General features: G+C 33.9%; 4 protein-coding genes across 42 annotated transcripts in view; 1 reads left to right on the forward strand and 3 right to left on the reverse strand.

Moving 5' to 3' along the window:
- Positions 1-3565, reverse strand: part of LOC146954460 (uncharacterized) — a 6624-nt gene extending 3059 nt beyond the window's left edge. For 5 of the 38 annotated variants that reach the window (XR_015013358.1, XR_015013346.1, XM_085716482.1 and 2 more), the window contains exons 1-2: positions 2763-2937; positions 2520-2635 (exon numbers count right to left, since the gene is read on the reverse strand). Coding sequence is in view for 9 of the 38 variants with exons in the window: in XM_085716482.1 (XP_085572608.1) it covers positions 2520-2635; positions 2763-2842 (196 nt within the window). In the remaining 29 variants the exon portion in view is untranslated. The other 33 variants (XR_015013402.1, XM_085716469.1, XM_085716444.1 and 30 more) reach the window with 32 other exon arrangements.
- A 7185-nt stretch (positions 3566-10750) lies between these two features.
- LOC146954461 (uncharacterized) lies at positions 10751-12256 on the forward strand. Of its 2 annotated transcripts, XM_085716539.1 has the most exons (2): positions 10751-11105; positions 11148-12256. In XM_085716539.1, exons 1-2 carry the CDS (start codon positions 10796-10798, stop codon positions 11909-11911), a joined length of 1074 nt encoding a protein of 357 aa, XP_085572665.1. In that variant the 5' UTR covers positions 10751-10795; the 3' UTR covers positions 11912-12256. The 2 variants fall into 2 exon arrangements, with proteins under 2 accessions (XP_085572665.1, XP_085572663.1); XM_085716537.1 differs by having other exon boundaries at positions 10753-12256.
- Positions 12257-22538: 10282 nt separating this feature from the next.
- DAU1 (TRM32-like protein (DUF3741)) lies at positions 22539-27916 on the reverse strand. The gene is made up of 5 exons (XM_085716548.1): positions 27885-27916; positions 26920-27142; positions 26605-26690; positions 24338-26087; positions 22539-23469 (listed from the first exon to the last, which is right to left on the reverse strand). The coding sequence occupies exons 2-5, from the start codon at positions 27092-27094 to the stop codon at positions 22826-22828; spliced, it is 2655 nt and encodes an 884-aa protein (XP_085572674.1). The 5' UTR covers positions 27095-27142; positions 27885-27916; the 3' UTR covers positions 22539-22825.
- Positions 27917-33066: 5150 nt separating this feature from the next.
- LOC146954463 (glutamate--tRNA ligase, cytoplasmic-like) lies at positions 33067-37311 on the reverse strand. The gene is made up of 6 exons (XM_085716555.1): positions 37139-37311; positions 36963-37059; positions 35729-35882; positions 34446-35569; positions 33834-34301; positions 33067-33469 (listed from the first exon to the last, which is right to left on the reverse strand). Exons 1-6 carry the CDS (start codon positions 37276-37278, stop codon positions 33224-33226), a joined length of 2229 nt encoding a protein of 742 aa, XP_085572681.1. The 5' UTR covers positions 37279-37311; the 3' UTR covers positions 33067-33223.
- Between the last annotated feature and the right edge of the window lie 29568 nt (positions 37312-66879).

The raw sequence follows: 66879 nt of genomic DNA on the forward strand, positions 1-66879 counted from the left end.
AAAGCTATGTCTAGCCATGGCCTTGCCCTGCCATTGAAATCGATGACACCAGCATTCTCAACATCATCAACATTTGTATTTTCGTGATATCCCAATCCAAGCATATGCCAGAAAGGATCTATAATGTGGACATGACCATGAAATAGAGAGAATGAAAGGAATGTTGATATTTGCAAAACAACATACCGAAAGCCATATGCTAGCTAACACCCATCTGTGCCATTCGGCGGTTAGCCCATAATTTATGAAACCAATGACATCCACTATCTATCATCTCATGAATATTAAAAACCTTTTAATATGTTCCAGTGTTGTTAAATAACAGCTATAGTGGCGCGGTAGCGTAGCATAATTTTAACAAATCACTATTGTTCTACAATATGCTACTTGGTACAAATTTTTGTCAAATAATGTGACCCTAGCAGCGGTATAACACAGTTGAGTATCAGAACATGAACAAAGCGCCATTTTTTGCAATGTGGAACTGGCAAAACTGATATATTCACTGATCAAATCTCATATTTTACCAAATCTTTTATCCAAATTCTTAAAAACCATTAAGCACCGTAATGCCAACCAATAATAGTCAGCACAATGAGACAACCACATAATCACATCTTTCTAAAAAAACAAAGTCTATGAATGAGTAATCACTTAGTTAGCACTCTCTATCCCTACTCAAGCCTGAGATTATCCAATAATCTATCAAGGTTAAAAAAAGTTTTGCCCAACACTGCAAGACCTGAGCAGCCACATCAAGATTGATCAATATCTTAGTGGCTGCAGTACAGCTAAAACTTCTCTGAATTATAAAGTACCCCAACAAAAATAAGATTGAAATTTGTATTGATGAATTTTTAAACAGAGAAGAGTATTGAAAGCGAGAGACAATACAAACGTTACATTAACCAAACTTTAAGCAATTCTGATGCTTAAAAACTTGACCAACAACTGACCATTATCATTTTATTCAATAGCAACAACATTCAAATAACTGAACAGTCAGCAACAACATTCAAATAACTGAATAGTATCAAGTCAAAATTGGGTTTCTACTACATGTGAGGATTCTATATTCTATATGAAGAAAAGGAGCAGATTTTCACCTTAACTAGCAATTGGTAACCAAATCACGTGGCTGGGATTGAACTAAATGGAGGTGGTTAGTATATACATAGGGATCAAATTTTGATTGAACATAAAACTAAAAATGAAATAAGTCACATTAAGCTAAAACTGAGTCATAGACATAGGGCTAAAATTTTGAGTAGTTTAGTGTTTTCATGTCCATAACAGAACCAATAAACTTAAGATTTGACCCTAACTAATAAGCCATCATGTTGTGCTCTAGTATAGGCTATTTTAGAACTTAATTAATGTTCAAGCCTGGGATTGGAATCCTATCTGAATGTGCTCTTATTGAAGAGAAAACTATTCTATTATATATAATATATACTAGATTTCTTCATTCCACTAACCTTAATTTGTCTTGTGATTGAACCAAACATATTGCACAGATTAAATACATGGAAACAAATGGTGTACTGTTTCTTGGTGCTTAGTTGCCTTTTTCTGTTTCCAATATATATATATATATATATATATATATATATATATATATATATATATATATATATTTTGTCATCCAAAACAAAAAATACATGGAAATAAACATGTTTACCAAATATGTGGCCCTTTGAATAACTGAACTCAATTTAAGTCTCCTAGTTGCAAAATTACCAAATATGTGACCCTTTGAATCACTGAACTCAATTTAAGTCTCCTGGTTGCAAATAGACACCTAATAAGAATCACAATTGACTTACTTGTTCAAATTTCAAACCATAGAGGCTTTTGATCCCAAACCTTTAGTTACAAATTTAGAATACACGAAACATTGCAGCAAAGTTTTAGATCAATTGAACTTGCCTAACTCAATTATAAACAAAATGTTTGTCAAATGTTCGCTCTTCTATTTTATTTTAGTGTAATTCAGACTTAACTATCTTAAACTCTAGTAGAGTTTCCATCATTTCATGACATGACAGCCAAGAGAGGAAGAAACATGAAACTATAACTATATTTCGTTAACACTTTTTTATAAATATCAATCAATAGAAAGGGATTTGGAGAAGATGAGAACCAAAGCAAAATCTATAGTAGCATTTAGCACAGTTAACAACAAAACAAACATCAAGTTTCAAAACTAAACAACCATTAACAGAAAGGGATTTGGATCCCCGGAAGCTAGTTCTCTATTGCTGCCCCTGCTGCACCAAGTTTGTGACCTCCAGAAGTATCTAAAATCAGTAGGAAATTGATTGTGAGTGTTTAACGAAATCAGTTCCAATGTTTTTCTCTAAAAGTTCTTTATGTGACTTTTCTCTTATATCTCAGCCACTTATTTAATCCAACGGCCAATAATGGTTCATCGGGGGCATCATTAGAGAACTTGGCTGCTAGAACTTTGTTGTTGAGGATCCAACTTGAACATTAAGACATAAATAACAAAAACATACCAGAAGCAGTTGGAACTAAAGCATTACTACTAGTGCATAGATACTGAGTTGTGTTTCGATCTTTGTGGATCTTGTTCAGAAAGGTTGTAGCTTCATCATTCAAACAATACAAAAACCTCAACAATACAAAAACCTCATGAGCAAACAATTCAAACAACATTCAACAAAAATCCCCTTTCTATTTCAACTAATTTCCTGATTCTTTCTTTACCAATAACAAAGATTAAAGTGACTAAATTTTACCTTACAAAAGTGAAGTATGAGAGTTGAAGTTTGAACGACGGCGAAACCCGACATTGCACAGAACTGAGAACACAAAACATAAATCAAGAAATTAACAAAAAAAAATCACTCAAATCAACCAAAAAGGCACATAATTTAAAAAAAAAAATGAAATTCTTAAAAAAATAAAATAAAAATTAACCGAGAGGGTGAGACGAAGGGTTAACTCTTAACCCTTCTCAACTGAGATTTCTGCGCGTACCACCAAGAGGCATGAGATCATCACTTGAAAGTTGATGAAAGTTGATTGAGTGAGAATGAGGCATGAGAACAGAGGCGTGAAATCATCATCTTAAAGTTAGATTTCTACAAATTTGGGGATGAAATTGAGTTAGATTTATACACACCATATCTTCTTTCGAATTAGAGAATGGGTAATAGGATTGAGGGATGAAATTGAGAACTAAGATTTTTCTGAGGAATGAAATTGGAAGTTGAGGGATGAATTAGAGAAGTGGAACCGAGATTGAGGGTTTTGTGATTGTAGAGAGACAACCGAGACTGAAGATTGAGGAATGAAAAAAAAAAAGTTGCGGATGAAATTTGGGATTTAGGGTTTTGGAGTGATGTGAATGAAATTTGAGAACCGGGAGAGTGAATTTGAGAAAGAGGGAGAGTGAAAATGAAAATTTGGGCCAAAGCGGGAATGTGAGATTGGTAAAGCGCGTTTCAATTTTCACACATAAAAGTTGCGGCTGTTCAGGAACAACAGTCGCATAACTGTCGCAATTTGAACTTTGAGGCAGTTATTTAGCAAATGGTCGCAAATCAAGTGTCGCAAAATGCAAAAAATTCTTGTAGTGAGTTTTGAAAAAAGTTTTAAAATGAAAAAGCCAAGTGGCAAATGAGTATTTGTTTGTATTTTTTATATTGAAAGAAAATAGACTTAAAGTATGATTAAATTGATTTGATATTTGATTAAGAAAGAAAATAAAAAGAACGATCACTTGATTGAAAATCAATGCTTATTATGAAAATATTTTTGTGATTTTTGATTATTTGAATGTTTTTGTTGTTTTTGAATATTGAATAGAACATAAAATAAACTAACGTAGCAATAAAAATAAAGCGTGAGAATTTTGTAGTGACGTTGGATCACCACAAAATCTCCTAACCTAATCTATTTTTTTGTATTTTTCGATTTATAAAAGCGGTAAAGAAATAAAAGACACACACGCACGCACACTTTTCTCATTTATATTTACATTGGACCTAAATACATTCTAATTGCTGGAAAATAAATGACAATAATTAAAATGCTAAACAGAAATAAAATAAAATGCTAAAAAGAAATAAAATGCAAGAAAATAAAAGAAAGGGACAACCGAATTAGGGACAAAAATTGCCGAAGGGACAAAATTTCGAAGGGACTTATTCCGAAGGGACAGAAAAAAGAGGAAGAAGAAAAAGAATAGCTCATCAACACAAGCTAAATGAGGGAGAAGAGAGAAAAGTTCTTTGACAACTCAAGAGAACTTTTGGTGTGTGAAATTGTGAAGGATGAGAGCTCTATTTATAGGTTTTAAGGTTGATGAAAAATGGAAAATTGGTTTAATGCACTTTGATGGGGATTTGAATGAAATTGATGGTTTTGGAATGTGATTTGAATGATTTTTCAAATGGGAGAGTTGACAAGTAAAAATGGCATGATTGGTGGCACACTTGAGAAAGAAAAAAAAATTGAACCTTGACACTATATTTTTTGACAACTTTTGGACTCATTAAAAAAGTTAATAAAAACCTAAAGAAGTAATTAAACGAAAAAAATAAAAATAAAATGGTAAAATGGAAAATAAAAAAATATAAAAATCAAGACTGAATAAAAATGAAAGATAAAAATAAAAACTAAAAGTTTTAAAAAAAAAAGACTAATAAATAAAAAAAGTGAGAAGAGGTATTGATGATGAAACGCGTTCCTGATTAAAAATGGGAAAGAACTTTCTGACTTTGTGATTGAGGCTGTGATAGTGGCATGGTTGGAATAGAATTTTCTTTGGATCCCAAAGACAATTATTTCGGACTCATTAAAATGGTTAAAAAAAACTAAAAGAAATAATTAGACTAAAAAAATAAAAAAAGGAAAATTGGAAAATAAAGACTAAATAAAAATAAAGTATTAAAAGATGGAAACTAAAAAAAAGACTAATAAATAATAATAAAAATTAAAAAAAGTGAGAGGAGGTCTGAAAAAAAAAAACAAGATGTGTCAGTGGGACCTTAGGTCAAAAATTGGGGTATGACACTGAAGAACTGGGATTTAATATTAAATCATCCTTGAAGGATCTCAAAATTGTGATTTTACTTGCTTATTGTTCATAGATGGTTGTAGAGTTCTTAACCACAATTCAAATAGATAAGATATATTTGATCTTAGTATCAATTCTAAGAAAAGAAAAATTATTTATGCCTTTTGTTCTTAAAGTAGCAAAATCAAGAAAACAATATCAAGGAAATTTTGGCCGATAAATCACATTTGTGATTGAACGTAAGAGTACAATCAATGATGAAATGATCAAGACATAGAAATTAAAGGTAATGTCATATCTTTACATACTTGATACTTATAATTTGTGCTCCATGTATTATTATTATTATTATTTTGGTAGAATGCTCTATATAATTGATTTTCTAATGAAATTTTAATTATTGTGGTTGTGAATGGATGTTATTATTTCTTTTGAAAATATTAAGTTTAAGAATATTATTATTATTATTATTATTATTATTATTATTATTAATTTTTTTTTCAAGAATAATATTATTTTGAATTGGGAACCTTGTTAGTTGACAGGAGAACTATATATAAATTTTGTAGCAGTAATTCCTTCTAAAAAGTATGTCTATGATATTTTGAGGTCTCAAGCAAGTATTGCTTCTAGAACTTGAACTCACTAAGGATCACAATTATTTTATGTATATTTTGTTGGATTTTGTTTGTGAACGAAAGATGTATTTTGTGAAAGACTACAAATGATGCTATAATTACTGAAGGCTCGAGAAGAGCAAATATATTGTTATATGGAATAATAGAATTACGTACCGAGATGCATTATAAGATATCCAGTAGAGCATTATATGAAACTAATTTATAGAAATTTATTACGTTTCAAGGATAGCATATTGAAGAAAGAAAAATAAAAAGTTAAATATCTCTATATTACGAGATTACTATGGAGAAAATAAGTGTAGTGAAAAAAAAAGTTGATTTATACTACACTTATATTAGTGCAATGGAAGACACATATTATTGTAATCCAGAAGTTTACTTATTATATTTTTAGTGCAATATTATTGTAAACTAGAAGTTTACAAATTGTATTGAATTTATCGTTGGCAAGACCGATTGGGTTATCCCGGATCTATTGTGATGCATAAATTAGTTAAAAAAAAATTGATATATGTTGAAGAGCCAGAAGATTCTTCAATCTAGTAACTATTGTGTTACTAGTTCCCATAGAAAGTTGACAATAAGAATGAGTCTCTCACTTATATAAGGTGATAATTAAATGAATACAATGATCACGTAAATCACTTGGATATTATAACTAAATGGTCGCTTGTATATCCACAACCAGAAGTTTGTGAGATTATTATGTCAACAAATTTGACTAAGAGTTTATTTTAAGATCTTTTCAGAAAGCATTTGATAAGTATCATTTGTCTATTGATATTGAATAACTGATAGCATATGCTCATAAAAATGGACTTGAAGATTCATTCTTTAGACGTCTAAAGTTAATTGTATAATTGATACTTATCAGACTATGCCTTATAAACTCTATTTTGGTTATGAGACCATGTCTTATAAACTCAATTTTGGGAATCAACAAGTTGTTGAGATATTGATTCGCATCAAGCCAACACAATACTATATATAAGTTCTCCCCTTAATTTATCATTGGTTTTAGGTTAACAACCTAATATTTCTCATATAAGTGGATGTTTGGATGTGTTATATATATCACAATTGCTCCAATATAATGCACTACGATAAATCTCGAAAGAATATTGGGAAAAAATATTTGATATGAGTCTCCATCTATCATTAACTGTATTGAGCCAACTTATTTACAGCCTAGTAGGCTGATTATCAATTGATGGATTAGTTTTCCCAATATTGGGGGGAGATAATAAGCGGCTGAAAATGTGAACCTGAAGTTCAATAAATTATTTTAAAGGAAATATTATTGTCTCGTCTTGATCCTCAATGTATAACTCATTTGCAAAGGTAAATAAATCAAATATCAGCTGCTAATGCTCCAAATGAAATAGATGTCCTTGTCGGATAATCTAATATGCAAATGAGTCTCAACTGTGCCTGAAGCATGGTAGATCAATCGGTTCCAAATATAAAAATCCTTGAATAAGAAAAGGAGCTTAAAGGAATGATAACCCAAATGAGGATATAGAAACTCAAAGTGTTTTCTGACATAATTGTTTTATTTGTTCCAGAAGAACTAATCAGGTACCTGAAACTTATGAAATATTGATAAATTGTCATGAAAGAAAGATCTCAATGGAATGAGATGGAACTGAAATGAAGTCAACGTCGACGTGTTTTTGAATATAATATAGTGCTATATGTGATAAGTAATAATGAGGATCATGAATTCAAGTTTATTAAAGATTATAGAAATGGAAAATATGTGCAGATGGAAAAGAGACAGTTCCAGTGAAATCAAACTCTTTGGTCCTGTAGTTCGCACACTTGAAGATGTGAAGTTAAATGGATATATATGGTTTTTCCCGCGAAAACATATGTTCACCTGAAGTGAATTGGTCAATGTCTACCATTTATTTTTAAGAGACATATATTCTTTAAAGACATATTCACCTAAAGTGAATTCAAGATTTTTTTTTTTTTATTAAGTTAAGTAGCACATGAAAGGCTCAAATTATATGAAAGATGTGTTACAATATGACTCACTTGATAGTCATGATTATATTAAACTCCCTGAAGGATTTCATTTGCATAATACATGCTATCAAAATTATTGAAAAGAAGACATCATTTGTCCATTTTAAAGATTTAGAAATGACTTTGTCATAATCGATTTTATGATGATGATATAAATATTATTAGAACTCTTGAAGAGATTCTAAAATATGTTGATTATAGAGAAGTTTGAAATGAAATATGTTGGATGCAAAATATTTGCTTGAAATTGCGAAATTATTATTTAAATTAGATTTTGCGCATAATAATGTATTGGACAAATCTAGTTGATTATGTACGAGAATGATTACGATGTCACTTGATGTGAGTAAATATCATGTCCTCGAGAAATGATGAACAATTGAGTTGGTCCTGAAGTACCATATCTTAGCTTAGATGAGGACACTAATGTATTTTGCTAACTATATATATATATATATATATATATATATATATATATATATATATATATATATATATATACCGTGATATTTTTTTATTTATTTTGTGAATATTAGTAAACACAGATATTGGAGCAAAGTCAAACTTACAATTTGTATCTTAGAGAAACAACAATATCATCCGATCATTTAGAAATGTTAACACTACATCAGGAAAGTGGAGGATGCTCTTTTATTAAGGATTATGAGTTTACACATACAAGAAACTTGAAGTTTTCTTATTCTATAAGAAGGCTCTTTAAACAACTCAATATGAAGATAATATCTCAAGCACTGTTAATTTGAAGAAGAGTATGGAGATAAATCAGATCTCTCTTCAAAGTCACCACCAAGTAAAGCTTCTGAGTAACTAGTAGATTTTCTTCGTCTCATATACGATTATCTTTATGAGGGGGAGACATAAAGGTGTTCTGCACTCTTTTTCCCTTAACCAAGGTTTTATCCCACTGGGTTTTCCTGGTAAGGTTTTTAACGAGGCAGATTATCACACAAAAGGATGTTGTACTCTTTTTCCTTCACTAGAATTTTTTTCCCTCTGAGTTTTTCTCTAGTAAGGTTTTAATTAGGCATATCCTTCATGGACATCCAAAGGGGAGTGTTATGAATAATATTAATAAAATGTGGATGTCCATTTTCCTAAGACTTTCTATGTTCCTTAACTCCTTTGTGTGAATGCCTTTGCTCATTGTTATTGACACTTAGTCTTATGGCTTTCCACGTACTTGTAACTTATCACACATGTGTCCCATAAATAGGACTTATATTTCATTGTAAAGAACACATTTGTGAAGAGAATAACACAAAGCTTTCATCATCTTCTTCCTCTTCTTCTTTGATCTTGTGCTTTTAGTTAATTTTATAATAGTTATGTATATTATTTTGCTTTTTGTTATCTAAAATATTGGATTGTAATAAAAGATCCAAATGTTAATTGTAATATTGTAGAGTTTAAAGTATTAAAACTAACTGTTAATTGTTTGCTTTAATATCTTTTGAGTCAAGGATAAGAAAAATACATATAAATTTTCAATATCGGGGGGCATTTTGCACATAAGTGCAAAACTTCAGGGGGTATTTGCAAAACTTCATGTTGACTAACAGAAGAATTTGAGAGAGAGGGTAAATTGATTAACGTTGTACAATTTCAGGGGGATAATTGAAGTTTTGTTAATTTTAGGGGGGTAATTGACAAAGCTTACAATTTCAGAGGTAATTGCCTATTTACTCATAATAAATGCTTTACGTGGGTAAGGGGAATATTCTTTGGTGTCGTTATATTTCGTTTGGGTTATATTTGTACTTCCTATTATTGTTATATATTTGTGCTGCTTTTATGTCAAAAAAAAAATATTTGTGCTGCTTCAAAACAAAAACAATATCACATTGACATTTTTCCCAAAAAAATAAAATAAAATATCACATTGACATTTGAATATTTAAAACTAAACACTTCTTCAAAAATAATTGTTATATATTTGTGCTGTTTCAAAACAAAAACAATATCACATTTGACATTTGAATATTTAAAACTAAACAGTTCATCAAAAACAAAAGAGAATAACGTTTGAACTTGCTAATTAGTTAATGTTTATTTTAAAGTTGTGTTATTTGAACATTATAACAACTTTTGAAATAATCAAAATTTTATAAAGAAAATACTCTAAGTTATTGACACAAAAACCAAAGCAATAGAGAAAAAGTAAAAATATAATGTGAGTATGAGAGATAAAATTATCAAAAAATGGTTGTTCAAATATCATTTCTATTTTATCAATAAAAATTAGACAAAATTACACAATTCGTCCCTTAACTTAATTTCAGGTAACATTTTTGTCTTTTATCTTTTTTTTTCCTTCCCAATTTAATCCTTTTTGTTATAAAATATCAATATCTTATCATTTTTTATGAGATTTTTTCAATGAATTTAGCTTTGTATGATGAAGATTTGTTTGAGTTTGATGAGTTTTTGATGATTTTTTTGGAGATTTTTATTTTTATTTTTGATAAAATAAGATAATTATGTTGACATATTTTAACATAAAAGACTAAATCAAAACAAAGAAAATGATAAACGACGAAAGTGTTATCTGAAACGATGCAATTTTGCCTAAAAATTATTTAAATGAAATATTCTCAATATTTTGAAAGAAAACAAGAAGTCAGATTACTAAATCATGCGTGACAAAAAATCAATGGAACCGAATATAAATGTCAACAATATAAAAAGGGACGTTTAAGAAACATCTAGTCTAGTGTTAGAAAATGTATTACTACTACTTTTTCTATAAAAATTTTGATCATCAACTACAAGACAATTGTGGCACAGGCTGGATCAAGAGAAGCATGGTCCAATATACTTACTGGAAATGCAAACCCTATGTGATTTTGAAATTACTATATGGCGACATCCCACATGACCTTCTTAAATTTTCTCTTCTTCCAATTCTACCTAACTTTCTGATACACCTTCAACTTATTAAAGACTTCCCATGCATTCTCGACACTTGACAACTCTTTACTACTTTCACTTGCTATCTTTTATTGCTCTCAACTGTCCACTATACCTTTTCCACTATTATATAACACACCGTTTGTGCATGCAATCTACAACATCACATCAAGTTTTTCCTACTGAAAAACCGAAACAAAGTGTTCAAAAGGTAAGTAAGATGGAAAAGGTGAGTACAATTCTTTTGTTTGTTGTACTAGTAGTAGTGCATGCAAGTGCAGCACGTATGGTTCCAAATGGAGAAGGTGGCCATGAAGAAAAGATGGGTGAGGTGCATGCAAATCTTCCAGCACATGCAGTAAGTTCAACTGGTAAGGGTGTTGATGACAAGAAGAATTTCTTGGTTGGTGGTGTTGGTGGATTTGCAGGTGGCTTTGCTGGGATTGGTGGGGTTGGTGGTGGTATTGGGAAGGTTGGTGGAATTGGTGGTGGCATTGGAGGTGGAATTGGGAAGGTTGGTGGAATTGGTGGTGGCATTGGAGGTGGAATTGGAAAACTTGGTGGGATTGGTGGTGGGATAGGTGGTGGAATAGGGAAGTTTGGTGGGATTGGGGGTGGAGCTGGAATTGGTGGTTACCATGGTATTGGTGGTGGTATTGGGAAGTTTGGTGGTATAGGTGGTGGAATAGGAAAGTTTGGTGGCCTTGGTGGTGGTGCTGGAATTGGTGGCTTCCATGGGATTGGTGGTGGAGCTGGAATTATCGGTGCTCACCATGGCATTGTTGGTGGAGCTGGTATCGGTGGCGTCCATGGGATTGGTGGTGCAGCTGGAGTTGGTGGGCTTGGTGGTGCAGCTGGAATTGGTGGCTTCCATGGGATTGGTGGTGGGGTTGGAGTTCTTGGTGGTCACCATGGACTTGGAGGGTTAGGCGGTGTTGGGGGTTTAGGTGGGGTTGGTGGTGGTGTTGGAGGTTTGGGTGGGGCTGGAGGAGTGGGAGGTTTGGGTGGAGCCGGAGGAGTAGGAGGCTTAGATGGCGCCGGTGGTGGTGTTGGCGGCTTGGGTGGTGGCGGTGGAGGTTTAGGTGGTGGTAGTGGGGTTGGAGGCTTGGGTGGTGCCGGAGGAGTTGGAGGCTTGGGTGGTACCGGAGGAGTTGGAGGCGTGGGTGGTGCTGGTGGTGCAGGAGGCCTAGGTGGTGGTAGTGGTGGTTTGGGTGGTGGTACTAGTGGTTTGGATTGCGGTGGTGGCCTTCACCCTTGTCCTTGATTATATTTAATTTTATGCTTTGCATGCATGTTGTTGTATTGATTTATTGTGCTGCCAATTCAATATTGCTTTAGTTTAGATATATAGTCTTAGGTTTTGAGTCAAAAAAAAGGCAGTCTTAGGTTTAATTTTAATTAGCACCTTCCTTTACTAGAAATTTATTAATGTTTCAGTTTGTAGCTTCATACGTTGTTGTCTTGTCTAATCAATTTAGGGTTTTGAAGTTCTTGTCAATCATGCATCGATGATCAATTTATTGTTATTTCTAGTTTGTAACCGGTATCTTGTAGTGCTATCGCATTCTATCATGTTATCATATAATTTTGTAGCTACCTTTTAAGTTCATATCGTATTGTCAGCCTTTGAAATGTTTGTCTATGTTAATGCACATTTTTACTCCACAAATTTTTAAATTAATAATTTATCGTGCTTTTGCAATAATATGTTAGTGAAAAAAAAAATATCACGACAGTGGTACAAAATAGTGATTGATAGTATAAGCATATTTTCCCTCAAAAAGATAGTATAAGCAAGCATATTTGTTTACCACTTTAGTTAATAAAACGAGGTGATAATTTTGAAATTAATTGAAACTTTGTACTGTAAGTGCGATAACCAAGTTAAGATTGACAAACAAAAGATTCAAAAATAGCAATAAATGTGGTCAAAGATAAATCTGAAAATTCAAAATAAAAACAAAATATCAGAATAAAAGTTAAATAAAATAAAAACAAAATATCAGCAAAATCCACATATATATTTTGCTATTTGGGAAGGTCAATGTTCAAGAAATTAACCGTTATGTAGCAAATAGCGTAAATTGGTATTCGATTGTTTGAGTTGGAATCATGACCAAAATGAAGGAGATATATGGGAGAAGACAACACACCTTTCTTTCCAAGGGCAGAGCTAGGAATTTAAAGGCAGAAGGACTAAATACAAGAAACATAATTTGATTAAAAGAATAATTGTTTAAATATAAAAGGTATATAAGAAATCCTAAACTAATATTTTCTTGTTTGTGAAAGAAACTTATAACTATATTTAGTATGAGACATTAATAGGTAAATATATTTAACATACAAAAAAAAAAAAAAAATAGTAATGCATGTGTTCTAGGGTTAAATATGTTTTAGTCCCTACAAAATCATGCATTTTTAAGTTTAGTCCCTCAAAAAATTTTGTACAATTTTAGTCCTTATTTGCATTTATATGGACTATATTGATTTGAGGACTAAAAATAATTTGTTTAAGAAAATGTTTTCAAAATAGGCCTATTGATATTACTTGACAACTAATATCAATAGGCCTATTGATATTAGTTTGTCTAGTAACATGGTAAAAAATATACATTTTTTTGGCAGAAAAAAAAATAAACATTTTAATTAGATTAATTGGGGGGATCATAACCAAATAATACTTGATGACAATTTTATATATCTTAGTTGTAATGTATAATTTTTTTTTTTTTAAATGTGGGGGCACCATGGCCTCTAAAGGCCCCCGTACCTCCGCCACTTATTCTTTCTGATTTATACGCATTATTTAGTGAGGTAACAATTTATAATAGAATAAGTTCAGTGTAAAAAATTAGAATAAATCAATATCAATGTGTAAATAATGTGTATTTAATTGATATAGTATTTTTTTTTGAAGAAATTGATATAGTATTTGTCATCTAAGTAATACTCAGTTGGTATGGATAATGCATAATATATGCAAGGTGTTAAAATTGATATAGTATTTTCTTTTCTTTCAGATTTTCTTTCATCGCATTTATTGTTTTTCTATGACATTTATCGGATATATCTAACAGCCTATATAAATAGTTGAGATTGGTGTAGAGAATTCGAAAGGAGAGTATCTGGATCTCTTGTTTGACTACCAACATTGAGAAATGTTTAGATTATAAGTATTTTGGTCAAACACCCTAGTTAAGAAATCTTTTCCAAATATATATCATTTTGATTTGTTAAAAAAATATATTAAATATTATAATGAATTTTACACATGATTTTTCAAAAATAAAAGACTTCATCTCTTCTCTCACATGAAACCCTACATATTTGAATGGTAAGTTGGCGAATTTTAGCTTTTTGTCTCTGCATCTTTTTTTTTTTTAAGACAAACCATGTAAGAAAGTGTTTCAAATGCCACATTAAATTGCATCAAAGCATAAGAACAATCTAAATTCACAAACACTACTCCTATAGTGCTTATCCAATTATAGCCAACAGAAGCTTCCATTTCTTCATTCCATAGTTGTTTATCTTCAAAACTTAGAAAATTAATCAACCATAAAAGTATAAATTGAAAGAAAAATATCATTTTCTTATATTTTCTTCTCTTCACTCTCATCTCCCGTCATTTCATTCTCATTAAAAACTTCCAAATGACAAACTCATGTATGAGCAACTTTTCAAACATGTTCACTGCATTTTTTTTTTCGTTTGAAGAAGATTATATAACTTTCAAGTTTATGATTTTTAATGGGTTAAGCAACAAATTTGGGATCTACACTTTTCTCAACAATCTCCTTCGTTCTACTCGAATTTGAACTAGAATGGTGGTGAGGTAGAGAGTTTGTAGGTTTTCTTGGTTTGGGTTTGTGTGCTTAATGGAGAAATGTTTTTTGGGCCAGGTTTGCATTAATGATGACTGGGGCGGATGTATTCAAGGGCTAAGTGGGGCTAAAGCCCCACATGCCACTTCCCTCTTTTTTATATATATTATAAAAAAGGGTAATAACCATTTTGATTTCTGAATGTGTAATAAATAGTCATAATAGTCTCTTAATGTATTAAAATTCTAAAATAGTCTCTGATTTTGTACTTTGTTAGTTATAATAGTCCCTGAATTGACAATAAGTAAGTATATTGAAAGGTTAATATGACAATATTAATGAAGTATTTTTAATGTTAGAGACTATTTTGACTAACAAAATGTACAATCAGAAACAATTTAAAATTTTGATACATTAAAAGACTATTTTAGCCCCACATGTATCAAATGTCTAGATTCGCCCCTGAATGATGATGACGAAGATTGTGGTATGGGTTTGAGTTGATGATGAATAAGGATTTATGGGTTTGCGTTTGCTTTTGTTGATGATGGATTTAGAGGTTTGACAGGGTTGTGGAGGTTGTTGGTGGTAGTTGTTTTTCGTTTTCTTCTTCATTTTTGGTGGTCTAAGCCGTCTCTTTGTATAAGTTATACCATTTTGTAATTGTGGTTTTGTTGTGTTTGTTACTTTCACCTTTTGTATTGTTTCCCGTTATACACATTTGTGCTTAACTGGCTCATTTCTCCATCTTTTATCTTTTTCTTACATCTTGCGCTTGTTATGTTTGTGGTTGCCATCTTCTTTATCTCTTATCTTTTTCTTTTTTATTTTTATTTTGAAGAAGTCAAACTAGCCTATCAAAATTGACATCATGAAGAATCAAACACGCGACCATGAGAGAAACACACTTCAAATTTTCAAGTCAACACTACGAGACCAACCCAAATTAAATCTTATCTCTTTTATTACATTAGAAGCATATTACATATGTACATACTTTTATTTTTCAATTTATTTTGATACATGCTTTAGAAACAGTTTCGTGTTTCGCTTCTAAAATTTAGAATAAATCAAAATTTTAATTGAGTGACAATTCAATTCCCCTATTTCTTATGACTCGTATCTTTACTTAAAAATAAGCATAAATAAGTTAAATTACAAAATTATATATTAGTCATTAATAAGTACACTAGAAAAAGCTATAGTTTTTCTTATTTATGAAAAGAATATCTACTATATTTTTATGCTTTTTTGTTTTTAAGACAAAACAAAGTGTAATAGTACAAGGGCACAACCTAAAATAAATGGAGTATGTTCCATTTTGCATGGCTGCCACATGTACGGCTAGGTTGGATTTTCTGCAACAAAATAAGAGCAGTTTATGTCCGCACATTGTATCACTGACTGGCTTAGGCTTAGTAGAGTTTGGAACCATCGATTCAGAAACTATAGAATACAGAATACCGCCGAGTCTTTATTCAAAGCCATATCACATCACGCAGAGGAAGTTATTACCCCATGCCAAATTATGAGATATGTATTTATTACCCGAGTTATTCTGTATTCAATAAATAGTATGTTTTTATAATTTATTACGTGATGCAATAACTAACTACCCCACCTGCAAAATTCTTTAGGCTTTGTTTAAGGTTTGGAGGAGAAAGAAATGGACGGCTTTATAAGGTTGAAAATTTAGGAGATAAGAAAAATCATTTACATTTTTTTGAGTGTCTTTTAATAGAATGATAAGTTAATCTTTATGATTAATATATTTTTAATTTTAAGAATATTATAACAACATAGATTAAATTTAAATAATTTATGTAAATCCTTCAAAATCCTCATTCTCTAATACAATTTTTAAGTTCCTTCAAATAATGAGGAGGATTTGACTATTCTTAGTCTCACCCCAATATAATATAGTTACACCCAAATTTATTTAAAATTTTACAATAATACCGAAATTGTCATCTCTATGTAAAATTCTAAAAACCTCTTTTTCATGATCATTATGAACCTTCACCCCCTTTGACCCACAAACCACCATGAATGTGAAACCAACATCAAAGATTGAATCAACATATTTTTCTTTGATCGACACTCTATTCATAAAGGTCAGTGAATCTCATGAATTTCATTATCAAAAAGTTTCCATTTATTTAAGATTATGTATCAATTATTAAGGTAAATGTAATTTGATTTTACTTATGTACAATTACACTATGAGAGGTTCATGAAAATTCAATTTACCTATGTACAATTATTCACTATGAGATGTTAGTGTAAATTCAGTTTACGTATGTACAATTACTCACTGTGAGATGTTAGTGTAAATTAAGTTTACGTATATACAAATTATGAAGAGTGCGCGTGAACAAATTTATATACACAAAGACATAAACTTAGTTTATGTAGCTTATGTAAACTCAGTTTACATTAACTATGAGAGGTTAGCATAAATTCAGTTTACGTATGTACAATTACTCATTATGAGAGGTAAGTGTAAATTAAGTTTATGTATGTATTATGTAGACTGCGCATGAACATGTTTATACACACAGACGTAAACTTAGTTTACATAGCTTATGGAAACTCAGTTTACATTAACTATGTAAACTGAATTTACATAGTTTTAGAAACTACTATCTTTCTCTCAATTTCACATTTTTCTATCCTACATTTCAATCAATTTTACAGATTTATCAATTTTTCTATCTTACGCGATTGGATGTTATTGAAGAGTACGCAAGTAAAAAGAGACGAGGAGAGGAAGGCGTTCAGAAATCGTGTGTAAGTCCTTCTTTCTGGCTTTGTCAGGGTTTGAGAGATGAATACGTGAAAATAGTGACGACTTTCAAAAACGGTGTGAGTGTTTGGGGATGATGAATACGTGAACCAAGTTTGTGGGGTTTGAATGATTAACCGAGACATGTGATGAAAGGGTCTTGGATTAAATAAAAAAATTATTTCAGTTAAAGGGTATATTGGTCCTTCTGGGGTGTAACTTGGGTTTTTTGGGGTGTGAGTAGTATATGTCGAAGGATTTTATGTTATGAAGAAAAATGAACCCTCCAAAATCTTCCTCCCTCAATGTCATCTATTTCTTTCAATTGCTCCTTCCTTTTTTCCCACACTCCACCCTTTCCTTCCCCTCCAAACTCGCAAACAAAGCCTTATAATTTCCAAGCATTAGACGACACTCTGTGCACGTTTGTTCACATTTTGTATTGTGCTAATGCTATAAACTAATGACACTGATTTTTATGAAATTTTGATTTTAATTAAAATTATTTTAATTTTGACTAAACTTATCTTTTTCAATAATACCAACAATATCTATACTATATATAAAGAAAATAACTCCTTTCAACTCTTTTGGGCTGACTCTTTCTTTCTAAATATGCTCTCAATTTTGAATACAAATAACACATGTAACAAGTAGATAAGAATAATATTAAATATTAAAAAAATGTAACAAACACAATATGAATATATATATATATATATATATATATATATATATATATATATATATATATATATATATATATGTTTTTTTCCTTTATCATTTAAAAAGTGTAACAAACTAGATGAATATATTTATACTTACTTTTTCATTATCCCAATTATACCCTTAAACAACTTTTTCTATAATAAAAATCGTTGTTGGTTTCATTAAAAAAAATAGATTATATATTTTTTGTAGAAAAGTGTTCCATAGCGAATTATATGTATCAATTTTCAATGAAATATTAATTTTTTTTTCCAATTCTTCATGTTTTGAATTAATTTATTTAGTGGCTAAAAATTCATCTTTTACGATGAATAAGTGGGAAAGTCAGGGTTCAAACATAGCCCTTGCATATTATAGCCCAACCAACTGAGTTAAACTTACCAGAATATTTTCTTTCTTCAAATTCTACTTTCTAATTAATACTACTTGTATCTTTCTCAATTCATTATTTTCCACTTTTCTTGTATGTTTGTGAATACATCATTAATTTATAAAGGCACTTTCGTAAAAACATCTTTATCTATCTATTTATCTTTATCTCGTTTATACTATTTTCTTTTGTTTTTTTTTTCAACAAAATTTATTCTATCTTCCTAGTGTATATGAAATGATCAAATAAGTCGCACATAATGGGACAGAGGAGACCTATATACACTACCAAAACATTATATTTCAATTGAGGAATGCTAAATAGTGCGAAGGAATTGAAGGGCGAATGGCACACGATGCATGCTGGTAGTTGTATCATAATTGTAAAAATAATTAGAAATCAAGCTACATTACAATTTCAAACACATCCTATGGTTGTCATCTTTCGTTGCTTTTCGTCAAACAACTTCTCGCACCATCAAGCTTTTCCCATTTCAATTTACATTATTGGAAAATATTATATGTCACTTCCCTAGTTAATAAGGTTAATTGTTCAAATTTTCTTAAAAAAAAAAAAAGGTTAATTGTTTAAATTTACCTTCTAAAATAAGCGAAGTCTGAAAAATGTCTATGTAAAACATTGACATTTGTAATTTGAGATTCTTCTTTTTTTTTTTTTTTATCTCCTAGTTTTCCATGTAGACATAAACTTGAAGAAAAGTGATTTAGAGGTTGATTTTTTTTTCATGATTTATTTATAAGCATGTTTAAGGCGTTAAAATATGAATTTCCATAAAAATTTAGAATTTTTGGACGATGGATGAATTAGTTATGAATTTTTGGACGATGGATGAATTAGTTATGAATTTTTAAAGTGTTCAAAACTCCAAAAACAAAACAACGGGAAACTCAACCTAAAAGGCGAATTTTGATATGATTTTTTGCAGAGACATCTATAATAGTATATAGAAAGGATATGTAAAGTTTCATAGTATTTTGAAGAAGCCTCAATTTATTTTTATTTTTATCTAAACGTTCAAAATTGTAGATTTATTTCGAGTAAGCATATACTCACGGGTCAAAGTTAGTTTTTTCATTTTGCTAGATTGTTTATAACATCATATGAACCTCCACCATAAAGTTTTTTAGTTTTTAAACAAGGGACAAGTTTATTATGAATTTTCATTCTCCATAATTTTGACATCTTTAAAAAAATCATAATTAATTCATCCCTCATTTAAAAATTCAGAAATTTTATGGTGAAAGTTATTATGATTTTATAAACAAGCGAGCAAAAATTAGAAAAGGAAACTTGAACTATGAATATATGCTTACTTGAAAGAAAATTGTAATTTTGCAAGTTTGGGTAAAAAAAATAAAATAAATTGAGTCATCTTTATAATGATACGAGACTTTAGATATCTTTTATATATATGATTATAGATGTTTTATATATATGATTATAGATGTCTATGAAAAAACTAGCTCAAAATTCAATTTTTAGGTCGAGGTTTTTGTTGTTTTATTTTTTGAATTTTCGGCGCTTTAAAAATTCACTATTAATCAGTCCTTTGTAAGAAAATTGTATTCCTTTGTGAAAAGCCATATTTTAATTTCCTAAACATGTTTGTAAAAAATCATGCAACAATTCTGAAGGTGAGAAAAACACAAGAAGGGGGGTTGAATTGTGTTAGCTTTTTCTTCTTTTTAAAACTAAGTCCAGTGTTCAGAGTCTGATAGAGTTCAGTGTCTTGAACAAAGTTTAGAGTCTTATACAGCGGATAATGTAGAGAGAGAGAGAGAGAGAGAGAGAGAGAGAGAGAGAGAGAGAGAGAGAGAGAGAGAGAGAGAGAGAGAGAGAGAGAGAGAAGAGAAGAGAAAGACACAAAGCAATTATACAGGTTCCTTCCACAATCCGGAAGTAGTCCTGTCCCCCTTGCACTTCTAAGGAGAGTTCACTAAAAACAATATCTGATTACAACTGCCCAAGCACAAAAGCAAGAGACTTCAAACTACTCAAGCACAAAAGCAAGAGGTTCCCTATGCTCAAGCACATACGCAAGAGTCTTCATATACTCAAGCACAATAGCAAGAGACTTCTAAACAAACACAATTACACAGAAAAATGTTTGAGATTGAACACTTGATATACAATTAACGGTGTTCACAATACAAATCAGATACAGACTCTTTAAGACTCTAGAATTTCTAAGATATGAAAGTTGTCTCTGAGGAGTATAAGGATGCGGGTGCTTTGGTGGTTTGTTGTTGGGATGATGAAGAAGGCGAGGTTTCTCACCTCGATATTGATGCCTTGTAGAGCGGTTCTCGATTGAAGAGACGTTAAACACTCAACATCAGCCTGGAGAGGCGGTGGGAAGAATACTCATGGTTAGTCTGGAGAGGCGGAGGTAACAGTACTCGTGATCAACCTTTGAGGTGGAGTTGCAAGGTTAAAGGCATAGTGGAAGTACTCATTTGGGAGTTGAGGTAGAGAAAGCTCAACTTGAGGTGGAATTGATGACACAGGGAATGGTACAACTATGTAGGACCTTGGGTGCTAAGCTCTAGTTGTGAGCAAGGGAATTTTTCAAGAGGACGGAAGGTATTCTGGGATTTGAAGAATGGATGACATGGCTTGTGTGATTACCAAAAAGACCAAGGGTGATTGGATGCAAGGTGATCTTCAAGGAAGCGGGAGACGTTCCGTGGTTGAAGAGAGTTTGGTGTAGACTTGTGGAGCTACTTGGTGTAGTTGGATGCAAGGAAAAGAAAAAAGGAGATTGGTGATTGATGGCTAAAATGGCATCATCATCAATTTGAAGGCAAGGTGGAGAAATGTTGAAATTGCCTTAAAATTGAAGTTCTGGAGGAGTGGAAAATCGGGCCCTGATTTGTATAAATCGGTGGTCAATTTTGAGTGTTGCTGCAGCCTTTCCTTTCGACATTTTTCGGGCCCCGATTTGTCTAAATTGGTGTGAGTTTTGAGTCCGAATTCACAACCGCTGCATATCCAGTGTTCCATGAAAGAACAAATCATTTGGTGATAGATTGTCATATTGTCAGAGAAAAGCTTCAAGCAAATATCCTCAAACTTCTTCCAGTTTCAACAAAAGACCAAGTTGCAGACTTCTTTACTAAGGCTTTGCTTCCACAACCATTCAATAATTTGTTATCCAAGTTGGGAATGATATATATCTACCAGCCTCCAACTTGTGGGAGGATATTACACCATGATCAAAATAAGAAAAATAAGAAAGCTTAGGTAGATAACTTGTAGTACAAGTTATCTCTGTGTGGTACAAATAGTCAGGGGCGTAGCCCTTCATGAACCCAAAAAATATACTATTCTTCAATTGGCTGGTATATAATTATATCCGGCTACCTCAAATAATAAACATTGAGCTATCCCAAACAAATTTAGTTATTAAAAATTAACATAAATAAGAAAGTAAAAATATTAATACATGATTGATAGATTTATTTATATTGGTTTGATACTTCCGATCTCAATAACAGTTATAGAGAAAACTTTTCAACAGTAAAAATTATTAAGACAATAGTCATAAACAAATTAAATGGACAATAGTTTCTTACAAATAACCTATTTGCTTGCATTGAAAAATACATTATAAATCTAATTAGTAAACGGTCAATATGGATAAATTTGGCTTCTTGAAATGCATTTTACACAACTTTTCTAAATAACTATTGTCAATTTTTATCCTTTGTTGTTGCTTTAATTTACATTTCATAAAAGTAAAAATTATTGTGATTTTTTTCATGTATTGGTTAAATTTCGATTAAATTTGTTTTTAGTCTCTGCAACACTTGCGGTTTTTAAGTTAAGTTCTTAAGATTTTGTTTGATTTTAGTCCTTAATTTTTTGTTATAGATTAAATGCAAGACTAAAAAGGCTTTTTTTTTTTGTAAAATTTTAAAAAATCGAGACAAAAATTGAATACATTTTTTGTAAAGACTAAAAACATATTTTATCCTTAAAATTAATATATTGGTTTTTAAAATATTTTATTGTTTCTTTATAGTTGGCCCCTGCATAATTTTTTTGCTACCTTCACCGCTGCAAATAGTGTAGTACAGTTTAGCATTACAGTACTTGAATGGTGTATATATAAGTGTATTGTACTCTCTAATTCTACTCATAAGAAATAACATCACACTTTTCTCTCATTTCATATTACATAGATTCAATCATGCTGTCAAAAAATTAAGTACAGATTCAAACAACTATAATCCATCTGTACAGTATGAATGATTAACATACATAGATACATTATATAAGAGAATTCTATAAAAGAATTCAGCTGGGGAAAATAAAAACTAGAAGCTACTACATTAACTCTTACATCAAAATTTGGCCACATAATGTATCAAAATTTGCTCCAAAAAAAAAAAAAATTGCCACATAATGAACAATATAAGAAAATTAATTAATACCATACAGAACTTAGGTGTAGATAATTTCCTCCAAGAGATCATCAAAAATCAAATCATCAATCTCAAGCCCTACACATTCAGAATCAAATTGGAGATTCATCCATCCATCATGTTTTGCTAGATCTTTACTAACATAGTAATCCAATGATGGATAAGCCTCATCACAAGTAGTAAGATACCAACTAATAAGTTTCCATACTTTATGTAGAACATTATTTCCTCCAGTAGGCAAATGATGAACATAAGATAGAGAAGATAAAGGTTTAGGATAATAACTATATGATCTACCAAAAATCTCCAATAACCCTTCATTGATTATATCAAACAGAAGAAGATGATTGCATTGTCCACCTTCATCACAATTACCAGAACAATCAGGATCAAGAAGTAAACATCCCTCTAATTCTTCGTAAATCGAAGGATCAACTGGTTGGTTATCAGAATACCATATTCCAAGAGATTCATTGGTAGTGAAGCCTGAGAGTTCTAAAACTTTTTTTACATAATTAAATGCAGCTTCTTTACTTGTATCAACTTCCATGCATGGAATTTCATATCCACATTTCAGAAAATTCTCCACTTTAGTCTCTTGTTGATCATACATATTATTCAATTCATTATCAGCTGACACTTGCTTAAATTCTTGATCTGATTCTGTAACACCATCAAAATATTACAGGAATCAGTTCCAACAAGATGAATTTTTTTTGTTAGATTTAATATATTAGTTGGAGTAGCTCTTGTAATCTTTAATGAAATTTTCTTAAAAATTCATGTTCTAGTCGTAAATTTCAGTGTTGTCAAATAGCCAATTTTGCGGCATATAACACTACAACGTAGCAGAATTGAACGAAAAGCTATTGTTACGCGATACACTATTTGTACTCGTTAAAAGTACAATAATCGAATTAGGGTTTTGTATTGTAATGGTCATGCCTTGAGAAGGCTCACAAGGTTTGTATTTATAGCCCTCTATGGGCCTGATTTATGATTGGGCCTGATTTATGATTACTTAGGCAGCAAGTAATAGGGCTAATTAAGTAATTAGGCGGCTTCTAGAGGCTTCTAGAAGCAGCTTAAGGCGGCGTCACGAGGAGGACGCGCCTTGGGCCTAAAAGCCCGTCTAAAGGGCGTTTAAGGCCTTATAGAGGACTCCAAGACCTTCTAGAGGGTCTGAGAGCCTTTCTGAGGGTCTCTTGGGTCCTTAGGAATATTATGACGGTCCACTATTCAATACAAACTGTTGTCAAATAGCAGATCTATAGCATAGCAAACTTGAAATAAACTACTATTTTTCACGATCAACGAGCGTAAATTTATATAGGACGAAATGTATAGATTTAATTATTGGAAAAAGTGAATGAAAAAGTAAAACATATTAAACTAAGCTGAACATTCACAAAATATTAAGCATGTCTTTACACACACACAAATATGCATGCACACTGACAATGAGTTTGGATTATATGTTCAGAATGAGATATTGTAATGTTAAAATATAAAAACGACAAAGTATACATACCTTCCAATAAATTTAAGTTTTCCAACTCAAATGTACCATCCAAGAAGCTGGTGTCAGAAGAGAAAGCTGAGTTTGCTTCAACCAACATAGTACTTGAATCTATTGCAGATCCAATCTCTTGGTCATTGCTAGCAGCACATTTCTTGTCTCTCAAGATTCCTAAGCCATCAAATCCTTTACTCTTTTCTGACTTTATGTCATCATCAACATCTGATCCTGATTCAGTTTCTGAAGGACTCTTAACAATAACTTGTTTTTTATCATCATTCAAAATGCTTTCTTCATTTGTATGATCAGAAATCCTAGGTGACAGAGTTTGACTATTTGAATAGTCATCATTTGCACTTGTGCTTATGGTTCTATCTTCAGATTTTCTAACCGAATTCTGAGGAGACAAATGAACAGAAGGTTCCTCACTTGGAATGAAGTAAGATTTTATATTAGGTAAAGAGAGAAACCTATCAAACGATTTCGGTGTCTTCAATATTGAGGGTCTCTCTTCTGTTTTTAATTTTAAGCTCTCAGTTTTAGGATACTTGACTTCATTATTGTTAACATCACTGTGAAAACAAGTATCATAAAGCTGAGAATATCGATCAACCGATTCTTTTAGAGATGAAGCCCTCATGTCCGTTAGTTGACGCTTATTGTTTGAGTTAGATGAAAGACGATTACCAGAATAACTGCTTGTTGTTCCACTCTCGTTTCCTTCTCCATTGCGATTTCTAAATTGATTATGGTTCATCAACTTCCTTACATTTTTGGAAAACTTGCTTCCCCGAGGGATTTTGTCAACTATAGCATCCATTGTTATGCGACGCTTTTCATTTTTGCTTTCCTCAATTATATGCTTTATCCTCTTTCTAAGATCTTTGAAGTTCTTAGTCTTCACATTGTTTTGAACCTGAGATGAATCTGATGAAATGTTGTTATCATCTCTTCCAACCGATTCTTGATCTGAATCGAGTAGTTGATGATCTACTTTATTTGCAGAAGAAGTTGATGGTCTGTGAAAATCTCCAAAATTTTGAATTTTTGATTCTATCACCCTTTTTATATCGAACCAATCATCTACCATTTGCTCAGAATCTTTGCTTCTTGAGGATGATCCACAAATAGGTAACGAGATCGATTTGGCTCGTCTTGATTTACGATTGGGCGAGCGTTGTTGATTATGAATTTGGAATGGTAAAGGAGAACCAGGATCATTGATATACTTCAATAGAAAGTCCTTGTTTGTGTTGATTACATCTAAAGCATCAAGAAAATCCTTGAAAAGAAGTGGCGAAGCATCGGTTGTAAGTATCGTTGCATTCATCAACTTATCTTCTTGCAAACCTTCACTTAAGGATAGATGTTTATGATGATGAATATTGTCATGTTGTTCCAAAGGGTCACTAGAAAACATTGCACCACATTCAACACATTTATCATTGTTGTCGGTGTTTGGTTTTTTGCTACCTGAAAAAACTGGTGACAAAACTTCCAATGTTCCTGCAGCAAGATGGTTTTGAAAAGTTTCTAGAACTGGTTCTGGATTCTCACCAGTTAACAGCATTTCACTAAGTGGATCAACTTCCAAGTGATGAACTGAATCGACGCGAGTTAGCTGCGATTTTCCAGGACAGGTTGAGCTTCTCTTATGTCTGCCCATCTTTTTGTATGTATCTTCATTAAGAAGTGCCTTTATTCTTGATTTTATAGAATGTCTTGCATGTGGAGTGGAGTGTACCAGCTTATTTTCTTCAACCTGGAAAACTTTATATTAGATATCACTTTCACTAAGTTCCTTTATGAGCCTACAATAATCAGATATTTCTTAATTGGGCCTTGCTTGAATAAATAACTTAATTAAGCACTTATAATATAAGTGTTCATCATATAAGTGCATATCTGTAAGCTATCTATGTAACAACAGATAATACAAAATCAACTACTTTCATAAGCTATGTTGGACATGCCATAAGTTGTTTCTGTGAGATTAACCTAAGTCAATCAAACAAACCCTAGGTGATAGCTAAACTAAATGTATCAGTCTTCGAAATATTATCGATGTCAACATATCAGTCTCTTGTACGGTGTTTGTGTATGTATATGGTACTTCATTTGATGATTCTCAAAATGACTATCATCATAAAGGGAGTACGATCAACACATTATATAACAGAAAACAAAAACTCTTGATGAGAGGAAAATAATGAAATAGACTCAAACAAAGAAGAGCAACACCAGAAAGAATCGAAATCAACCAAAATAATTTTACTTACATTTGATAAAGTTGTATTTGGCTTGAAATCTACTGCCATACTATGATTATCATCCCCAGAAGCATCAGAAGCTCGTGGAGTTTCATCTACAACGTAAAGAAAAAGAAAAAATTGACATTCAACAAGTAGAAATAGAAAGTATATATCACAATCTATAAAGCGCAACATGCCCTAATGTCGTGTTGATTTTGGACACTAACATGTGTCGTACACACAACAACATGCGTCAGACACCAAAATCACTTTCAATCTGAAGTGTCGGTACTACATAAGTTACGACATAAAATATATAGAGAAGTAATTATATATGCTTACCTGCATCATAACTTCCACCACTATAATGCCTCCTATGTGTGATCCTTCTCTTGACATGACGCCAATGATGATACTTTATTACATGAAGAATTCCCCACACTCTTCCTGGATGAGTATGATGGCTATTAATTCCACTAGACATTCCAACCTCTTTATTCTGAATTCGTTTTCCCATGGCTAGTTAAACCTAATATGAACACTGTTTTATAAACCTAATATGAACCTGTCACAAAACAAATATTAAGAATCACATCAACAAGTAGTTATAGTTACTAGAGGTTTAGCACCATTTCATACAAGTTACCTTGAGAATTTTTTGTTACCATAAATTTAGATAAGGGGAGACATACACCCTTCCAAAATCATGGAGAACCATTAACCTCTTTAAAATACACGTATAAGCAAGCTACCGATTGGAGAATTATCGACTTAATCTAAGTCGGGTGTGACCAGAATGTTCGACCATAATGCCAACTCCAATTGATATAATTGATAATTTCGCATCACCTAAATCGCCCTTGTGCATGGATTTTCAATTCGATGGGGTATATGTTCCTTCCTATGTACGAAATCAATATAATTTTCTAGTGTATCAATACATCTCCCAGATTGATTTAATAATCAAATTTCAAGGAATTGCAATTGAAAAATTTTTGGTTCAATGTTTGAAATAGTCCTAGAAGAACAAAGAAAAAACGTCATCCACAATATTCAAAAAATTTCTCATTGTATATGTATAGAGAAAAATAATAAATTCCCAGAACATATGAGATCAAAGAATTGCTTAGTCGCTTAGGAAAAAGAAGAAAATCAATCTAATTAAAAAATGTAACAAACAAAATAAAATTTAAAATCTATATCATCAACATACATAAGAATCTCTGTATCATATGCATTAACATATCTGTTCAATTTGTGTTAGCAACTTAGATATCTAAATATCTATGATCATAGAATAACATTACCTCTACGGAGCCATAACGAAAACCGAAAAAACTGGGCTTGTGTATAGATGGATATGTTTTGGTAGTGAAAATGAAAGTGTCATAAAATTTGTACAAAAATAAAATGTTAGTTTCATTATTCTAACACGTGACAAATAAATAAGTGGTGTAAAATTCAGCTTAAAAAAGAAAACAATGTACTCCCTCCAGTCACTATTATAAGCAAATTTTGACTTTTTAGATTCATTCAATAAATGATGTATGTGGTCTACAATATAGACCACATACATCATTTATTGAATGAATCTAAAAAGTAGAAATTTGCTTATAATAGTGACTGGAGGGAGTATCTATTTATATTTTATATTTAAATAAACTTGAATCTTGAGTTTATGTGATGCCACTTCATTACTATTTTTTTGAGTTTAGCTTTCCTCCATTTATGAAACCTCCATTTACTCCTTTTTCACTTCTTAGATGTGTTACACTTGGCAAAATTAAATTCGAAGGTTGGGATTAAAAGGTGTAGAAAATTGATGGAAAATGGAAAACAATGACTATAAAAAAAAAAAACCATTACGGCGAAAAATGCTTTGGTGAATGATGTTGTCCTCTCCGAAGTGAATGCAGAGATGATGTTCCGGCAAGAAACGGTGGTCCGTCGATCTTCCTCTGAAGAGATGACGACGATGATGATTGCAATGGTGAGAGTTATGAGTTGGAAGATTTAATGTGAAGGAGAAGGAAGAGGGTGCCGCCTCTGTATGGACGAAAAGGGGGCGTCAGCGGGAGCCGGCGAGAGGGAGAGGAAGTGGCAACGACATAGATAATGGTGAGAAGAAGAAGGCACTGTTGTGTAACAATGGAAAGAGGAAACATGTAGGGTCTTGATTTTTTTTTCATTTAACAGATTTTTTACAAACCCTTTTAATCTCAAGCTTTGATTTTATTTTTTCCACATGTCACACATCCAAAAAGACGAAAAGGGTTAATAGGGGCTTTCTAAACGGAGGGAACTCTATTTTTTCCACGAGCAATGTTGTTCAGTGGCCTAGCCACATTGTGATCAGAGCGTGCACATGCACACCCTCATATTTTGAAATGGTTTTTCAGCAATTTTGGGCTCCTAACTTTTAAATCTTGTGATCTTTGACCCCTGTTAAAAAAATGACGAACATGGTCCTCTATGTTTAGCCCCTTCTGTAAAAGTTGTCCTTCCCTTTTATTTTGACCAAATCAGTGCATATGTGACACCTCACTTAAATGACTAGGGTATCACGTGTGTAGTTTTCGAATAAAAAAACCATGTGTGTTGATGAAATAAAAATAAATAAAAAAGGAAAGAAAAAAAGGAAGGGGCACGTGATGATAATGAATTCCCAGCAACTTCATCTTCTTCTCATTCTCCTTCATCTTCTTAACCTAGCAAGATCATCAAACCTGTAGAGATTTGGTGCACCTCCCTCTTCTGTTTTTCAACAACACTACAACGCCCCACTTCTTCATCTCTTCATCTTATATGCTCTTTCTCTTTGGTCCAAAATCGCCCAAATAATCAGCACTCGTCATCATCATCTATCTAATAACAACAACAATTCTGCAAACTAAAACCATATGTCATCACAACCATCAATTAAAATAAATAGAGAGCTGCTAACCGAGAAAAAGAATAGGGAGGTTGGGAACCGAAAGAAACACAAGGAGGGAAGAAGCAGAACCAAGATAAAAGAGCAAAAGGTCGTCGCTTTCCACCACCACCATCAATCACACCACCGATAACCACAACCATCAAATCTCGCGTTCGCTATTTCAATCTCAGCTCTCACTCCACTCCGGCGACCCCGGTCATCAAACTCGACACCTTCAACCTTTCTTCGTCGCAACCTCCAGCAACAGTCGTGCACACTCACATCCACCGTGCTACCACCAACTCCATTGGTCTCTCTCTCTCCCTCCCTCCCTCTCCCCAGCTATTTTACTTGTCATTCATATTATATAAATAAGTCTCTAAACTAATTTTCAATTTGTAAATAGATTTATCAACTAATTTAAATATATCTAAGATAAAAACTAACGATTAAAATGTGTTATTTTTTCCTTCTTCTAGACATACCTTAGTTGCTATTAGTAGTTTTTATCTAAATTTAATTAAATATAAATTAGCAGTTCATAGTTTTATTTTAATAGAAATGTCACAAGCAGGCATCATGAATTTGTGATGTATTTTCCTTATGAGAAAATGATATTTGTACAATCATACTCTCACAACTATTGGGACAAATATCTCATACTCTCACCGTGTTTTACTCTCTCTCTCTCTCTCTCTCTCTCTCTCTCTCTCTCTCTCTCTCTCTCTCTCTCTCTCTCTCTCTCTCTCTCTCTCTCAATCTTACTTTAATTTTCGTGTCAATACCTACATTAATTAATATACTACCTCCGTCCTTATTTATAAGACTCTTTTGCAAAGTTTTATTGTCCCTTTTTATAATACCCTCTTCAAATATCAAAGTGCATTAATTAATTTTTCACAATAATACCCATACTTTAATGAAGAGAATTAAAGATCAACTATTTCTCTTTCTTAATAAATGAAGGATAATTTTGGAAAGACAATATACACTATTGATAAATTTAATGCAAAAACCAATTTTCTTAATTCTTGTGTTTTTAGCAAAAGGGTCTTATATACAATGACAGAGGTAGTATATTTAGTTGTCTCATAAGTTGTCACCAAAATTGTTGTTCAAATTACATACAGCTTTTCTTATTCTTTGAGAAGTTGCCAAATATTTACTATTTTTTTTTTTTGGTAGATAGACGATTACTATTTTTTTTTTTTGGTAGATAGACGAAATGGCAAAGCCATTATAAACTCACACACACAAGTGGAGGTACCGGGGTTCGAACCCCGGTCATGGCATCCGGCCTAACAATTTCGGCATTTGCCAGTTGAGCTAGGACTTGTGGATTGCCAAATATTTACTATATTGAATTATTATAAGAATTTAATCTGTATATTACACGTACCTCTAATCAAATTACACTATAACTTGGATCACCATGGGTCCTTCTTTTGGACAATTCTTCATCATGGTCAGCATGCAATTAAATTTTTGTACTAAAATGTTTTGAATAATTATTAAGTAGGTAAGGGTGTTGTCGATGCAGTTTGGATTAACTATGAGACATAAATTCATCCGATCCAAAATATAAATACCTGCGGTTCAGTTCAGTTTAGATGATTTCTAAAAAAATATCTGATCTGATCCAATTTTATGCAGTTTTGTTTTGGATCGGTTTTTTGATATGCAAATTACAATTTTGTGGATTTTTTTGATTATTAATATTTTAAAGACACTGTAAAATAATATGTTTGATGCAAAATATAAAATTTAATATACTAAAAAATAACAATTAAAAATGAAAATTGTTGATTATATTTTTAATAAGTATCATTAAAAAAATTAAAAGCAACAAATGATAGATTAATCCAACATCTTATTCAAATATTTATTTATGTGGTTCGGTTTGAAAATTTATTTATGTGGTTCGGTTTGAAAAAGGGATCCAAAATCCAATATGATCAGAACAATTGTTACAAAATCACATCCAAACACGTCCAATAAATTTTGGTTTTGTGCGGTTTTTTATTTCTTTGAATCGGTTTGAGATTGAATATGAACATTCCAAGATTCACATTCCACCTTTTGATTTGCAATTGTTATCCACCATAAGTCTCTTTGTATTCTAACTTTTGTTTGCTTATCTTTATTGTCTCATCTTGTGATGATCATTGTTTCCTTTCATCTTTATTCTCTCTTTCACGATCTATGTTTTACTCTTTTTTGTTAAGTTTGTTCCTTCATCTTTGCTTCTTTCTGAGAATTTCCTTTGTTTCCTTTGTTTCTTCTCTCTCAAGATGAATCGTCCACGTGGAAAATACATCTTCATTGAGACTCCTCATCTCAATTCATAAGTTGATACTTAAACCATATGTCATACTAAGGTTGCTAGACTGAATTATTCTAATAAAGGAATTATAATACAAGATCATATGCACATTAATGTCAAACAAAAACTATTATTAGAGGTGGCACTTTTAGTACATCTTGTACTTAGGTGTTTCACTGCCGTTGTTAATATATTTCAGTTTTATGTCTTAAAAAAAAATGTCAAACAAAAAAGGGAACACGGTTCCACAAGCGGAAGCAAATCAACGGTAACAAGATTCATCAAACATATCAACGGTTTTCTTCTACAATAAAGTGCAACATACATTGAATCTAAAATAAATTTATCGGTTGAGACAAATAATAAATAGGATTACCAAAACATTTGAAATTATACAATTTATACTTAGAAAACTCTAGACTTTAGACTCTTGACAGTGTGATCTGGCGAACAAGAATGTGCATTAGAGGAGGGCGAATAGTGTTTTTCAAATTTCAAAAGAGTTTTGAGAAAGCGTGAATAGAAAATATATGACATTTTGGATTCGTGCACAATAACAACGACAACAAAAATTAAGACAATCATTAAAAACTAAGATTCAATATTGAATTGAGAGATTCAAATGTTGAATCTTAATAAGCACATCAAATATACAATTCACAAAACTAGACAAGCTCAAACCAAACTAACAATAAGGAATAAAATTGAATTTGAAAATAATCTTAATTCAATGAATTAAGATTAGGTTAAGTATGAAAATTAATCACAATCAAATCAAATAGCTACAAACATTAAAATTCATATACAAATAATAAAGCAAAATCAAAGAGGATAGGAAAGAAAATAACACCAGAATTTTTATAGTAACTCGCATTTCAACCGCCATATCAAACTTAAAATGCACTATTGAAATCTGAGTCGTCCGATTTTGATTAGACTTGGCGATGTGCAACTACGCCAAAGTTGAGATTTCTCAACTGTAGTGAATCCTCATCAAGAATTTACTGGTCTAATATTACCCCTTTCCAACTTTAGAGTTTAGATATGGCTCAACTGAAATTTATAAAACTTGATATAGGTAATAACTTCCTTGAAATGAATAAATCTTTGACGATAATGCAATAATTTTAAGTGATAAATATGGTTGTTCATTTTTCTATTATTGATTCCATATCGATTTGACTTGAACCATATTCATTTGGTATTCGGCAAAAGCATAAACTAAAATAACAAGGTAACAACAGACTCACAATTTGTCCACAAAAAACAGAATATATTCAAATTGCTAGTCGACAACCCAAATACAAGGTTGCTTATAAGCATAACACTGAGTAGTGATGGTACACATTAAAATAATTCCACAAAGCTATCCAAATTACCAACTTGTCATTAAAAAACAAAAAAGTTTTTTACTTCAAAGATGTTTGCTGCCTGCCATCTGGGATTGCAAATAACACGATTGGTTTCGAAGGCCGGACGAAGGGTACATCACACCTGAAATATCCCTTTCTCTCCAGCTGCAGTACTTCTCCACGCTTAAGATTTCGCATATTGGATTCTCCATATGCTAGAATCTCCTTTTTTGTGCAAGGGTTAAGCACAGGGTTAAGCACATCATCGATATTCTCTTCTTTCCCATTCTTTCCTTTCTCAAGCTGCAAACAAAGCAAATAAAAACTTAAACAGGGAAGCAAGCAGGTTTGATTTGATGTATATTAAGTATGAGTAGATGAAATGAACACTGAACCAAAGTGTCTATGCATAGGGTATGGACTTTTAAGAGAATGGGATCAGGATGGACAATAATAAGGACAATATGGTGCTATAAAACTAGTTCCATGGAAGGTTCATGAAAGGTCAGATAATAGCCGTTAACAAATTCTTATAACATATATGGAAGGTTCATGATTGGTTGTGTCAGTAGAAATCGTATGGACACGTGAATTGCTCGTCGAAATGTTCACATATTATATATTTTCCTTTATTAATGACAGAAACAAACAGAAGCCAAGCACATACCTTTTTCTTCGTAATGAGGTAATCAAACTCCATCAATGTCAGGCTAACTAGTTCATCTAACTCAGGGAGCCAAGTGAGCTTCAGTTTTGTGGTCTTCACAGATCCTTCAGGATGTAAAACACCACTTAACCCTGTGACATTCCCATCTTGGTCCTTATCTACTTCCTTTACTATGACATTTCCCCAATCCATCAAGGTTACTTCCTCACCTGCTGATACGGACTCTGCGTCAGCATAGTCAATCCATATCCTTTTTGTATATGTGGTAGCTTTATTCCCAGCAGCTTCATAGTTTTTGTGCCTAGGTATGATGCGGACAAATGATTTCTCAGGACCATCAGTGAGGGTTAACAATACACGTCTATCCGCAATGACCGCAGTGTGTCTGGGACATACAGGGTCAATAATTTTTTTATTGATGGTCCAGAGCTTGTCCCATTCCATGAGATTGAGATTTTTTGATGCCCCCTGTACAAGAACAGTGATCAACATTTTAAGCATGGATATAAAACAAAAAAGTAAAAAAGAAGAAAAGAGTATGACAACTAAACGCTATATTCAAGTGCATATTTTCTTTTAGATGTATAAAAGAAAGCAAAACCTTGTACATACTTGTTCAAAAATAAATTGGATTAGCGCTTCAATTTTCAAGCCTCTACGCACAATTCCTTGCACTGTAGGAAATCGTGGATCATCCCATGATTCAACTTTGCTCTTTTCAACAAACCATAGAAGCTTTCGTTTGCTGAGAAGAGTGTAGACCATATTCAACCGGCTAAATTCGTAGATGAGAACTTTCTTAACTCCCATGTCCTCTTGAATCCTGTGATACTGAGCATTACGATCATGGTATTCACTTGACCGAAGGGCATGAGTGATACCTTCCTTAGCATCAACAAATGGACAGGCGAAATCATAAGTTGGATACAATTTATACTTGGATCCAATTCTATGATGAGGCTTTGGATTGCAACGATAATAAACAGGATCACGGAGTGATTTGTTTGGATCTTGCATATCCAACTTCCCACGGACACAACACAGCACCCCCGTCTCTGATCCTGCAATCATTTCCTTCCATAATTTCAAATTCTCCTCTACACTATGGTTTCTGCATTTAGATTCTATGCCATCCCTTCTCTCCTTTTGTATTTGTTCATGTGGAGTGTCATCAACATATGCCTTACCCTGGCTAATTAATTTTTCAGCCAGTTTCATCAACTCAGGGAAGTAATCTGATGTATATGTAATTTTTTCATATTTGACACCCAACATCTTAACATCTTTTATCAAATTGTCCACAAATTCTTTTTTTTCTTTAGCAGGATTTGTATCATCAAAACGCAAAATAACCTGACCTTTGTATCGCTCAGCAAAATACTTGTTCAACAGAGCTGCTTTTGCGTGTCCAATATGAAGATAGCCACTGGGTTCAGGTGCAAATCGCAAACGAACTTTTCCAACTTCAGCATCTGGAAGATCTATCTCTACCGAAGGCTTGCCTCCTCCCTTAATGTTATCAGAAAAATCCCCATTCACATTCTTCACTTTATCCTTGACGACTGGCTGGTCTTTTGGCTTGGTTGCAGATGGCTCTCCCGATCCTTTTTTGCCAATATATGTTGATGTGACTTCATTTAATGTAGTACCATGTTCTGCCATTAATGAATTGTACCATCGTGCAAGATTTTGATATTTCTTTGATTTCCTCAAGCTTTCCCATCTCTTTCCAGCACCTGAAAAGGCATAGTGTAGATGGAGATGACATGAACCATCAAGTTTCATAGATTAAGGTTGAAGAGAAACAATCACTAAACAAGGTTGTTTAAAAGAGACTTAGTAGTAGTATCACAGGTAAAGATGAATAGGTATAGGTATCATAAAACTATATTTACCTGCAAGACCTGCCCAGATAGCTAGATCTGCGATTGATAATGAATAACCAACTAAAAATGTACGCTTCTCCAAGTAGTCATCAATATACTTGCATCCATTTTCAAAAGCAGGGCCTGATGAGAGTACAGGTGCATACTCTAGCCATTCATCAATCTGAAAAGTCAAAGAAACAACAATTGAATGACGGAGCTAACAACCAGAAGCAAACAACAACTAACAAAAGAAAAGCGAGCAAACCTTCAATTTGATCCCTAAACAATCACTCACCCTCGAACTTTGTCTCTGAACTATATAATTCTAATTAACAAGCCCTAAACTATTGTCAATCAATCAGTAAATTTGGGACCTTAAACTATCACTCTCCTATTTTGAAAGAAACCAAGGACTAACTATCAAGAATAGTTTCAAGACTGGTTATGATATTTCTGTAGTTCAAGGACCCAATAGGAGAGAAAGTGGGACCCAGACTGAAGGTTCACTCAAGCAATATTTACTGCTTGTTTGGATTGGCTTATTTGAGTTTATCGACTGACATACGTTTTGCGAGACTGTTTGGAAGAACTTATGAAAAAAGCTCATGAAATTTTTCATAAGCTTTTAACAGCTTAGCTTATCTTCATACGTTCTCCAAGTTATCTTATGAAAACAATTTAACTACATTTTATCTTTTTGAACCGTCAATATATTCTTAAAGACCCAAGACCTCCAAAAGGGCTTTTAGACCCTCCCAAAGACCTCAGCGCCCTCCAAGAGGGCCATAAGGCTCAAAGGCACGTTTCCCTCAAGACACCGCCTTTGTTCGCTTCAAGAAGCCTCTAGAACGCGCCTAAATACCCAAAACACCCCTATTACTTGCTGCCTAAGCAACCACAAACCAGGCCCATAAGAGGCTATAAATACCACCCTTGGGAGCAATCTCAAGGCATCCAATAATTAGTCTAAACCCTAGAATACGATACTAAACCCTAGTATTCCTTATTGTGCTCTTTGCAAGTACACTTTTGTTGTAGAAAGAGCTTATAAACTAACTTATAATACCAAGCTATAAACTCAAAATTATGTCTTACCAAACAGACCCTACTACGTAAGTGTTTATCATGATAAGTGCTTGTGCTATAAGCTGCAAATAAGTTGTTTAACCAAACAGGGCCTTAAAAGACAACATCACTTATTCAATGTGAACAAATAATTTCACTAAAACATCTTATGCTATTATATATCAGAAAAAATAACCTGGCTAGTTTGAAAAACATTTTGGCCATAGAAATTATGAAGAGTTGCAGTTCTTCCAATGTAACGCAGAAGAACAAATGGTCCACGCAATTTCGACCTGTTACGAATAATTGCAAATTATTGATAGATCATATAAACGAGGAAAAGGGTGAAGAGATATGAGAAAGGGAACGTACCCGTTGGAGAAGAGAAATGTGGGGGCGGAATCAGGAGGAAGGGAGGTGTCAATGGATGAAGAAAATCCGGCGAGCTTGGATGCAGCGATTACCGCTAACGGTGGCGTGGCGGCAGGGAAAGAAAGGGTTTTGATATCCATGCCGTGTGCTTCAAGGTAGAGATTAGAGTGGGTTTTCGCAAAAATAGTAGAATCCATCAATAGTATATATAAGTTTTTTTTATTTATTCTCAATATTTTTAATATTTTTTAAAACAAATATTTTATTAGACATAAATTTATCAACAAACTTTGATCTAATCAATTAAATATTTTATTTTATATTTTTATTGAATTCCTAATCAATAGTTTTCAAATCTTGCATAAATATTCCTTAAAAAAAAAAAAATCTTGCATAAATATCTTTTCTTTGGTGGGGTCTGGGGTTCGAACCCCAGACCATTGCATATATTATGCATTGTCCATACGAGCTGAGTTAAGCTCACGAGGACAAATATCTCAACAAACTAAGTATGTTCAATCATATCCATTAAATATTTTATTTGATTTTTTAATTAACTTTTGGTAGAATTAATTAATGTCTAATTTAATTTTAACATAATTTATTTCAATAAATATAATAATTTCTTTTATTAGATTTCGAACTCTCAAATTTGTTAATATTTTTAAAACTGATTTTCTTATCTTTTGATTTTCAGTTTTTTATAAGCATTCCAATTTTTATTTAAATTTTCATCATATCAATTTCACCAAAAAATATTATAATTTAGTTAAAATTTTAGATTTTATATATTCTATTGATTTTGAAATATTATACCAATTGTTTTAACATAAGTCAATTATTTAAATTAAATCAATTTTTTTCATTTTTTAGGGAAAATTAATTTTGTCATTTATTTTGTATGCACATATGTTACTAATACATTAAAAGTTTTTAACCGCACTAATGCGTGTATAATATAAGTAATATTCTTTATAACTTTTGATTTTGATTAAAATTATAGGTACAAATATTTATTACTTTATCCATGTAAAAAAAAATTCCTTTCAAATTGTAACAAATTAGGTTTATATATCTTTTATAAATGATATGACAAATATAATATAAATTTTTATCTTTTTCGATAACACCAACAATTTAACATTGTTATAGATAATTTTATCTAAGGGTATAATTATAAGCAATATTCTTTATAAATTTTGATTTTGATTAAAATTATAGGTACAAATATTTGTTACTTTATCCATGAAAAAAAAAACTTTCCTTTCAAATTGTAACAAATTAGGTTTATCTTTTATAAATGATATGACAAATATAATATAAATTCTTATCTTTTTCGATAACACCAACAATTTAACATTGTTATAGATAATTTTATCTATGGGAATAATTGGATAATGAAAAATTAATCCCATGGTCCTCTATCCCAATTATATATTGTTACTATTTTATAGTAGATGCAATCCATTATCTCTTTGTGCTTTGTTTCTTTCGTTTTTCAAGAGAAACAGTTACATATTTTATTAACTCAACCAGTTAGTTTAATTCTGAGTGGAGTGAATATGAATAAAAGTTCAGCCTAAAGTCAATGTGAGCTTAGCTTAGTTGGTAGAGACAATGCATAATATATGAAAGGGTCGAGGTTCGAACCCTGAACACTGCACTTCTCCATATTTAAAATGTGTGAGCTCCAGCCACTATACTATTTGACAACAAAAAAGTTCGGCATAAAAATAAAAGGAGTTTTTGCTAATCATTTATTCACATACTTTGAAAACAAACATAAACATGATTTAGATCTAATCTTTTCAATTCTCCATGTTTGGCAATCACCACTTTTATTATTTTTTTACATATACTTTGTTTTTATATGATATATATTAACCATTTTCTAACAATACTTTTTTTAATATAACATATATAAACACTTTCTAATAGTGTTTACACACACTTAGAATACCTTCGTTTACTTTTGAATTTAACTAACCAAGTCACAAATTTCATGATTGTGTTTCCCCCCTAAAAATTATGGCTACAAAATTTGACCTCATTAATAGCATTAAAGGTGAGAAAAACACAAGAGGGGGGGGGGGGGGGGGGGGGGGTTGAATTGTGGTTTCTTTTTCTTCTCCTAAAACTGAATTCACTGTTCAGAACCTGATAGAGTTCAACTTCTGAAGTAGTGTTCAGAATCTAGTTGCAGCGGATAAGAAAAGAAAGAGAGAAAGAAGAAAGACACAAAGCAATTTATAGTAGTTCCTTCCACAACCGGAAGTAGTCCACTCCTCCTTGCACTTCCAAGGAGAGTTCACTAAAATCAATATCTGATTACATCTGCGCATTGCTCAAAATAGCAAGAGACTTCAAACTACTCAAGTACAACTGCAAGAGATTTCCTAATGCTCAAGCACAACTACAAGAGACTTCCTATGCTCAAGCACAGCTGCAAGAGACTTCTATTCAAACAGAATTACAAAGAAAATTGTTTGAGGTTGAACACTTGATATACAATCAATGGTGTTCACAATACAAATCAGATACAGACTCTTAAGACTCTAGAGTTTCAAAGATATGAAAGTTGATAAGAAATTCTAAGTGAACTTTGATGTGAAACAATTTCATCAGAGGTTTGGCACTTGTAAAATTGTTATAAGTCTCTTGGAAATCTCCAAGTCTTCACTCCTTTATATAGAGGTGTGAAAGAGACATTGTAGATTGCCAACACATCAAAAGAGTCGTTGTTGAAGCTTGATCAAATCACCAATGATCTGTTGCTTGATTTGGTTATTATCCTAAGAGGGAACAATTTCAAATCCATTCCTTGTATAGAGAATTACCAGCGTAGTCACAGCTGTTGTCTTGTACTATTGCAGACACAAAATAGAGTAGTGGAGATAGTGGTTGTACTATTGTCCTTTGCCTGCGTTCTTCCGTGGATAAGCATCCAATGCCTTCAAATTCCTCTGAATTAGCAGTTGCTCCAGGCTTCTATTCCTTTTGCAATGATGCATAATCAATATGACAACATTTAACTAACTTCAGCTTCCAATCTTCAGCTTCTGATGATCTTCAGAACCTCTGATGATGTCAGCTTCTGGTAGACAGCTTCTGATAAGAGTGCTTCTGATGACGTCAACTTCTGATGGTCTTCAGAACCTATTTTCTTCAGGACCTTTCTTGCAACACAAGCTTCCTTTTTGTAGATTCAATTGCTCTTAATTTATTCTTCCAGAACCTATGCTTTGCTTAGAGACATTTAAAGTTTTGTCTATGGTCCTGCACACTTGAACAAATATTAGCATATCCAATTGACAATTTTTAATACCTTGTTATCATCAAAACTCAAAGGGTAATGTTAAACACATTTTGTTCCAACATGCATAACCATGAATAATAAATACAAAGTGTGAAGATTCAAGATTTGGATCATTAGAATGTGGAGAATTCCAAATTTCATGGATCAAGACCAAATTTATTTATTCGAAATGATTTTTATGAACGAAAGGGTATGCATCAATTTATATTTCTATATTAACTTTTACAAACTAACAAACTTTTACATTATTTAAAATTATTTTTCTATGATAATTATTCTTTGTGAATTTATTTGTTTTATTTTATTATTGTTTTTTAGAACATTTTAATGCATACTTATTCAAAAATATTGTTGGCTTTTGTTGTTCTTGATATTATGAGGGAGCAAAATTCAATGCACTGTCTAGAGCGACAAAGTTGCAAAATATCAACGTATGTTGGTTGAGTGAATTTGTTACGAGATAACAAATACCTCAATTTCTAATAAGAACCATGAATACAAACTATTTTTTTAAGAATATGACCGTCGTGAAGTCCGTTGATGATTCAATTGTTCCGTTTTGTGCATTTAAATTCACATCGTATTATTAAATTTTTAAAGACAAGAATAAAGATTTGTACTTAATTGATAAATTTATAAAGAGCTAATTCGTATATCCATTGTATATTTATTTGTTATAGTTTTTTTTTCTTACATTGGATATTAACCTAACCTTCCATATTTTCTTAAAGATATTATTGGAGCATTATCTACAATGGAAGAACTCACAAAATACAAAGATAGTCTGCAATCAACCAATTATACGACTCTCAAGTTAGACGAGCTTGGATAAATATCATTCTCATGTTTTTATTCTACATTAATAAACTGTGTTGATTTATAATTTATTTGTAGGGGAGGAAAAAAACTCAAGTGCACATTATGGGAAAAATATGCAATTGTGTATGTAACATATACCTCTGAATATGATATTGTGAAAGACACATACTCTTGAAGCTTCTAGCTATGGTTTTGATGATGTTAGCCTTTTTTGTTTCTATATCTGTGTTCTTTAGATCAGAAGTTGTTAGTCTAGCATTTCTTTTTAGACTTTGTTAAAGCACCCTAGTGAAACAATTGGTATCCGCTCATATGTGTCTTCTCTCTGCATGAATCGATTCATCCTTATCTGAATCATCTCATTTAAGTCTCTGACTTGATATGAATCGATTCATGATGATTATGAATCGATTCATGCTTGAATCATATCAATCATCCTTGAGTCGTATCATTAAACTCTCTGACTCTCTCTGAATCGATTCAAACCAATCTTGAATCGATTTAGACCTTCATCTGGGTAGCTTGAATCGTTTCACTTGTTACATGACTTGCATCAATCTTCATAAGATCTCCTTGTATCAGGGCTTGTCTTTCTTGGTGTATGAATCGATTCAGTTGTTTAATGAATCGATTCACTCTGTTGTTTTTATGCGAAAATTTAGTCTTATCACCCCTCACTATATATAGTCTTCTCCTCATATCTTCCAATTTATTGAATCATTTGCAACTATTCTCTCTAGGTCTCAAACACTCATAGTTCATACATTCTTCAAGATTAAACATTTTTTCTTAGAATCACTTTGTTCTTCGAGTCACATAGATTCTCTAGGGTGCTAGTAGGGATTGTAAGTTGGTTCTCTCAAGAAGATTGATTGGGCATAATCATGGCTTCAAATTGAAGTGAATAATCTCATTCCACCTTGAAAGAACTTGGGGGGTCTTTCTAACCGTTCTTGAAGTCGAAGGGCGTTTATTTACCGGACGTAGCATCGAAGGCTTGAGTGAAGAGTTCGAAGGGGTGAACGGGGTAATCAAGGATTCGAAGATTCAAGAAGCACCAAATTCAAGGGTTACTTGGAGTTTGGGGGAGTGTTTGCATAGGGGTTGAAGAATTACGTTTAATTTCAAGGAACTGTTGTAAACACATTGTAATCAACATTTGTTACTTAGTGGATGACCTTGGTGAAGGCGTACTTTATCAAGAAGAGTAGACGTAGCTCTAGCGAGGACGAGAAAGAGCGAACTACTATAAAAATATCGGTGTTCTCTCTCTTCCCTATCCTCCTTACTTTTTACTATTGCATGTGATCAATTGAATAATTGTTAGGATAATTGCTAGAGTTGATCTGAGTTGTTTTTTATTGAAAAAATAATCTAATTCATTGAATTAGGTTTTAAATAATTTGCGTAGATCAATTGATTGCATAATCTATTCAATTCTTCAATTTCACATGTATTGTGTTTTTATTTGATAGCTTAGTAATTTTGTTCATATAGGTTTGGTTTGAAATTGTTATAAGTTTTATATATTGTTCAAGGTTGATTAAAGTTTGATTGTATAATAAGATTTGTATCGTGAATCTCTCAATTCTAATATTAAATCTTATTCCACATATATTTGTATTTTTGGTACATTGTTGTGATTGTTCGAGCACGAATCCAATAGTCGATTACTTTAAAATTGATTTTTATTAAACCTCCAGAGAAACTTTTCAAAAAGCTATTTAGCCCCCCCCCCCCCCCCCCCCCCCCCCGAGCTTGATAACTTGTTAGCCATATAGACCAACAAGTGGTATCATAGAGCTTGGTCTCTTCTTATGGCTAACTATCGGAAGAGTTTATCGATATGACTATTAATGAGCTCAAGGGGGCGTATAGTAGAGCATCTATTTTCGACGGAGAAAATTACGACTATCGGAAAGAATGCATGAGCGTTCACATCCAATCGTTGAACATGGATGTGTGGGACGCCGTTGTCAATGGTCGATTTCAACCACAAATTGTCGTCGATGGCGACAACGGTGTAGTCCAAGATAAGCCTAAAGCTGATTGGAGCAATGACAACAAAAAGAATGTCCAATACTGAAGGTGAGAAAAACGCAAGAAGGGGGGTTGAATTGTGTTTTGGAAAATTCTTCGTTTCTCCTAAAACTGAACACACTTGATCAGAAGCTAAGTGAGACAGCTTCTGAAGTGATAATCAGAATCTAAATGCAGTGGAATAAAACAGAGAGAGAGAGAGAGAAGAAGAACGATACAAAGCAATTATATGGTTCCTTCCACAATCCGGAAGTAGTCCAGTCCCCCTTGCACTTCCAAGGAGATTTCACTAAGAGTAATATCTGATTAGAATTGCTCAAGCACACAAGCAAGAGACTTCCTTTGCTCAAGCACACAAGCAAGAGACTTCCTTTGCTCAAGAACACAATCAAGAGACTTCCTTGCTCAAGCACAACTGCAAGAGACTTCTAACTAAACAAAATTACACAGAAAATTGTTTAAGGTTGAACACTTGATATACAATCAGAGGTGCTCACAATACAAATCAGATACAGACTCAATGACTTAAGAATTTCTAAGATATGACTTTGAGACACAGAAATTCTAAGTGAATGCAGAACAATTTCAGCAGAGGTTTGGCACTTGTAGAAATGTTGTGAGTCTTTCGTTCAGCGTTCTTGCATTACCAATTCTCTAAGTCTTCACTCCTTTATATAGAGGTGTGAAAGAGACGTTGTGAAATTGCCAGCACATCAAAGAGTCGTTGTTGAAGCTTGATCTTTCGCCAATGATATTTTGCCTGATTTGGTTGTTGTCTTGTGAAGAACAAATTTGAAATCCATTCCTTATCCAAAGGAACATCTATGCAGGCGAAGCCGTATTCTGGAGCTGTTTTCTTGTCTTGTAGCGTGGACACAAAACAGAGTAGTGGAGAACGTGGTTGTACAATTCGTACAGAAGTACAATGTCAACGCTTTCGTCCAAAATTGCAAGCACATGCCTTCAAACACCTTTGAAATGACCGTTGCAATGTTCCACTAATTTTCTGCTATGTTTTCGAATCCAATAGACAGCTTTTGCAGTGTTGATTCTTCAATCTTTGAATCTTTTGCAAATCCAGTTGATCTTCAGCTTCTGGTGAAATGACTTCTGATGAGGCAGCTTCTGATGATGCAGCTTCTGATAATGCAGCTTCTGATGATGTGGCTTCGGGACCTCTTGTCTTCAGAAGCGGTAATCTTCAGGAGCACCATTTCTTCAGGAGCTCTTTACTCTCTTCAGGAGCAGCTTGACTTCAAGAGCGCTTTACTTTCTTCAGAAGCATCTTGACTTCAGGAGCGCTTTACTTTCTTTAGGAGCAGCTTGACTTCAGGAGCGCTTTCCGTCTTCAGGAGCGTATTGCCTTCAGAAGCGCCTAAGTTTCATTTTGTTTTGCTCTTTATTTGCTCATTCAGAACCAATTAATGATGTAACTTTTTTAACTGTGGTCCTGTACACTTGAACAAATATTAGCTAGTCCAATTTACAATTTTTAATACCTTGTTATCATCAAAACTTTATAAGGTTCATTGTTAAACACATTTTGTTCCAACAATCTCCCCCTTTTTGATGATGACAAACAATAGTATTTAAAATTGGTCAATTGTTGTTAATCAAATTAACGAGTTGACTTTGGGGTTTCTGATGTTTGTAAGCTCAGAGTCTGAGGTTTGTAAGCTCTAACTCCCCCTGAGTCTAATAGTCTTTAAGGTGAGGTTTGTAAGCTCCCCCTAAGTTCTATCCAGGTTAATTAAATTCATTTTTCGCACAATAATATCAGAGCTTAAAAAAATTGAAAGAATTGACTTATAGATAAGAAGAATGGTTCAATTAATTTTATTTGAAATTTGATACTCCCCCTTTTTGATACACCGTTTTAAGGTAAAAACAAAAGGATAGAAATTTTCAAAATTTTCAAATATTATTAATGGGGCTCAGAGCCTTTAAATACTATCACATATACTCCCCCTTTTGTCATTAGCAAAAAGACATAAACAAAAAGAAGAGATGAGAAAAACATAAGATTAAAGGTTCAGAGCATAATTCAAATTATTTTAAAGCATATTAACCATCTTCAAAGATTAAATAAACAAGCATAGCAAGCATTATTATCAAAGCAAATAATAACACACAAGGTATAAACAGTTAAAGATTTTCAGAAGCAAGAAGAATTCAGAAGCAGATGATATCAGAAGCAGAAATGAACCAAGAATATCAAAAGCCTAAAGATACAAAAAATAAGCTAAAGGTGTGCAACTATGGGTTTGACTTATTTTTCTAAAATCTTCTTCAGAAGCTCTTGAACATCAGCATATTTCTTGTCCATCTCTGTTCTGTAGGTGTCTTCTCTGATCTTGGCTTCTTCCATATCAGCTTCCAATTTTGATATCTTCAGCTTCTGCTCTAGTAACTCTGTTTCAAGTCTTTCATTTTCTTCTTTGAGCACCTTGTTCTCCTGAGCTAGAGCCAGGTTAGGTGCATCAATCTTCTCCAGGATCTCAGAAGGGATAGTCAGATGCAGCTCCTTGGGCAGGAATTCACCAAGTTCTCTGCCTCTGATACTGAGTGGGTTCTTCACCCAAGTACCAAGAATTTCTACATCTCCAGTATCCTCTTTTATTCCATTCAACCAATCTTCCAGCTTCTGCTTGGCTTGCTCTTGAGCCTCAATGTAGGAATCATGCAATGCTGAAATCAGGTTAACGACCCTTTCTTTGATCCTTCTCCATTGCTTCTGATAGGAAACTTGATGACCCAAGTCATTTCTTCCTGCTATCAGTCTGAGAACTTCAGAAGCAATATCTTCCCACACATCTTGTAGTACTTGAGAATCCAGGAAAATGGTGGGAGGTGAAGGTTGCTTAGAGGGTTTTGGAAGGGATAGGTGAATAATGGGTAGGTTTGATGATGATTGGTCATTTGTAGTCAAGGATTTGCTAGTTGATGGTTGGTCAGGAGTGGGGTCAACTACCATATCAGAGGCATGATCATCTTGATCATCCTCAGAGTCTGTGTCCATATCACATAAACCGGTATGATGAGTGATCTTGATAGCTTGTACTGGTGAAGGAGTTATGGAAGCAGAGGTTAGCTCAGGAACATTGGTTCAGGAGCGGCAGTTTCAGATGCAGGTTTAGGAATGGGTTTAGTAACTGGTTGTTCAGGAACAATATGTTCAGGAACAGTTGGTTGTTGTTGTGGGGGTGATGAAGTTGTAGGTTCTGGTTGTGGGGGTGAAAAGGCTTTTTCTGGTACTGGTTGTTGTTGTGGGGGGGTCTTCTGAAACAACGTTATCAGAAGCAGCTGCTTCTGGAGTTATTTCAGAGGCTTTTTGTGAGGTTGTGTTAAAGCCAGATTGGGGTAGTTCACCTAGATAATGACTTTCTAGGTGATCTAAAAGAGAGGTGCCTTCATAAGGAATAGAGGATATGGTACAAGATGTGTGTGAGACATTTGATACCTGAGATAACTTTGATGTGTTATCAACAGCTTCTGAAGTAGACTTTGAAGCATCAGCTTCTGAAGTATCAGCTTTCTTCATGACCATCCGTTCAGCTTCATCAGCAATTTTCTTCTCCTTTCTTTCTGCTATCTTATTAGCAGCATATTCCTTAGCCATTTTGGCCTTGGCAGGATTCATTTCAACCATAGAGATTTTCATATCTATCGGTGCCTTCTTCTTCTTCATCTTGGGCTCAGCTTCTTCTTTTTCTATTTCTTCAAGAGCTTCCTCCAGCTGCTCTTTGGTGATTACCAGATCTGCCTTACCTTTTCTTCTTTTCTGAGGAATAGAAGCAACACCAACCTTCTGCCTCTTTCCTTTATCCTTGGCAGAAACAGATTCAGCTTCAGACTTAGCAACTTTTTGCTTTTTGGTTTTTGCAACAGCAGCTTCTGACTCAGTACTGGTTCTGGCCCTCTTTCCTTTAACAGGAGCAGCCTCCTCCTGAGGGCTTTCATCTTCCTCCAAGACATACTCAGCTGCTGATTTAGCTAAGATCTCAGGATTGCTTTCCTTAATGATGGAAGGAAAGTCCCTGATAATCTCAGATTCAGCTGTAGTCATTTCCAACCACTTTTCATCTTTAGGGGCTGTCTTAAAATAATGCATGGAATGCAAGGTCCTGCTACTGATAATCTTTTTAGCAGTAGAGGCCTTGAAGCATTTGTCAGATGCATCCCTTGATTTCTTTAGAACCTTCAGTACACCTCCTTGGTGGAAGATTTCAGACAATAATCTTCCATAGGGTACTTGCTTTCTTCCTTTGATAGTGCCTTCATTGATTTCCCAATAGAGATGATCCATGACATATCTTGGGAAGTTGATCTTGTTCTGAATTGCCATGAAGTAGATAGCTAGCTTCTGTTGGAAATTTGGTTGATCAGATCCTCCTCCTCTCTGTAAGAAACAATCAGTGCAGAACTTCACCAACATTCTGTGGTGAATCTCCATCTCTGATGTCTTGGCTTTTGAATTCCCACCCAAAAGCAAGTTGCAGTAGCTTTTCAGAATGATATCTTCCGCCTTTACTATTTCTTGGAATTTTCCTTCTGCATCCACTCTGCATGCTTTAGCGATAATCTCCTCTGTGATGGTTACAGGAATACCCATCACTTCAGACCTTATCTTAAGACTACTGAAAGAAGTGGGATTCAACTCTATCTCCATATTTTTCTTCTTCGACCCAACTTGTTTCCCTACTACCTTCGCAGGCTTTCCATTGACGATTTCAGCTCTTAACCAGAAGTCTTTGACCAAATTCACATAAGTTGGCCCATTCAGCATCTTGAAGTATTCAGACAGCTTCTGAGTTTCTACTAAACCTTCCATGTCCACTTCGTACTTTTTAAGTGAAATGAAGTCCACTGGCGATTCTGTTTGGACGATTAAGGATTTCCATGGAATATCCATAGTCTTTTCTTTCTAGATTGACCCAGATTCTGATGCGCCTTGCTTGCTTGAAGTAGATTCTGAAACTCTTGAGCTTGATGATGCCATTTGATGATTGAAGAAGATTTGAAGAAGATTTAGGGTTCTAGGGTTTTTGCGCTTACTTCGTAGGAGGTTTGAGAGAAAATGTGTTTGTTGTGAGTGAGTAGTGTGTGAATTGCAAAAGTGTTTAAGAGTAAAAACGTTTGCAATTCAAAAGAGACAAACAAACATAACATTAATGACAAAATTGGGGGCGCGTGAAAAGTACTTTCAAAGCTATTAAATCATCATTGCCCTTTTAAGTTATACATCAATACATATATGCCACGTCAGAAGTTCTCAGAGTAACTATCAAGTTAGTGGGCCAGAAGTTACCATAAAAAGTAACTCCCAACGTTTCCACTAACTCCACTATTCAGAAGCATAAAATCCAGCTTCTGGACTTCAAATGCTGACGTCAACATCAGAAGCGAGTTTTCCTCAGAACCTCACTAAAGAGCTTCTGATGGACCACTGCTTCTGAACTAACTTCAGAATCTAAAATCCTATTCAGAAGCAAGCAAACATTTAATCAGACACAAAGTGCATGTTCAAATTTTTCTTTATAAAATCAAATCTTTCAACAGTTAAAGGCTTAGTAAATATATCAGCCCATTGATTCTCAGTATCAATGAATTGTATATCTAAAATTCCTTTTTGAACATAGTCTCTGATAAAATGGTGTTTGATTTCAATGTGCTTAGCTCTTGAATGCAAAATTGGATTTTTAGACAAACAAATAGCAGCAGTATTATCACAATAAATGGAAATATTGTTAGCAGTTATCTGATAGTCTTCCAACTGATGTTTCATCTAAAGTAGTTGTGTACTACAACTTGCAGCTGAAATGTATTCTGCTTCTGTTGTAGACATAGCAATAGTTGTTTGTCTTTTGCTAGCCCAGGATATAAGATTATCACCTAGAAATTGACAATTGCCACTGGTTGACTTTCTTTCAATCCTATCACCAGCATAATCAGCATCACAGAATCCAATTAGCTTATAATCTAAGGATTTCCTATAAAGGAGTCCAAGATTAGTTGTTCCTTTCAAATACCTGAAGATTCTCTTGACAGTAGTCATATGAGATTCTCTAGGATCTGATTGGAATCTTGCACACAAGCATACACTGAATAAAATATCTGGCCTAGATGCAGTGAGGTATAACAAAGAACCAATCATACCTCTGTACAGCTTCTGATCAACTTTAGCTCCTTCATCTTCTTTGCTTAAGGTGCACGTAGGATGCATTGGAGTGTTCATCACTTTACAATCTTCAAGCTTGAACTTCTTCAGAAGCTCCTTTGTATACTTTGATTGATGAACATAGACTCCATCTTTGCATTGATTAATTTGAATGCCCAGGAAGAACTTCAGCTCTCCCATCATGCTCATTTCAAATTCATCCTGCATTAACTTAGAAAATTCCTTGCAAAGAGATGCATTAGTAGAACCAAATATTATATCATCAACATATATTTGGACAACAAGAATATCTTTCCCAAGGGTCCTTCTGAAGAGTGTTGTATCAACCTGTCCTCTTTTAAAATCATTTTTGATTAAGAAATTACTTAGTCTATCATACCAAGCTATGGGAGCTTGTTTCAAGCCATATAGTGATTTCTTCAGTTTAAAAACATGGTCAGGATATTTAATATCCTCAAATCCAGGAGGTTGCTTGACATACACTTCTTCTTCTATGACACCATTAAGAAATGCACTCTTGACATCCATTTGATATAATATTAGCCCATGATTAACTGCATAAGATAGAAGTAACCTGATTGCTTCCAATCTTGCAACTGGAGCAAATGTTTCAGTGTAATCAATGCCTTCTTGTTGACTATACCCTTGTGCAACAAGTCTGGCTTTGTTTCTTGTTACTTCTCCTTGCTCATTCAACTTGTTTCTGAATACCCATTTTGTTCCAATAATGTTCTTGTGCTGAGGTTTGGGTACCAGATCCCACACATCATTTCTTTGAAATTGATTCAACTCTTCTTGCATAACTAAGATCCATCCATCATCTGAAAGTGCTTCATCAACTGTTGTAGGTTCAATCATTGAGATCAGTCCAATCATTGATTCTTCTCGTCTAAAGAATGATCTTGTTCTTCTTGGACTATCTTTGTTTCCAATGATTAGCTCCTCAGGGTGTGAAGACTTGTGCTTGAAAGTGTTTCTGGGAGGATCTTCTTGATGTGAGCCATCTTGTGCTTCATCAGAAGCAGTTTCATCTTGCGCTTCTGATGTGGGTTCCGCTTCTGGACTTTCTTCAGATTCAGCTATCTGATCAGGTTCTGAAGTAGCTTCAGGAACCTGTATCTCTGCAACACTTTCATCTTGCTTTGAAGTTTTATCTTCAAGCTCTTTGTCATCAAATTTAACGTGCATAGATTCTTCAACACATAGTGTTTCTGAATTATACACTCTGTATGCCTTTGACCTTTCAGAGTAACCTAAGAAGATTCCTCTTTGGGCCTTGGCATCAAATTTCTTTAGGTAGAGCTTGTTATTTAGAATGTAACATGTACATCCAAATTGATGAAAGTAAGAGATATTGGGTTTTCTTCCTTTAAAGAGTTCATATGCTGTTTTCTCCAAAATAGGTCTAATATAGATCCTGTTTTGAACATAACATGCTGTATTCACTGCTTCTGCCCAAAAATGTTTAGCCAAATTGTTTTCATGGATCATGGTTCTGGCCATTTCTTGTAAATTTCTATTCTTTCTCTCTACAACCCCATTTTGTTGTGGAGTTCTAGGAGAAGAGAATTCATGGACAATTCCATGTTTTTCACAAAAAGCTTCAAATGGCTCATTTTCAAATTCTCCACCATGATCACTTCTGACTTTCAAAATCTTTGATTCCTTTTCAGATTGAATTTGAGTGCAGAAACTACTGAATACATCACAAGCAACATCTTTACTCTTTATGAATTTCACCCAAGTCCATCTGCTGTAATCATCAACAATTTTCCTCTCTGACATGCACCACAGAGTGCATCTGAATGATAGTCAATGTCTGGTAGCCCTTTGACAAGTTGTAACTTACTAAGCTTAGAGATTAACCTCCAGTTAGCATGTCCCAACCTTCTGTGCCACATCCATTTCTTATCATTTACTGATAGAAGGCAAATCACCTTCTGATCAGCCAGTTCAGAAAAATTGATTTTATAGACATTATCAACTCTCTTTCCCTTGAACACAATGGATCTGTCTTCCTTGTTGATTACTGGACAGTTGGTTTTCTCAAAAAGCACATCATAACCATTATCACAAAATTGACTAATGCTCAAAAGGTTATGTTCAAGACCATCTACCAACCATACATTATTAATTGAGGTAGAGGAATTACCAATAGTTCCTATACCTATGATCTTGCCAGTTTGGTTGCCTCCAAATTTCACACTTCCTCCTTCCTTCATTGTTAGGCTGAGGAAGCTAGACTTTTCTCCTGTCATGTGTCTTGAGCAACCGCTATCTAGGTACCATGTTTTTTGCTTTGGTGCTGCTCTTAGACATACCTGCATCATTGACATTTTCAGATTTAGGTACCCATTGTCATGTGGGTCCTGAAAGGTTATTACTTAAGGCCTTACTCTTCACTTCTTGTACCTTGTGCTATGAGTTGGGTTGCTTCTGATTAACCATTACCTTTGGTTTTGGTACTTCAGAAGCAGTGACTGTCTTCTTCTGAAACTTAGACTTCAGGACCTCAGATTTTGGTTTCACCAGACTCTGAGGTACATGTTCTGATCTTTTCAGGATCCTGATCTTTGAAGTCTTGGAATCAGATTTGATCATTGCCTTTGGCTTTGAAGTAATCTTAGCCTTAGAACTAGAAGCTTCAGGTTCTGATTGAACAACAGTTTCCAACTCAGCACCTTCAGGTACAAAAACTGTTTTCAGACCTTCCTTGATGCATTCACAGCATGCTTTGAGACTGATTTTATTTGGTTTCCCTCCTGAAAAACCAATCCCTTTGCCATTGTATCTGTAAATGCTATAAATCATAGAAGCCACTCTGCTTCTGTCAATGCCAGATATGATAAAATCTTCAAGAGCAATTTCATGGTTGCTTAAAGGTTTCTCATTACACTTTTCTTGTAGCTTCTGACATAAGAACCTGAACTTGTCTTCGTATGTTTTACAAATGAAGTCAAAGCCCCTAAGTCCTTCTTCAGAAGCTTTCAGATCCAATAGAGTTGATTTTTGTTGTTTCATTAACTCAACATATTTTCCTTTTAAATCCTTCAACTCATTGGTTCTTACTTCAAAATGTGTAAGAAGTTCTTTAAGTGACTCAACAAGTTCATTTCTGGGAATTTTGGAATATACCTCATTTTCATCTTCTGAGTCTGAATCTGATCCAGCTTCTGAAGTTGCTGTTGCTACCAACCCAACAGCTACCTTTGCATCTTCATCAGCTTCCTCTTTGTCAGATCCAGATTTACTTCCCAAATCATCCCAGGTTGCCATTAAACTCTGCTTGATCTGCTTCTTGAATTTGCTTGGTTTGAATGTAGACCTCTTTGACTTGTCCTTTGACTTTTCTTTTTGAAGATCAGGGCATTCAGCAATGAAATGTCCAGGCTTCTTACAGTTGAAGCATCCCTTCTGATCTTCTTTCCTTGAGCTTCTGGAGTTGCTCCTCTTGGTTAGAAACTTTCTGTTCTTCTTGGCCAGATACTGAAGTATGTTGGAGAGCATGGCCATCTCAGCAGCATCTGGTTCAGAATCTGAACTAGATTGTTCTTCTTCTTCAGATTCAACCACTTTGAGAGCTTTTGCTGACTTGCCTTTGGATGGAAGAGCTATTGATTTACTCTTCTTAGTAGACTCATGTTCATTAAGACTTAACTCATGAACTTTGAGAGAACTAACAAGATCTTCGACACTTAAAGTGTTTAAATCTTTAGCTTCCTCAATGGTAGTCACCTTTGGTCTCCATCTTGCAGGTAAGCTTCTGAGTATCTTGCTCACATGGTCAGAAGCAACATAGCTCTTCTTTAGAATTTGTAGCCCAGAGACTAAGGTTTGAAACCTTGAGTACATCTCCTCAATAGTTTCATCATCCTTCATCTTGAATAACTCGTACTGATGTACAAGCATGAGAGCTTTAGCTTCTTTGACCTTCTTGCTGCCCTCGTAGTTTGAACAGAGTGAAGCAAACATAGCTTTAGCAGTGGATTTGTCACTCATCTTCATGTACTCTGCTTTGGATATAGCAGTGACAAGAGCTCCTCTGATAATATGATGCTTCTTGTAGAGTTTCTTCAACTCAGGAGTATGTTTCTTTCTATCCACAGAATCTCCTTCTTCATCAAGGACTAAATCACCAACACCATCTTCCAGAATATCCCATAATTCTTCATCTAGGCTCATGATATAACTGTAAAAGTTGGTCTTCCACCAAGAAAATTCTTCAGCATCTCCATTAAATTTTGGAATCTTTCCAACACTGGATTTCTTACTATCACTATAATCATATGAGACATGTTTATAGCTAGTATCATCAGAACCAGTAGGAGGAGGAGTAGACATGTTTTTCTCAGATCTTTGACTGTTGCACGGTTAAGTGATACAAACAGACCAAGGCTCTAGATACCAATTGAAGGTGAGAAAAACACAAGAAGGGGGGTTGAATTGTGTTTTGGAAAATTCTTCGTTTCTCCTAAAACTGAACACACTTGATCAGAAGCTAAGTGAGACAACTTCTGAAGTGATAATCATAATCTAAATGCAGCGGAATAAAACAGAGAGAGAAAAGAAGAACGACACAAAGAAATTATACTGGTTCCTTCCACAATCCGGAAGTAGTCCAGTCCCCCTTGCACTTCCAAGGAGATTTCACTAAGAGTAATATCTGATTACAATTGCTCAAGCACACAAGCAAGAGACTTCCTTTGCTCAAGCACACATGCAAGAGACTTCCTTTGCTCAAGAACACAATCAAGAGACTTCCTTGCTCAAGCACAACTGCAAGAGACTTCTAACTAAACAAAATTACACAGAAAATTGTTTAAGGTTGAACACTTGATATACAATCAGAGGTGCTCACAATACAAATCAGATACAGACTCAATGACTTAAGAATTTCTAAGATATGACTTTGAGACACAGAAATTCTAAGTGAATGTAGAACAATTTCAGCAGAGGTTTGGCACTTGTAGAAATGTTGTGAGTCTTTCGTTCAGCGTTCTTGCATTACCAATTCTCTAAGCCTTCACTCCTTTATATAGAGGTGTGAAAGAGACGTTGTGAAATTGCCAGCACATCAAAGAGTCGTTGTTGAAGCTTGATCTTTCACCAATGATATTTTGCCTGATTTGGTTGTTGTCCTGTGAAGAACAAATTTGAAATCCATTCCTTATCCAAAGGAACATCTATGCAGGCGAAGCCGTATTCTGGAGTTGTTTTCTTGTCTTGTAGCGTGGACACAAAACAGAGTAGTGGAGAACGTGGTTGTACAATTCGTACAGAAGTACAATGTCAACGCTTTCGTCCAAAATTGCAAGCACATGCCTTCAAACACCTTTGAAATGACCGTTGCAATGTTCCACTAATTTTCTGCTATGTTTTCGAATCCAATAGACAACTTTTGCAGTGTTGATTCTTCAATCTTTGAATCTTTTGCAAATTCAGTTGATCTTCAGCTTCTGGTGAAATGACTTCTGATGAGGCAGCTTCTGATAACGCAACTTCTGATAATGCAGCTTATGATGATGTGGCTTCTGGACCTCTTGTCTTCAGAAGCAGTAATCTTCAGGAGCACCATTTCTTCAGGAGCGCTTTACTTTCTTCAGAAGCAGCTTGAATTCAGGAGCGCTTTACTTTCTTTAGGAGCAGCTTGACTTCAGGAGCGCTTTCCGTCTTCAGGAGCATATTGCCTTCAGAAGCGCCTAAGCTTCATTTTGTTTTGCTCTTTATTTGCTCATTCAGAACCAATTAATGATGTAACTTTTTTAACTGTGGTCCTGTACACTTGATCAAATATTAGCTAGTCCAATTTACAATTTTTAATACCTTGTTATCATCAAAACTTTCTAAGGTTCATTGTTAAACACATTTTGTTCCAACACAATACAACTTGAAGGCACGGAATATTCCCATCTCCTCTCCTCGTGTTAACGAGTATCATTCTGTATCTCATTGTAAGACCTCCAAAGATATGTGGGATGTGTAACACCCCTTTTCCCAGACATGTAAAATAATACATAATAATCAGAGTATTCAACTTAAAACAGGATGTCACATTTCTTTAAAATATAAATCAAATATAAATAGAGTTATAATCTACTCTTTATTTCAAAACAACTGATGTCAATAATTCCAAATAGGTCGCAGTGGAAAAATTCTTAATATTTAAACAAGTACTTGGCACTAAAAGTCCTCAACATCATATACAACTTATTAAACAATCCATTTCAATGGTCCATCAACATAAATCATAAAGACACGTAACAAAAAGGAAACAATGCAAATATCCCCATCCCGTTACGTATCAGAGCAACCCTAAGACGGCGCGTGAGGGAGTCAACTCACATCAACAGTTATTCCTGGTTATCTGCACGTTACCCATGTAGAGACAACATTCAAACAGAAGGGGTGAGATTCACATTCAATAATAATAAGCATATAATTCATCAACAGAATTTAACAACATAGATAACAACAAATTTAACATCATAAATAACAATTATACAATGTTAATGCTTCACATAAGTACTTATTATCATCTCATTAATTATAAAGACAACTTGACAACACAACAACGACATCGACAACTCAACATCAACTTAACAACTTGACTTCAACGAAAATGCAACGACAACTTCATCAACCTGACAACTTAATATGCATGTGGTACCAATCAGGGCATCAAGCCCTCAACTTATAGAGCATAGGCTCTCAACGTGGTATGAATGATTAAGCATTCATCAGGGCATAAGCCCTCAACTTTATATATGAATAACTAAGCATTCCAGGGCATAAGCCCTCAACTTTAAATATGAATGACTAAGCATTCCAGGGCATAAGCCCTCAACTTTAATTGTGAATGACTAAGCATTTCAGGGCATGAGCCCTCAACTTTAATGATGATGCATGGACTCAACAACAACAACCAACAACTTCAACGACTTCGACGACAACTTACAGCTTCAACAACTTCAACAACAACTTACAACTTTAATGACAGTGACGAATACAGCGACAACGACGACAACAACATCTTTGCATTACAATATTATAATTCATTAATCGTAAACAACATCATATATTCATCATATTAAACAACAATAATTTCAGCATACATCTTTGTAAAATTATAACTAATTATTCACAACAGATTTTCATGTCAAACCAAAGCTACTAGAAAGATATCACAATTATCAACAACTTTCATGTTTATACCAAAGACTAACTTAGAACAGAAACGTATGAAACAGACGCATGAACATGAAACAGGGTATGTTGTCACTAAGACCTCCTTGGAGTATTTTCATCGTAACTCAAAAACCAAAAACCATTTTCAAGTTAAACCAAAGCCACTGGAAAGCTAACAAAATTATCTAAAACTTTCATGTTTACACCAAAGGCCAATTCAAAACAGAAAATTCCAGAAAAGTTGATTTTCCTAAGCTCGGGGAAAGAGCACGACCGTGTTGATCCCTGCTGACCTCTGTGTAGTAGTTTGATCATATCTTGAGTTCTATGTGCTTAAATCAAGTGCCTCAAAAGGCTAGTGACAGATAACATCTATATGTACAACTTTCGTGAAGACATCTAAACCCAGTTCGAACTTAAACTTGCCAAACTGAGACAATAAAAACGTGTTTTGCACACTGACAGCAAAATTGCAGTTCAGCTGCGATTTTGCCTTGGGGAAATCTTTTCGACTCCTTTTTCGATCCAATACTCTCCTAACTTGACCCTAATCATTACCCTATGATTACCCTATCATTAGAACACTAATTATTCATCAACCTACTATATGCAAATTCAATGGGTTCTCAAATCTATTAACAACCTATTACAATTCTTAAACCCTAATTCTCAAATTCACAACAAAACATGTTAAACCCAATCTCAGAATTATATTACTTAGAATTAGAGAAGGTTAATCCCACCCTTACCTTAGATTGATTGATTGCAAGGATTCTACAACATTTCTCTTCTCTGATTCTTCTCTTCTCTAGGTTTCTCCTCTTTCTCTAGGTTTCTTCTCTTTCTCCAAAACAGTTTTGCACGTAATATAATTTTCTAACTCTAGCTCTCCTTTTTATATAAACCTTAACCTATTTATTTTCTCTTAATTCCAATTCTGCCCCAAAGCCTCATTATTCTAAATAATTATATTTCTCCACTAAATATATACTTCCACTAAATATATTCTTCCACTAAATATATTCTTCCACTAAATATATTTCTCCCACTAAATATATTTCTCCACTAAATAATAAAATAGGGGCTACTAATAAATATCAACACATAATAATAAAAATATCACTTATCAAACATATTAATTAAAGGCTTAATTGCATGTTTGGTCCCTTATGTTTATTTTAGTTTTCAAGTTGGTCCCTTACGTTTTGAAAGTTTCAAGTTGGTCCCTTACGTTTTAAAAGTTTCAAGTTGGTCCAAAACGTTGCTCATGTTGGAATAAGTTAGTCCCTTATGTTTATTTTAGTTTTCAAGTTGGTCCCTTATGTTTATTTTAGTTTTCAAGTTGGTCCCTTATGTTTTGGACCGACTTGAAAACTAAAATAAACATAAGGGACTAACTTGAAACTTTCAAAACGTAAGGGACCAACTTGAAAACTTTTAAAACGTAAGGGACCAACTTGAAACTTTCAAAACGTAAGGGACCAACTTGAAAACTAAAATAAACATAAGGGACCAAACATGCAATTAAGCCTTAATTAAATTATAACGGAAAAAGACTCTAAACTCAAATAAATAAATAAGTAATAAAAATAGGGCGTTACATGATGCATTGGAAACCCTTCACGAAGGGACCGATGAAGTTAAACAATCAAAAACTAATACCCTTGTGCAACAATATGAGCTTTTTTGAATGGAAGATGGTGAAACCATTTCCTCCATGCAAATGAGATTTACTCATATTGTAAGCAAGTTGCAAAACCTTGGTAAAACAATTTCAAACCAAGATTGTACTAATAAAATTTTGAGATGTATGACAAACGAATGGCATCCCAAGGTTACCGCTATCAAGGAATCACAAAATCTCAATGCTCTTAGTATGATCACACTCTTAGGCAAATTAAAGGAACATGAGCATGAGAAGGAAAGGAAGTCCATTGCTTTAAACACCACTTCGTCTGTTTCTACCTCTTCGATTCAAAATGATAATGAATCTGATGATGATGCTATAAATGAAGAAAAAATGAGCTTGAATTGTGTTAGTTTTTTCTTCTTTTTAAAACTAAGTCCAGTGTTCAGAATCTGATAGAGCTCAGAGTCTTGAACAAGGTTCAGAGTCTTATGCAGCGGATAAAGTAACGAGATAGAGAGAAGAGAAAGACAAAAAGCAATTACACAGGTTCCTTCCACAATCCGGAAGTAGTCTTGTCCCTCTTGCACTTCCAAGGAAAGTTCACTAAAATCAATATCTGATTACAATTGTTCAAGCACAAAAGCAAGAGACTTCAAACTACTCAAGCACAAAAGCAAGAGGTTTCCTATGCTCAAGCACAAACGTAAGAGACTTCCTATGCTCAAGCACAAAAGCAAGAGACTTCTAAACAAACACAATTACACAGAAATATATTTAAGGTTGAACACTTGATATATAACCAGTGGTGTTCATAATACAAATGAGATGCAGACTCTTAAGACTCTAGAATTTCTAAGATATGAAAGTTGTTAAGAAATTCTAAGTGAACTTTGATGTGAAATAATTTCAGCAGAGTTTTGACACTTCTAAAATTGTTGTAAGTCTATTACAATCTTCAAGTCTTCACTCCTTTATATAGAGGTGTGAAAGAGACGTTGTTGATTGCCAGCACATCAAAAAGAGTCGTTGTGAAGCTTGATAATCACTAATGATATGTTGCTTGATTTGGTTGTTGTCTTATGAAGGAACAATTTCAAATTCATTCCAGGAATAGAGAACAACCAACGTAGTCATAGTTGTATCCTTGTACTACTATAGACATGAAGAGTGGAGTAGCGAAGTAGTGGTTTGATATACATTTGGCAAGTGTACCAAAAACTATCGAAGTAGTAAAATATCGTTCCCACAAGGACTGTTTTTAATCTCAACAATTCTTGTACGTTATTAAATAGGACGTATGAAGGTTATTTTCATTTTCCACTAGGCAGTTGATTGGTTTGATTGCATAAAAAGTAACAACAAAAAATAAAGATTGGTTGTAAAGAATGAGAGAGAGATGAGATCAAGTCTTTCGAATCATCTATGTTCCCCTAATTGGTATACTGCACCTATTCTTATGAATGATTTTCTAGTTCCACGATAGTTAACAAAATAGTCTTAATCAATCCCTTGAGTTAGGACCCTCTTGTCAAACTACAACCCCTAATTCCTTCGGTGGTCTAATAATCTTTGAAGGTTTAAGCACGTTAACCTAATATTACTAACAAACGATTATCCATTCCTAGACTAACTATGTTTATTAGAACAATTCAATTAGGTCTAAGTTGAAAGCTATGGTCAGTAGTCATTCGTTCTCACTAAATTATGTTTATATTTGATCAGGATATAAAAAGCATTAAGTCAATTTAATTGATTAAAAACTAGATTGTCATTCACAATAAATAGAGTTTCACAGTAACATGGATCAATTAGGGTTACAAAGAATCATCTCAGACCTAATGTCTAAGATATTTAGCTACTCATAATCGAGTTTACAAATAGCATAATCAATAGTGGAATCAAAACATACATGAACTGATAGAAGGTTGAAGAAATCGCCCTCTTAGCCGTCTTGCAGTCTAAAAATCGTACATTGCTCTTCTCAAATCGTAACCTTTGTTTTAGAAACTGGCTTCAGTTTATATAGGCAATTTTCCCATTCTGGTGCTGTAAAAAACGTGTCACGATTTTTGAAAACGTGACAGGATTTTGCAACTGTGTTACGATTTTTGAAAATGTGTCACGATTTTAGTGGCAGTGGCAAACTCCAACTTTTTGTACTTTCTTGCTTTTTGCAACTCCAGGCTGTCTAAAAATGCTCCAGACTCAATAAAAACATCAACACAGTTGTTTCTTCAAAATCTTCTATTTTTCTTGCTTTCCTTGTTGTTTAAGCTTGCTTGTGAACTCAAAAATATCATAAAAAGACTCTAAAGATATGAAATGACGGACTGTCATCATGGTTGTACAATTGTAATATGTCTTTTTTCTGCGCTCTTCAGTGGATAAGCATACAATGCCTTCTAATTCCTCTCAAATAGTCGTTCCTCCAGGCTTCCATTCCTTCTGCAATCATATGCATTCAGAATAACAACATGTAACTAACTTCAGCTTCCAGTCTTCAGCTTCTGATGAACTCCATCTTCTGATGATTCTTCAGATGTTATATGACGTCAGCTTCTGGTAGGCAGCTTCTTATAGTTCTTCAGACGCTCTATGTCTTCAGATGATGTCTTCGGATTCTTGTAACACAAGCTTCTTTCCTAAATTCCATTGCTTTCATTTGTTCCTCCAGAACCTATACTTGAATTAAAGACATATTAATTTTTGTCTCTAGTTCTACACACTTGAACAAATATTATCATATCCAATTGACATTTTTAATACCTTGTTATCATCAAAACTTAAAGTGGTATTGTTAAACACATTTTGTTCCAACAATCATGTCTCCCTTGCACTTCCAAGGAGAGTTCACTAAAATCAATATCTGATTACAAATGCTCAAGCACACAAGCAAGAGACTTCAAATACTCAAGCACACAATATGCTCAAGCACAAAAGCAAGAGACTTCTAGACAATCAAAATTACACATAAAAGATGTTTGGTTTGAACACTTGATATACAATCTGTGGTGTTCACAATACAAATCAGATAAGACACTTAAGACTCTAGAATTTCTAAGATATGAAAGTTTATAAGAAATTCTAAGTTTATGATACACAACAATTTTAGCACAGTTTTTGCACTATCAAAAAATGTTGTAGATTCTCTCATAATCTTCAAATCTTCACTCCTTTATATAGAGGTGTGAAAGAGACGTTGAGAGGTTGCCAGCACATCAAAGAGTCGTTACTAAAACTTAATCAAATCACCAATGATCTGTTGTTTGATTTGGTTAATGTCCTAGGAGGGAATAATTTGAAATTCATTCCTTGTTTGGAGAATTAATCAGCGTAGACACAGCTGTAGCAGACTATATGCAGACATGATAGTGGAATAGTGGAGTAGTGTTTGTATAATTGTATTATTGTCCTTTTCCTGCGCTCTTCACTGGATAAGCATCCAATGCCTTCTAATTCCTCTGAAATAGTCGTTGCTCCAGGCTTTTATTCCTTCTGCAATCTTGTATCTTCAAATAACCAACTTGAACTAACTCCAGCGTCCTGACTTCAGACTCTGATGAACTTCAGACTCTGATCACGTCAGACTCCGGCAGTTAGTTTCTGATGAATCTTTAGACTTTGATGGTCTTTAGACTCAGACTTGCAACATAAGTTTCCATTGAAAATTCTGTTGCTCTCATTTGTTCTTCCAGAACCAATACTTTGTTTTAAGGCTTATAAATTTTAGTCCATGGTCCTGCACACTTGAACAAATATTAGCATATCCAATTGACTTTTTAATACTTTATAAACATCAAAACTTAATGTGGCAATGTTAAACAAATTTTGTTCCAACAATCTCCCCTTTTATGATGATGACAAACACTAGTATTAATAGTCGATTGTTGTTAATCTAATTAAAAAGTTGACTTTAGGGTCTAAGGTTTGCCAGCTCCCCCTGAGTCTGATAGTTCTTCAGGTGAGGTTTGTAAGCTCCCCTTGAGTTCTATCCAAGTTGATTAAATTCATTTTAATCATTAAAAACGTCACTCAGAAGTAATTCACATGAAATTCAGAGACTAAGAGATAAGAAGAAGGTTCTCCTAAATTAATTTTAATTTTAATTTAGTGAACTCATAGCCTAAATGTGTTATATCCTACTCCCCCTTCATTGCTTAGGAGTCCACCTTCATGGTACAGTTTCAGCTTTTGTTCTTTACCCTTTAAGGTCTCTTGTATACCATATTTCCTCAGCTCCACAGTTTCATAAGAAGGCTTGTTCCTTACCAACCCTTTGTCACAATACCTCCTAGCTTTCTCTATCGTGTCGGAGAAGATGGAGAGCATACACCATTGAAAGGTTGCCGGCCCATTACGCATCCCAAAGGGTATCCTTTGATAAGCAAACATACCAAATGGACCAGTGAAAGTAGTCTTTTTTTTTCTTTATTCCAAGTTTCAGATCCCCCATACTTGTTGTCAATGATGTTTCCAGATGATTGTTGTTGCATTTGTTCTGTGCTCGCTTCAAGTTGCTTAACACAATCACTCACTTCAAGATCTTCATCAGCATCACAACTTGCTATAGAATTCATAATTGCACGTTCAAGAGGTTGTGTTGGTTGAGGTTCACAAGAGTCATCTTCAACTATTTCTTTAACAACTTCAATCTGGTAACACTTGGGATTTTCATCTTTGTGCTTCATTGCCTCAAATATATTAAACACGACTTGCTCCTTATGGAATCTCAACATTAACTCTCCTTTCTCAATATCAATCAAAGCACGACCAGTTGCAAGGAAAGGTCTTCCTAGAATGAGTGGCATTTCTTCATCTTCAGTCATATCTAAGATCACAAAATCTGCCGGAAACACCAAATCATTAACCTTGACTAGCACATCTTCAAGTATACCGAAAGGATAAGAGATTGACCGATCAGCTAAAGTAATGGTCATTCTTGTTGGTTTTGGTTCACCAAACTTAAGCTTCTTCATCATTGAAAGAGGCATCAAGTTGATACTTGCTCCCAAATCACATAAAGCTCTACCAATGTCTACCGGTCCAATGGAACAAGGGATAATAAAAGCACCAGGATCCTTCAGCTTAGGTGGCAGCTTCTTTTGAAGAATAACACTACAATTCTCTGAAAGTGCTATGTTCTCATCATCTTTAGGCTTCCTTCTTTTAGTCAACAAGTCTTTCATGAACTTAGCATACAACAGCATTTGATCAAGAGCTTCACCGAAAGGAATATTCACCTGAAGTTGTGAGAAAAGTTGCATGAACTTCTTGAATTGACCTTCATCCTTTTCTTTCTTCTTGGCTAAGTGAGGGTATGGAAGCTTCACATATGATGGAATAACTTGTGGTTTATCTCCATCTTTCAAGATTTAACTCTTCGACTTCCTCAAGATTGAATCCTCATCTATCAATTTCTCACTTTTTTCTCCCTCTATTTTTTTCTTCCTTTAATTTTCAACTACTTCATGATCATTTTCTTTTTCAACTACACCCTCATTTTCTTTTTCAACTTCACCATCTTCCTCTACTACATCATCAGCTTTCTTTGGAGCTTTTGGAACTGAAGGTGTTAAAACCTTTTTGCTCCTCAATTCAATAGCATTACAAGACTCATTCTTAGGGTTTTCTTTAGTGTTACCTGAGAATCCGCCTTTGTTTTGTTCAGCTAGTTGCTTAGCTAATTGCCCCAATTGAGTTTCAAGCATCTTCCTGAAGGCTTTATTGTTCTTTCTCTCAGTCTCTTGACTTTTCTTCATCTCCTCAAAGTTTCCTTGAGTCATCTTTATAAAGTTCATCATAGTTTCCTCAAGAGCTGATCACTTTCTTTGTTGTTGTTGTGGAGGAGCAAGCATCTGAGAGTTCAAAGCGTTGTTATTTGAGTAGCTTAGATTGGGATGCTTGTTGATTCCTGGAGTGTAGTATTGATTTTGCCTCTGATATCCTCCCATGTAGTTAGCTTCCTCACTAGATCCTTCTGGTACACATTCACCATTGGGATGTTCTTCACCACATAAGTCACACTTGATTGCAGCTACTTGTTGTTGCTTGTGAGCCAAAGTGAAGCCTTGAAACCCCTTAGTTAGAGCCTCTATTTGTTTGTTCATAGCTGCTTGGTTAGCTAGAATAGCAGTTTGTTCACTTACCCCGAACACTCCTCTTTCTTTCTTAGCTTCAGCACAATATTCATTACCCGCCATGTTTTTGATTAGGGCTTGAACTTCATGATCAGTCTTGCTTTTGAGACTACCTCCCGCGGAAGCATCTAAGAACATCCTAATGTTTGGTGTTACCCCCTCCGTGAAGATTTGCAGGTATTGTTTCTCCGTGAATTCATGATTAGGGCATCTCTTAAGAAGCAAATTGAATCGCTCCCAAGCATCATACAACGGCTCACCTTCTCCTTGCTTGGAGTTAGAAATCTCCATCTTCTTTTCCCAACATTTAGACATAGGGAAATATTTCTCTAGGAACTTCAGCTCTAACTCTTCCCATGTTTGGACAGTCCCGTTTGGTATTGTTAACAACCAATCTTTTGCTCTTCCCGTCAAGGTGAAAGGAAATAGCCTTAGTTTATTTTGTGCTTCAGTCATGGTGGCTGGTTGCACACAAAACTCACAAGTTTCAGCAAAGCGGCTCAAGTGTTCATGTGGACTCATAGCTTCAGTCCCATCGAATTGTTTGTCCCTCAAACCGTTGAAAACAGTGGTCTTGATGTTAAAAGCAACGGGGTTAGCTGGTTGAAAAGTGTGGGTCAGTTGACCGCGATGAGTTGCTAACCCATAGTCTCCTAGCTTAGGTCTCGGTGGTACAAGTTCTCCCATGATAGCAGATTTAGGAGAAGCAAATGTTTCAGATTCAAGAGAGATTTGCTTCGGTATTTGTTCTCGAACACCCGGTGGAACGAAATGAGACAACCTTTGCAACCGGACAGCTTCTCGGAGTGCTCTAGCAGTCCTTTCTCTTTCTGGATTGAATTCGAGATCGTCGGAGCTCACTTTACCTCGCATAAACAGCAAAATACCTTAGTAGCACTGCACAATACAAAGTAATCAAATGAATACTGAAACAGAAAATTTAAAAATAAAAACAGAAAATTAAATTGCAGAAATCCTAAATTATAACGTAATTGCCTTGTTGAAATAAATCAACAGTCCCCGGCAACGGCGCCAAAAACTTGATAGACGATTGGCAAATGCACCTAATACTATCGAAGTAGTAAAAATATCGATCCCACGAGGACTGTTTTTAACTTCAATAATTCAATTGCGTTATAGAAATAGGATGTGTAAAGTTTATTTTGGTTTGCCACTAGGCAGTAAATTTGGTTTGATTTTATGAAATCAAATAAGAGAAAATAGATTTGATTAAGAAAATATGGAGAGAGATGAGATCAGGTCTGTCGAATCCTCTATGTTTCCCCTAATTGGTTACTGCACCTATTATTACTAATGATTCTCTAGTTTCACGATAGTTAACAAATTAGCCCTAATCAATCCCTTGAGTTAGGACCCTCTTCTTAAACTACAGTCCCTAATTCCTTAGGTGGTCTAATAATCCTTGAAGGTTTTATGAACGTTAACCTAATATCACTAACAAACGATTATCCATTCCTAGACTAACCATGTTTATTAGAACAATTCAATTAGGTCTAAATCGAAAGCTATGGTCAGTAGTCATTCGTTCTCACTAAATCATGTTTATATTTGATGAGGATATAAAATGCATTAAGAACAATTGAATTGAATAAAAATTAGAATATCATTAATAACTAATAGAGTTTCACAACAACGTATATCAATTAGGGTTACATAGATTCATCTCTGACCTAATCTCTGAGAGATTTAGCTACTCATAATTGAGTTTACAAATAGCATAATCAATGGAAGAATTAAAACATACATAAATTGGGTTAGAGATGATGAAATCCTCTCCTCTGCAGCCTTCTGGGTGTTAAAATCGCACTTTAGCTCTCCAAAATCGTAATCCCCTTTGTTTGAGACTGACTTCAGCTTAAATAGGCAATTCTGCTCGCCCAAAATCGTACCACGATGACATAAATCGTACCACGATTGCTTCATTAAACCCTAATTACCTTCCAAGCCCTTCTTACAATCGTATCACGATTGGTTGGATCGTACTGCGATGAAGCTCCTTCAAAAACATGCGTTCTGACTTCAAGAAATCGTATTGCGATGGTGAAAATCGCAATACGATTGGCAGCTTGCAGTTGTTCCAATTTTCTTGCTTTTAACACCTCCTAGATACTTTATATTGCTTAGAACTCTATCAAAATGTCAAATTTAGTCCTAAAAATTACGTAATGACAACATGTCATCATCATCAACAAAAAGACTAAAAATAAATAAGTTAAAGAGAGAAGTAAGAAAAAGATGGATAAAAACATGAATATTTCTAAGCATATATGAGCAAAATATCATCAGAGCATAGCTAAAGTATCCGAGCATAACACAAAATGATATCAGATGCACTTTCAGAAGCATAAGATGTCAGAAACATAAACAACAATAAATAAACATGGTGTTCTAAGGTTGTTGTTGTTGTTGTTGTTG

The sequence above is a fragment of the Medicago sativa genome, chromosome 1 (genome assembly GCF_051527215.1).
Source record: "Medicago sativa cultivar Bolivia chromosome 1, Bolivia_mono, whole genome shotgun sequence".
NCBI lineage: Eukaryota > Viridiplantae > Streptophyta > Magnoliopsida > Fabales > Fabaceae > Medicago > Medicago sativa.

Excerpts from the sequence above, each read along its gene's own strand:
- LOC146954461 (XM_085716537.1), top strand. The coding sequence starts at position 10,796 with ATGCAATCTACAACATCACATCAAGTTTTTCCTACTGAAAAACCGAAA.
- DAU1 (XM_085716548.1), bottom strand. The coding sequence starts at position 27,094 with ATGGGAAAACGAATTCAGAATAAAGAGGTTGGAATGTCTAGTGGAATT. Across the intron at positions 26,691-26,919 it reads TGGTGGAAGTTATGATGCAG|ATGAAACTCCACGAGCTTCT; the intron begins GTAAGCATATAT and ends TTTACGTTGTAG. Across the intron at positions 23,470-24,337 it reads AAACTTAAATTTATTGGAAG|AATCAGATCAAGAATTTAAG; the intron begins GTATGTATACTT and ends ATGGTGTTACAG.
- LOC146954463 (XM_085716555.1), bottom strand. The coding sequence starts at position 37,278 with ATGGATATCAAAACCCTTTCTTTCCCTGCCGCCACGCCACCGTTAGCG. Across the intron at positions 37,060-37,138 it reads ACATTTCTCTTCTCCAACGG|GTCGAAATTGCGTGGACCAT; the intron begins GTACGTTCCCTT and ends TATTCGTAACAG. Across the intron at positions 33,470-33,833 it reads ACCTCATTACGAAGAAAAAG|CTTGAGAAAGGAAAGAATGG; the intron begins GTATGTGCTTGG and ends CTTTGTTTGCAG.